The 72,089-nt window shown below is 48.2% G+C and overlaps 2 protein-coding genes across 3 annotated transcripts; both read right to left on the bottom strand.

Annotated features, from left to right (window-relative positions):
- Nucleotides 1-35,604: 35,604 nt before the first annotated feature.
- On the bottom strand, nucleotides 35,605-49,667 carry LOC125973168 (janus kinase and microtubule-interacting protein 3-like). Of its 2 annotated transcripts, XR_011086446.1 has the most exons (5): nucleotides 49,581-49,667; nucleotides 49,137-49,504; nucleotides 48,933-49,057; nucleotides 48,395-48,563; nucleotides 35,605-35,679 (listed from the first exon to the last, which is right to left on the bottom strand). XR_011086446.1 is itself a non-coding variant. In XM_049727036.2 (4 exons), the coding sequence occupies exons 2-4, from the start codon at nucleotides 49,347-49,349 to the stop codon at nucleotides 48,473-48,475; spliced, it is 429 nt and encodes a 142-aa protein (XP_049582993.1). In that variant the 5' UTR covers nucleotides 49,350-49,504; nucleotides 49,581-49,667; the 3' UTR covers nucleotides 48,361-48,472. The 2 variants fall into 2 exon arrangements, 1 of the variants encoding a protein (XP_049582993.1); XM_049727036.2 differs by lacking the exon at nucleotides 35,605-35,679 and having other exon boundaries at nucleotides 48,361-48,563.
- Nucleotides 35,728-36,613, bottom strand: LOC125973169 (janus kinase and microtubule-interacting protein 3-like). The gene is made up of 2 exons (XM_049727037.2): nucleotides 36,253-36,613; nucleotides 35,728-36,173 (listed from the first exon to the last, which is right to left on the bottom strand). Exons 1-2 carry the CDS (start codon nucleotides 36,463-36,465, stop codon nucleotides 36,057-36,059), a joined length of 330 nt encoding a protein of 109 aa, XP_049582994.1. The 5' UTR covers nucleotides 36,466-36,613; the 3' UTR covers nucleotides 35,728-36,056.
- Nucleotides 49,668-72,089: the final 22,422 nt, after the last annotated feature.

Here is a 72,089-nt window from a genome sequence, read left to right as displayed (position 1 = left end):
CTACCCAGTGCATCGTCCGCGCGTCTCGGCCCTAGCGGCAGCCAAGCTCATGTTCAACGCCTTGTTTGTTGACGTAGACCTGAGCGCGTACGTATCGCGCCTAGTGGACCAGGGCTGCGGGGTGCGCAACCTGCCCGCGGCCTGGGCCAATCTATATCCTCTACTGGAACCCGACCACACTCATAGGGCTGGGTTCATACGTCAGGAATACGCTGGACCGCAGGACGCATTTATAACATCGGGGGCTCATGGAGAGTACGCTGCGCTGACCGACGCCTCAGCGCAGGCCCAGTTAGAGCAGAAGTTGGCTAGCCTTCGGGAAATGGCTCGGCAGCTCTACCCGGCCATAGAGGATGATGTAGCCAATGGCCGCATACCCAAGTGGATACCACTCACCATGGCACGTAGTGTGCCATGGCCGGGTCCGCTGCCAAGCGTACCAGGTACAACCAGCCCCATGCCGTACCGCGCCGAGGAGCCCACTGAGCGGCAGATGGACGGTCCCGAGGAGGTTATAGAGTCTCTAAGGAGGATCATATTTACCAGGCTGTACCTCGGTAATGGCGTAGTCTGCGTTGGGTGTCGCGCTGCCATCACAGAGGGGCGGCCCGTGATTTCGGCCGGACGTAGCTACTGTTCGGTGGACTGCTGCGTGAGGCGCACACCGCCCACCTAATTCGAAATGGACAATGACCGACGTAAACAAGACACGCAGTATTGTGTTGTGCTCAGGTTTAGCGAGGCCGTGGCCCTTGTCAACGGCGACCCGGCTATTCCGCCAGGGTCATGGACCGCCGACATCAACGTGGCCGCGTGTGTTTACTCGGGGCCCATGTGCCGCTGCATCACCGTGTGGGAGCGGCCCGCTGTGTGGTGGAACTGAGGAGGCTGCGCTTTAGATGTATACTCTTTGAACGGGGCTCGCATATGTACGCATATGTGAGAGCCGTCACATGAAAACAAGACGATGATATCTGGCGCCCTGCTCGCCACCAAAACGAGCTTCAGGCACGAAACACCCAGGATCCCCAAGGTGACAAGGGGCCCCCGGCCCAGGCCCACCTCAACTCTAAAGACGCAGCGGGTTTTTGTGGATGTGGCCAAAGAAGCCTGGCGCGTAGCCAACAATGATTACGTCTCTCTCAAACACCCCAACTATGCCGCATCGTCGGTGCACACTGTGGCTATGCCCGATGTGACCTTGGCGCTCGTGGCAAGGAGTCCCATAGACCCAGGCGGTGCCCACGCTGTAGTGCTGGGCCTTTCCCCGGTACGCGGCTCCATTAATGTCACGTCCCACGGCAACAAGCCCTTTATCGACGGTGTCAAGTTCACAGACATCTCTCACCAGCAGACGGAAGGACACGAGGCAAGCGACAAGCAGCTGTACTCACGTCAGGCTATCACCGGGGGCATGCCTCTAGTGCCAGAGTCGGTGGGGCCCGGCAGTCGTATTGTACCGTTGGCCGACACTCACGTGTACGGGGTGCCTGACATGGCGAGTCGCAGATTCCACAGGCCCACACTGGGCGTAGGACACTACATACAGGAGCGTGTGTCGGTTGATGGCGCCTATGCGCCCCCGGGCATCGTAGCCAAGAGGCAGTTGTATAGGCCTACCACCGTGCAGAAGGCCATTAGCCAGTTGGAGAGCGTTAGTGTGAGTCGCACTGCCACACCCAGCGACGTGGTGGCGCAGAGGGCGTATTCACATGTCATGGCGCACACCTTCACTGTGGAGGCACAGGTCCACGCTTCGGCCAATGCCAACCCCGCTACAGCCGCTGTGCTGTGCACATTTACAAGGAGCCTCCCATGCTGGCGGCATGCAGAGTCAATAAACAAACGATGACCCATGGCCAGTCGTTCCTTGACAGGGGTGTGATGTCCTAGGCGGTGCAGTCATCGCACCCCTCTATGTCGTCCTCTCTAGCTTTGTTTTTGCTGTTCTTTACGTACCTTATGAGCGTACGCTGGTTGGACCACATGATGTAACACCATACAATCAGCATAATAAAACCCAGTGTAACTAAAACTGTTTTCATGACTGCTATTTTAAAGCGTGTCGGGTCTTTAAAAGATGGCGTCAACTGTAACCCTGTTTCGCACTCAGATAGACCGCGATGGTGCAGCCGTGCCCACCGACGCGCCGTGCGCATGCGGCTGGTGCAGCGCATTTACAGGACGTAGGGAGTGTCCCATGCACAACGGGGTGCGCGACTGGGAATTGGGGCAAGCCTCGTGCTGCGGCGGCTTCTGCACTTCCCAGCCCACGTGCATGGCAGCCAGCACCAGGGACGGCCAGATTGGCCTGAGCTCAAAGGGCATCAACCCTGTGATAGGTGCACAGTTCCATGGAAGGGCCCCCCAGCTTGCACTCACGTACAAGATGGAGTATGTTGACACAGAGAATCAATTGAGTCGCTCCACTGACCTGTTTGGCTCTCGTAGTGACAATGCCACTTCAATGCTCACACTCAACTCAAACTACTGTAGCGTGCCCACACGCACCGCTGATGGTACCATCACATCTAAGATAACTGGTCCCGGTTCAAACTGGTGCAGCAAATGGTACAATAACCTACACCCGCCCAACAATGATGCCTTCATCCAGGGCTACTGCGTGCCCAACCCAACCTCGGCGGACTGCAAGTGCGCCATGCGGACACGCGATCCTGCCTACGCAAAAGTCAAAGCCATGAAGGTGTTCAACGACGGTTGTTGGTATGCCCCATGCGCAGACTCCGTCAACCAGCTGCTGCCTAGTGCGGTGCGCAAGCCCACGTGCCCGGCAAATGTATGTGAAGTTGCCTATCAGATGGTGCATACTGGTGCTGTAACCATCGAAGACGTAAAGAACATTATCAACTGCAACTTTGACGGCCACGGGCCCAAGCCGCTGCCCCCACCTCCACCAACACCCCCATCCCCACCCCCACCTCCACCTCCGGCGCCAGCGCCAGCACCAGTGCCAGCGCCTGCGCCTGCGCCTGCGCCTCCACTTCAGCCCATGTCCATGCCGATACCCTTGATAATTGGGACCGTGACTATTGTGCTGGTACTGGTAGCCTTCTCGTGAGATAGCGATCACATAGGTACTGAGCAAAAGAGAGCAAGGTGTCTGACGCGGGACCCATGTGTATCCACACGGCCATAATGGCCCCAAAGATATCACAGCGGCAGCCCTCGCTCGCGAGAACATACTCCTCGTAGACTGTGGGCGGCCTGGGGCCCACCACCCTGACTAAGCACGCGTTGTGTGAGATGTTGTTTCACCCGGCCGAACGCACGCTCCAAGAGACAGTTCAGCCTAATGAAAACGACTGCACCATGAGTCACCCACTCCACGATGAGGCTGTGGATCGCGTCCTGGTAAAATACAACACTACTCAACTCCAGTTTATGTGCAGCGATCCGGATATTGTGATCATGGACAGGGGCAGAGCCGTTGACAAAGCGGCCATAGTGGCCAGACTCTCGGGCTCACCGCAGACCAGTACCGTTACATCAGCCTCGCATCAGCCCGCGGTGGCCAGCAGCAGCAGCAGCAGCAGCAGCAGCAGCAGCAGCAGCAGCAGCAGCAGCAGCAGCAGCAGAAGAGCGCAAGGACAACTTTGTCTCCGACGGACCATACTTTATGGTCCTCTGGAACGTTCGCACCCCAGACAGGGTCATGAGGGTCAAAGGTTGCAACTGCTCTGCGTCGACGTCCAGAAGAGTTGTGTGCTCCTGTCAGCTGATGATGTCGTATCCTGTAGGTGTGGTCCGTCACCCACACTGGTGCACACACTCCTGTCCAGTTGGCGGGCAGCATCGGATAAACCTTGTGACCACAAAGCCACCAGCCATTCTGTATGAAGTATGTTCCGTTCGATGGTGTAGCCATGTTCGTTGGAGAGCTGAAATGGCTCTCTTATCTTGACACTCATCGGTGATGTCCAAAGCTCCCATCCAGTTTCCTCCTGGAGAGCAGTCGTCGTTAATGCAGACGTGGGTCTTGTTACCTTGGATGTAACATGTGTAATTCACTCCAGCTGGTCTCTCTGTATAGGCCACTTGTGGTATTGTTCGTCCTCTAACAGTCACATTGAGATTTGTCCAGAATAGCTGATCACAGGCACCGTCAGCAAGTCCAGGGCGGTAAGGGTCGGCATCTTTGACTGTGACGGCACGGTGCTGATATCCAACTCCTCCCATGGATGCCATACATTTTGCTTCAGTGACATTCATTGCTCTGGCCTCCAAGCGAACTTGCGTGGAGGAAGGGGGGAGTTTCGAACACACATAACACCCCTCCTGTGTGTGAGCTCTCACAGTGAACTTGACATACCGGTACCAAGTGTTGGTTTCGTATGGGTTTCTGGGGTCCCATGACCAGTCCTCAAAGTTCTCATCATGCGACCATCGTTTTCCACGGGCAACATTGTCATTTGGTCTGTTCAGATGAGTCAATAGACCATAGCACGCTCCAACCACAACGCAGCAGAGGATCCATCTGGCATATGGAGCCCCGTTGCTACTAGGATGGCAGAGACACCGGGACATCCCCTCGCCTAGCGGAGTGGGGATCGATGAATTCTTCACCAACAGTGAGACGTCTCACCCTAAACGATGGGACTCCTTTGTAGTTAGCCTTCCCCACCACTCCGAATTAGGGGTCCAGCACTCTCTGCAACTTGCAGTGGCTGAGGTGAATCCAACTGGGCCGTTGAGAAATCTTAACCGCCGTGGGAGTAGCAAGCAAAACTTGAAACGGTCCCTCCCACCGCGGGCTGGCCCAGTTCTTTCTTTTGATGACCTTGATGTAGACCCAGTCTCCTGGATTGATGGGGTTGTCCACCTGTGAGGGGGAGAGATCAGGCGGCAGTAAATTTGCATTGGACACATCTTTCAGTTTGAGCGTCCTGATTAGATAATCTGCCAAGGTCTGTTCTTCGTCTGCTTTTTGCAAATCTGCAGGGAACACTGGTAGTCTGTATGGTCTCCCATGTATGACTTCAAAAGGTGTTAGTCCTTCGGAAGTGGGAGTAATTCTCTTATAGAGCTTCACTAAGTCGAGGCACTCTGGCCAAGGTCTGCCTGTGGTTTCCATGCATTTTTTCAACCTGCTTTTGATAGTAAAGTTTGCCCGTTCAACCAGGCCTGCGCTCGAAGGATGCCAAGCACAGTGTTTTTTTAACGTTATTCCAAGGTGTATAGCCATGTTCTGCACAACTTGGTTCACAAAGTGTGGACCATTGTCACTGTAAATGGTTTGGGGGATGCCATGAGTTGGTATGATGGTTTTGCAGATAGCTTTTGCCACTGTTAAGGCATCTGCGCGTTTAGATGGAACTACTTCCACCCATTTTGAAAATGCATCAATCATCACTAGGCAGTATTTGTAAGGTCCACTTTGTGTGAGTTCAATAAAATCCATATGCATGATTTGAAATGGATAAGAGGGTTTTGGAAATGAGCCTCTCTTAGGTCTCATGTTTCCTTGTGGATTATGTTTCACACAAACAGGACATGCTTTACAAATTTTTTTTTAAGTAAGCATCTAAACCAAAGGTAGTGAAATGTTGATCTATGATGGACTTCATCCCTCCTGTCGACACATGGCAAGGCCCATGTGTCGCAAGCGCTGCTGCCTTAAAAAGTGATTTTGGTAAAACAGGTTTGTCATTGATGCGGTGGATATTATCTGTATCCACTATTGCACCTTTTGTCGTCCACATTCGTTTTTCCACCATTGGCGCATTGCCCTGCATATCTGTCAGTACAGTCTTATCTATGAGTTGTGTGTCCTCTGAACCCATTAAAAAAAATTCATGGCCATGTCTCCCTGCAGCTGCTTCTTTTGCAATTTTGTCTGCTAATCTGTTTCCATTTGAGACTTCATCTCTGCCAGTGGTGTGAGCAGCACATTTACACACAGCTAGTTTAGCAGGTAAAAGAATGGCCTGCAACAATTCTTTTAACAAGGAGGCATGGGTAACCGGCTTACCGGTTGATGTTGTCATCCCTCTGCACTCCCATTGTTTTGCAAAATAGAACAGAGTAGAAAACGCATACTGACTGTCTGTGTATACAGTGACTTCCTTATCTTCCGCTAATTTACAAGCTCTTGTTAGAGCAATCAGCTCAGCAGCCTGTGCTGACCTGGTGTATGGAAGCTTCTCTGCTTCAACAATCTGGTTTGGCAATTTCACAATTGCATAACCACTTTGATTGTTTCCTTTAGGATCCTTTGAACATGATCCATCCACAAACCACTTTTCCCCCTTGTCAAGTGGCGTGTCACTTAAATCTTCTCTGGGCAGCTGTAGATGTTCTGTAGCATCCAAACAGTTATGTGGTGTTCCATCCCCTGGCAACGGGATCAACGTTGCTGGGTTAAGGATTGTGCACCTCTTTATCACGATGTGTGGTTGTGACAGAAGTATAGCAGAGTAGGACAGATGTCTGGCTGGCGACAAAAAGTTCATTTTGCTTTGCAGCAGCAACACATCTACAGCATGTGGAACCAGCAGCTCCATTTTGTGAAAGAGCACCACATCTGCAGATTGTCTCACTGCAAGCGCCGCCGCGCATACTGCTTGGACACAGTCCGGCAAAGACAGAGCCACTGGATCCAGTTTTTTTGAATAAAATGCAATTGGTCTTAGTTTGCTGCCATGACTCTGCAGCAACACTGAGGTCATAAAACCATTCCTAAAGTCTGCTGTTTGCACAAAGGTTTTATTGTAGTCTGGCAAGATAAGAGTTGTGGTTTCTATCAGAGCCTGTTTCAGCACTACAAAAGCATCATCCGCTACTGGTGTCCACATGATTTTTTTCTGTCATTGTCATGGGAACTCCATGCACAATATCCAGCAGCGGTTGTGTTTTTTCCGCATAATGTGGGATCCATGCTCTGCAGTAATTGCAGAGCCCCAAAAATGACATCATTTGTTTTTTTGTTTCAGGTTTCGGTGTATCTGAAATAATCTGCTTTCTGGTTCTTTGTATCTGTCTTCCAGAAGCCGACAAAGTGTGACCTAAATAGTTCACTTCCTGTCTGACCCATTGTAACTTATTTCTGCTCACCTTATTCCCTGTTTTGCAGTGATAGTGTAACAATGCTAAGGAGTCTACCTTGCAAGCAGCTTCAGTTTCAGAGGCTACCAGGAGATCATCTACATAAACTAGAAGTTGGCTTTTGTTTGACATCTGAAAATCAGCCAAACAGGCCATGATAGCTTGAACGGAAATAGTTGCACTATCAGCAAATCCTTGTGGCAATCTGGTGTATGTATAGCTCTGTCCTTTAAAGGTAAAAGAGAACCAAAACTGTGAGTCTGGGTGAATTGACACTGAGAAAAATGCATTGCTGAGATCAATTACTGTGAAAAACTTCTGATTAGGTTTCAAAGTGTTCAGAAGTGTGTGTGGGTCAGGCACATTGGGTGCTCTTGTTTGCACTGCATCATTCACTGCTCGTAAATCTTGTATCATTCGCCAATTAATTTTGTCGGCCTTTTGGACTGGAAAAATGGGAGTGTTGCAAGGAGAATCCGAACACTCCCTAATGATTCCTCCTGTCAAAAGATCATTTATAACAGGGGCAATCCCGTTCATTGCCTCCTGTTTTAAAGGATATTGTTTAACTCTTGGACGCCACTCTGATCTTGGTTTGATCTGTACTGGGGAAATGGATTTTAAAAGTCCTACATCAGATGGGCCCTTGGTCCACAGTTTTTCAGGAAGCCCAGCCAATCCCCCCTCCTCCTTTTCATTCAAACAAATGTCAACTGGTCAGGGAAGCGCACAAGCGCCTGCTCTGCCTACAGCCACTTCACACACTGTTTGCTTCCACACGTCACAACTGGTACTGTAGCTCCACCCATCACCTTTGTCCTCATAATCAGTCACAGATCCAGCAAGTTTAATTCGGGAACCCACATCTGCCCACGTTATACTGTGAGGTTTAAACAATGAGATGTGGGGTACAGCCGACAATTTGTATCTGTCTTTCTGAGGAGCGGGCAAGAGCACAGCGGCAGCTGCAAATGACCTGCGATCAGTGTACAGAGCAGTGATTGTTAAAGTTAATTCTCTGTCGCTGAGAAAACTTCCAATATAATCATCTTGTGGATCAGTGAGAATATTCATGGTGACATGTAATTCAGTACAAGTCATTTCTGATTCAGGTTGGGACAATTGTTTTCGAGCTTCACTCAGCAATCTGCTTGGGAGTTTAGGATTTCGTTCAGGAGGGATGGAATAGGAGCAGCAAATCTGTTCACCTGCTTGTGCAGCATATGAGTCCACATCTCTCACTCTACATGCTCGCATGCCATCCTTTACTGGAATTATTGCAATTCCCAACCGAGTCATTGTTAGAGATTTGCTCACTCCAACTTATTTTGCAAGAACCACACAGAGACAAGGCAAGTTCTTTTAGACACCTGCAGGTGGAGAGATCACTCGCTACAGGAATGAAATCTGCCCTCCTTCCTGCACGTGGATATTTATTAAGAGAAACAGAGTGGGGGTATGGGTAGGCTGGCTAAAGCCCTTGCCCTCTAGTCTAAACATGTCAGGGGATGTTTTATGACCTTGTGATAAGGAGGACAAGGTAAGGTATTTATTACCTGTTGCACTCCAACATAATCCTACGATAAAGATAACCTGGAAAACCCTAACAGTCATCAGATCTCGTCCCAACAGGTTTATGGGACATTTTGGGGATAGGACAATCGAAACTGAAGCCATGCTTCCAGTTTCCTTATCTCTCACTTCAACTGGATTAGAGATACTCTCCTTGTGTACCTGCCCATCAGCAGATTTCACCCAAATAGTATTTTAGGAGGCCTTTAGATTTGGGACTTTAGTTTTTATCACGGTTTTACAAGCCCCAGTATCACACAAAAACTCGACATCACTGCCTCCAATGTTTAGAGTAACATATGGTTTTTCTTTTAATGCACTCAGAATGTCCCATGCTGTATGGACATCTACTATTTCTTCCTCTATAGGAGCACCAGAGGTCAAGGGGGGGGGGGGGGATCTAGTCATGCTGAGAATTTGGCCCTTCCTCCGCCCCTTCCTGCACCCTTTGATTGATATTGCTTTGCAGAACGACACACTCTTGCTAAGTGTCCTCGTTTCCCACAGTTCCAACAGTTGTCAGAATCTCGTGGGGGTTTTGAATTATATGGCGGCCTGCGACCTTGTTGGCCTCTACCTCTTCCTCTGCCTTGCTGGGACCCTTGGAAGAAGACTGTTGTATCTTCATCTAGTTCATCATCATCATTATCTAGATGAAATACATCAGAACTTTTGCCTTTTTTGATCACTTTTTCAGCATGTCTGGCCCATTGCATAGTTGTTGTCACACTTGCAACATCCACTTCCACCAAATGTTTCCTCACCCAGTTGCCTATTTCAGGGCGGAAATTAGTGAGGAGCGCATTTTTAAGCTGTTGTTGATAAGCACTCTCAGCTGTATCATTGAATGGGATGCCACTATGCACCCTGAATTCTTTTTCAAATCTCAAACGAAAATCATCAGTATCTTCGCCAGGCTTCTGTTTTATTCCTGCCAAATGACCATAATTCGCTCGTCTTTGAAATATAGTTCGCACTCTTTGCACAAGACCATTCCATTGTGCTGCATACTCCCCTCCCAATTGATTTCCCTCAACGGGATAGGGAAAAGGCCCTTGATTATTTCTACCTGTATAATTTCCCCTAACCTTTGCCCAGTCTTTTCCCAGGGAGGACATTGCAGCTTCTCCTGCCTCATGTCCATTCAGTCTATAGGAATGTATAATTCCAGCCATGTCCTCTGCCCATATAGCTGGGTCTTCAGCAACAGGGGTAACCCCTTCAACTGCTTTTCTTGCCTCTTCCAAAGTCCATGGCCGGAAAATATATGTATGTGGGAGTTGGCCTTCCCCTACATTAGGGTTTGGCACCTGTATCATTGGGCACACATCAACCTTGTCTAAATTTTGAGAAAATCTAGCAGCAGTGGTCAAACTTCTTGTTTGTACAGGACTTCTAGTAATGTGACCCTGACTTCTTTTGCTGTTATATGGGGGGGGGCTGCAGGTTTGTTAAGCTCGGATACAAGTTTTGCGTACGAGCGGAAGGCCCCTCTTGCTCCTCTGCTTGAGCTGCGCCTTCAGTTTCGGCTGGAGCCATGGCCGCGGCAGTGCGCCTGCGCACTGCCGCCTCATTGTCTTCCGGCCTGACAAACATAGTCTCAGCCTCATCACCTTTCATCTTTCTATCTTTTGTCTTTTGGATTTGTTCTTTTCTCTCTTGTGAAGCTTTCAACCACATTTTAGCACAATCCAATTCTCTCTCTTTTCTTTTCTTTTTCAGTCCATTTTTCTTTTTATCCACACTCTCTTCTAAAACATCAACTACTATCTTCCACACTTCAACTCTCAACTTCCCTTCTACTCCATACTTTTTCTTCCACTTCGGCATATATTGCATACAATTAAGAAATCTACTCGCCATGTACTTCTCATCTCCGTCAAGAGGTAGAGATTTACAGTTTTTATTTCCCATCTTAATTCTAGTAGTTCTAGGTTTTACAATCTCTTTGTCTCAAAAATATTATTATTATTATTATTACTATTTATTTATTCAACTATGTCTTTGAGGATCCTCAATGCAGGTTTAAATTGACCTTTCAACAAATTACTAGCCTGTATTATTGCCGTGGATCAATGCTAGAACTGCTATTTAGTCAATTTATCCTACCAGTCACACTCCCAACCACACAAACTCAAGCGCTTTGTATTTTTCTCATGGCTCGGACAAACCAAAGCCGTATGTCATAGCTCGGACAAACCAAAGCCGAATCTCATAGCTCGGACAAACCAAAGCCGAATCTCATAGCTCGGACAAACCAAAGCCGAATCTCATAGCTCGGACAAACCAAAGCCGAATCTCATAGCGCGGACAAACCAAAGCGGTATCTCACGTGCACCTGTGTTTTTTTTTTTTTTTTTTTTTTAATACGCGTTTGTTGGGTTTACAACATTTATCTGAAATCAATCTCGGAGACGGTAGGTCTTTCTTGGCTTAGCGTTTTCTCCTGCGCAGAAGGGCGCACCCCAGATACACGCAGCAAGTGTGGCTGAGATTCGCACTCTGCTCTGAGTTTAGCCGTGCCTTTATTGAGAGAGAAACAAAGGGGCAAGTGTACATGGTCGAATAGGTTTCCAGACAGGAAGAACATTCCATAGTTATATCCCATTACCACAGAACACAGGGGGTACTCTTATGGACGGGGCAGTATGGACGTCTCATGACCATTAGCTCAACAAAGACGTAGTCTTTAGTGCCTCTGGGAATACATTGCTGTGCCGTACTCATGACTTCAACTTAAATAAGACCTTTGTCCGCTTCAGCCGTCCCATGACAATCTCATGATCTGCACATGTCTAGCTAACTGTGGGGCTTATTGTATAGCGCGGCTAATGACTGCCATATGCCCCCAAGTCATTTTCACGAGGCCAGATTGGTCACATACTGCGGAGAATCTTGCACACAAAAGTAGTTACATATGATGATAAAATGATAAAAAGTATATTATTTCCAACAGCGTTTCACAACAACACAATCACACAACTTCAGGCCTTTAACTTACTTGTCCCCTGGTTCGTGTCACTGCCGGGTCCCGTCAATCCACCTCTGTCAGACGAAGGCAGACCTAAGATGCTGGCCCAGCGAAGAATTTCCTTCCCAGGTCTTTCTTTACCAGGTCCGGCTAGTGGACGCTGGCCCGTCGACGGTGCACAGCGCGTCGTTCTCCGTCAGCCAGATGATGGGTATGAGAGGTCCCGGGTTTCGGCACCAAAATGTTAGAGATTTGCTCACTCCAACTTATTTTGCAAGAACCACACAGGAGACAGGCAAGTTCTTTTAGACACCTACAGGTGGAGAGTTCACTCGCTACAGGAATGAAGTCTGCCCTCCTTCCTGCACGGGGATATTTATTAAGAGAAACAGAGTGGGGGTATGGGTAGGCTGGCTAAAGCCCTTGTCCTCTAGTCTAAACATGTCAGGGGATGTTTTACGACCTTGTGATAAGGAGGACAAGGTAAGGTATTTATTACCTGTTGCATTCCAACATAATCCTACGATAAGATAACCTGGAAAACCCTAACAATGGCCGCTTTGTCAACGGCTCTGCCCCTGTCCATGATCACAATATCCGGATCGCTGCACATAAACTGGAGTTGAGTAGTGTTGTATTTTACCAGGACGCGATCCACAGCCTCATCGTGGAGTGGGTGACTCATGGTGCAGTCGTTTTCATTAGGCTGAACTGTCTCTTGGAGCGTGCGTTCGGCCGGGTGAAACAACATCTCACACAACGCGTGCTTAGTCAGGGGCATGCCTCGCTCATTCAGGTAAGGGATGCCCTTTTCCGTGCACATGTTCTGCAATTGCTCCAGACTGTGAGTCCTAACGGCATTGTCTATGCTCACCCGTTGTTGCGGTACCCGGTCCGTAAACAGCATGGCGCACATCTCGGACTTTGTCATATCCCGACCGTTAATAGTGGTCTCCAATCCTTTTCTTCGGGCATACTCCGCTATGTCGTGCCGCGTATTCCGTGGTGTATGTCGTATAGAGGTTGGATCGGTTCCTCTTGGGTGTTGCCATGGTAGTGCCTATACGATGTACCGAGGCCTTTGTACATCACACATGCGCACTGTCGATTGGGGAGATTCAACTTGTACAGGCGATGCCCCGAGGCCTTTGTACATCGCATATGCGCACTGTCGATTGGGGAGACTCAACTTGTACAGGCGATGCCCCGAGGCCTTTGTACATCTCGTATGCGCACTGTCGATCGGGGAGATTCGAATACAGTCTCTCGTCATGAGCAAAACACCGGTGTGTTTGTGGTGCTGTACGCGGACAGCAACACAAACAGTGTCCACTTGATGTCCGGGCCCCAACCGTCGATGGGCGACAGCTGCACTGCAATGTCCTTCGGAGGGGTGTGACAGACGACATAGTGCTCCGGATCCACAGGCTTGTAAGTGCCCGGAACAGAGTTTTGCACGGCCACAAAGCTGTACGTGACACCGTGGGCTGTGCGAACTGTGTTATGCAGCATAGTGTGGGGCATCTTAATGTACACTAGACTGTTTGCGGGCGCCGGGTCCACCACCAGTCCCTTGAACACAATTGCGATGCAGCTGTGCCCCTGCATCATTTGTGGTAGGTGCATGGTTGCTCTGTCTGATGTGCCGGCCAAAGCTAACAGCATGTTGTTTTCTTACTCACACCCTCTGCTTGAAAGAGTGTCCACAGTCAAAATTGGCCTCCATGAGGTTGTTAGCTATCATCCACCGTTTGATGACCGCACACAATTCCTCTCTGGACATGTCTAGGAAGTACAGGAACCGTATGGCGTCTTCGCGGGTGGTTGTGACAAAGTTAGCCATGGGTTTCAAAGGGCGCATGCTGCTGACCCACTTGGCGCACTGCCTCATCAGGCTCTCCGTAGTACGTGTGGAATCCGGCACGTGTGGCTTGAGCCGAGTCACCAGCAACTTGATGAGCACCCACTTGTCCATATCCACGCAATGCTGGCCCACCTTGAGCCTCCTCAAGTCCCCGGCCGGGCCCAAACTCACATCCCTGAGACAGAAGTCACCGCGCGCCGGGTTATACATGCCGTAGTAGCCCACCGGCGACGCCATAAACCGCCGCTTACGCTCGGCCCCGCGGTCGGCCGGATCACTGCCCCACTGCAGCATGTGTGTGGCGTTGCTGCGCTGTAGAATCAGGTTGGCGTCGTACAGCCACACCTGGTACGTGTCGCGGTCCCAGAAGCCCTCATAAAGGTCCAGCACCCCAGCCTGGTGATCGCTCAAGGTAGCACCCTCGGCATACATCTGGATAAGACGCTTCAATACCTTCAGCTGCACAGGACGCGGCATGCGCACGATCTCCGTGGCTTCCCGGTGACCCGACAGGATGTCATTCAGTAGCGCTGGCGCGGCCCTAGTATCTCGCCGGGTGCATATGGCGGCCACGCTCAGGTAATGTTCTTTGGCACACACCAAGTTGTTAGAGTAATACTCGTCGTCCACCAGCTTGCCCGTGGCGTGGGGATCCGTGGTTACCAGCATGCTGTTCCCGATATCCGAGGGGACCACGTAGGCAACGTGGTCCGAAAAATTGCGCACGGGCACTCGGTGCGCCCACATGTACCAGAGCTCGGGTACCACGTCGACGCCCCACCCCACCAGGTTGGAGCCCATAAGCGCTTTGGCCTTCACCTTGGCCGACGGTGCTACGTACTGGCGGCGCTGTACCACCGGCCGCTCGCCCCTGCACGTGTACTCACAGTCGGTATACTGGCACTTGCGGGAGCCGTCCACCTGGCGGCGATTGCGGGCCTTCATAAATACACAGTCCACCGCGGCCACCTTGAGCAGGTACTCCACATGTTTGATCTCCACGTCTTTGTCCATGGCCGTGCGCAGCATGTCCAGGTCCAGAGACTCATCGTCTGTGCGGCCCACAGCCACCACCATGTGCACGTGGACCACAAGCCGTGCCTCACCCAGTATCAGGCGTGTGTAGTCATGGGACCGGGCGCGCACGGCCCGGTAGATGGCCTGGAAGGTTTCGGTAAAGTTCCAGTGGGGTGTGAGTATGAACAGGTCCGTGACATCGCGCATGGTGAAGCCCTCGGCCACGGCCCGGCTGCCCAGCACCAGCGCTACGTCAGAGCCGTCCACGTTACGCTCGTGGTTGAACCGATCTAGCATCTTCTGGGCGCGCGCCGAGTCGGCGCCCGTTAGCACCATGAAGCGCGTGGGCCGTTTGACCATAGTCCAACCGCCGTTCCGCAGCAACTGAGAAAACAGCGCCACGCCCGTGCCGCGCACCACGTCACAGTACACAAAGCTCTTCCTAGCAACCCCCAGTTGCGACATCACATAGTCGAACTTGACGCTGTAGTTGGCCAGGTTGCCCTGGGTGGGCAGGGCCGCCAGTGATGCTTTGCGCGTGCTGGTGAAGATGGTGTTGGTGCGCTGGTCTTCGGCCACCGCGCTCAGGTATACGCCCCGCTGGTACGCCGACATCTTCAGCTTGACCACCTTGAAGGGCAGACCGTCTATACGTCGGCCACGGTAGCGCACCCTGACGCCGCTGCTCTTGCCTAGCACATATGACACACGGCCCTTGACCGTCCTCATAAAGTCCTTCTCTGAACCCCGGACAAAGTTGCCCGCGCCCGTAAAGAATCGCGACTTGTCCACGGGCTCTGGCAAAATCAGGTTCATGACATCCACGATCTCGTCGGCGCGGTCCGCCATGGGCGTGCCCGACAGAGGCACCTTCTTGGCCCCACGCACCGACCTCATGAACATCAGCAGTGAGCGGTACGCCGCATTGTCCTCCCTCAGGTTGTGCACCTCGTCCACGATGATGAGGTACCGCTCGTACGTGGTGGCCAGTAGGCCCCGCGACACGCGGTTACACCACGCGGCGAAGCGGTCGTATGTGGTGAAGCGGAAGAACTGCTCCACAGACCGCCGCTCCCGACGCCACGAGCTGTTGCACTTATCGAGCAGCTCGGACCGGATGTTGCGCATTAGGCCCTCGCCGCGCGTGATCACCAGCACCCCTCTGAGGTACTTGGCGGCGCACTGGGCTATGGCCACGGCTGTGCACGTCTTACCGGTGCCCATTTCGTGAAAGAGCAGCAGCTCGTTATAGGGCGTCTCGGGACTCAGGAAGTGCGCCAGGTACTCCTGCTGCACAAAGTCATCCTCGGGGTCCAGGCCGCCCTCTAGCCTAATGTCCCCATGGACCCCAAAGCGCCGCTCCTCGATATCCGGGTACAGCGACAGGAAAACCTCCATTTTGTTTTGATCATTCGCAGATGAGATCCCTGAACCGGCCAAAGTCCACCGGCTCCCGAATGCTGTCGTAGATGCGCAGTGCCGTGAAGTACGTGTTAGCCTGGGTCTTGTCGGAACGCACACGCAGCACACGCCACGCGCCGTCCGCAAAGGCGCACTCGACCACGCAGCCGGCCATGCCCGGGTCCCACGCCAACACCTGAGCAAAAGGCTCCGTGGCTGCGTGCAGGTACAGCCCCGCGCACTGGGCGTCGATGGGCACCAGCTTGAAGTCCACCGTGTTCTTTTCGGGAGGCTTGTACTTTACCACGGACACGTCACGCCCACCGTAGTAGGGCTCCTCGTTGGACTGGAACAGAAAGCCGTCGCAGTCGGACCGGTCGGCATACGCCTCGTAGAGTGCTTCGAACTCGGACAATGGCACAAACACTTTAACCGTGACACGCAGGGGCCCGTGGTGACAACGCGCCACCACACGTGCAGCCTCAAGCCCGCTGTCCAAAGTGTAGTCAGCCACGTGGGTACCGCACACATACACCGCATCAAAGATGTACAGGTCCTGGCCGCAGTGCTCACAATCTACCAGGGTGTCCGTCAGGTGCAGGCCGCAGGGCCTCTCAAACCGGTCCTCGGTCAGTTGCCATATGGTCGCGCAACGGTCCATGACGTACACGCGGTCACGCCCATCTATGTACAGCATATACCGGGTGCCGTCAGCCTTCCATGTGGCGCGCCCGTCAGCGCCCAGCCTCACCACCTCGGAATAATTATGTCTGCTCATCGATACGGGCATGCAGCCGGGAAACTGGTCACGGTAGCGATAGCCCACGGCTCCTGTGATGACGCGTGTTATCTCAGCGCACAGCTCCACGTCGTGCACGGCCCCTAGGCCCAGCTTGTGTGTGGACGTCTCACAGTGGGCCGGAACGCATGTCACAGGCAGCTCAGGCAGCCGTGCCGGCAAGTCGGCCGCCACTAACAGTGTGCGGGCGTTGTACTTGATGCACAGGGTCTTAACATACTCCTCCCTGTAGATGCCCGGAGGTCTGGCCTCTGCAAAGAGGCGGATGGCGTCATGCACCGACATCTTGCGGCACTCCACCAGGTAGCAGCACACCAGGTAACCAGTGCGATTGAAGCCGTATGTGCAGTGCACATACACCGGGCCTTGAGCGGCCTGACACAGGCCCAAGAAAGTGCGCACCGCTCTGGGGCTGGGGCACTGGTTGTGTCCCTTGCAGCGTATCTTGTGATAGCACGAGCCCAGGGCTTTGCCATTGTAATAGCGTGTGGTGTTGGTTAGGTCTATCACGGCCCCATATGTGTAAGGCCTTGTAGTGGTTCGCGAGGGGAATGTGCTTGTCGTAGCGACTGTCAAGAAATGTTTTACCTGGGGTTATGAACCCGCAGATTGTGAAACCTTGGGCTGGACACTTGGCCCAGCCATGTGGAGGCAACATACCAGACATTGCTCATACCCTAGTAGTTACCACTTTTGTCTTGCACCTCTAAACACAACCCTTCAGACATCCAGTGTTGCATTTCGCTTAATCAAAATATGTGCCCAGACTCAAAGAGGGTGCACATCAGAAGTATCTGTGCAATAACATCCCGCTTGCCACACCTTTTTTGTCTACACTGTTTGTACTATGTGTCCTCTCTGCATCCATTGCAGCCTGGTCATCCTAGAAGAGGGACCCTCCCATCTGTGGTCTCTTCTCAAGGTTTCTCATTTCCCCTAGCTGGAGTTTTGAGTTTTTCCTTGCCCTCTTGGGAGTTTAAGATCAGGGGGTGTTTGAGAATATCTTTCGTTCTTCACATGTCCTGAGTGTTGTTGTTAGTCACCTAAATGTTGAACAGAGGCTGTGATTTACCGAAGTCAAATTCCTTGTTTGGCACGCTCAAACATGGCGAATAAAAAAAAAACTCTTGAATCTCTTGAATCTTGAATCTTTATTTATTGTTCAAATCAGTAGCAAATGTTTCAGCAGTCATTCAAAGTATCGCGAAACAAGGACACATTCGTTTTCATGCGGCAGTCTTTCTCCATTATGTCGGTCATCAGGGCCCGCACATCGGAAAAAGTCCGCGAAAAAGTGGGTATCGGTCAGATTGTCGCAGAAAGCCGCGGCAGACGTTTTCAGGAGATTGTGTTTTGCCTGTAGCTCGGCAAGCTGGGCCTGGACCCGGCGAAGTTTGGTGGAGCTGTTGTCCGCCGTCCGATGCCGCTTCAGCTTGATACGAAGGCTCTCTTTGGTCAAATGCTCGTATGCCAACTCAACCTGAAGCTCGTCCCGCTGCTTGATGGCTGTTTCGGCCTCAGCGCAAGCCAGGGCATGTCGCCGCTCAAGAACCAGTTTCTCCGCACATACCTTGGCCATCTGGTTACCGGTGCCGTGCAACTGCAACATTAGCTGCTGTTTCCCCTTGTAGTGTTCGGCCTGCAGCCGTTGCTCCAGGTTACACAGGTCCCGACTGTGACGCAGCGCGCATCGCTCCTCGGTTTCACAGATGGCATCGGCTACCCGTTGCTCAGACTCGGCGAGGCACTCCTTCACCATGCGATCCAGATCATACACCTTCTGTACGTCCCCGAGGTACATTGTGGTCCGGCACACCGGACAACGGTAGTCGGTGTTGCAGATAGCAACGTCGGTTTCAATGCACTGCTGGCAAAATAGATGGCCGCACGGAGTAACAACAATAGATGTCATGGTCTCCAAACAAATGCTGCAGGGAAAAGGCGTAGACTTCATGGTGAAAGGAATGTGTCCCCTACCCATGTATTCACTCCACAACCAGCCGATTGGCAATATTCAAATGTTGTTACCCCACCATGGTGAAAGGAATGTGTCCCCTAGTCATGTATTCACCCCATAAGCGGTCAATCGGCAATATTCAAATATTGTTACCCCACAATTGGATGTTGATCAACATTCAATGGTTGTTGTGTTATTGTTTACCCTAACGCTCCAGACATTATTTACACCCCGAGTTAATATGTAGTGTTAATCGACATTTGTACTCGCACTCAAAGCAGACGTACATCAGAATCATTTTCCATGTTTATTGTTTAAAGCAGCAGCAGCAAATGTTTCAGTAGTTATTCAAAGTATTGTGAAACAAGGCATGTGCCTGTGCCGGCAGTAGGCTAACACCGCCATGATTAAGAGGAACACCTCGGCCGCTATCATGTAAGGGATCAGGTACTGTAGGGACCTACTTTCCGGGGGGTCCTTACATGTGATGACAGAACGATCCACCTCTTCCTCTTGGTTACGCTGCCCCACGGGTGTAGTGCGACTGACTGGAGGGTCCTTACATGGGATGACGAAAAGGTCCACCTCTTCATCTTGGCCACGATGCCCCACAGGTGCAGTGCGACTGCATGTGTAAGTCCCGTTGTCAGAGCATGTTATGGGATCCCGGAAAAGCAGGCTGTCATCCTCACGTAGTGCAGTAGTGTTGGCCCATCTACCGTAGCAATTCACTCTGCCGGAGCCGCGACGCTTCAGAATAACGGCGGCCCCGTTATGCAGCCCTCTGTACCAGGTTAAGAACAAGTACTTGACATTAGCCACCTTGTCCGCCATGCATGGTATCATCACATTACGTGTGCCCTGCAGGACATAGACCGCGGGGAGAGCACTTGTTCCTGAGAGGATAGTCAGAAATAACACAACCACCTTCATTGTAGCTAGGGTGTGTTATTCCCAAAACAGTCAGTACATTCATGTTATTCAAATAATCAGAGAGAGTATATAGCTGCCCACGCCACACACCAATCCCACGACAAACATACGGGATATTGCGGTCACAGATATAACCGGTCTGCAACTAACGAGAGAGAGTATACAGACACCGCCCACACCAGACACCAATCCCGCGACAAAGACTCGGGCTACCGTGGTCGTAGACATGGGTGGTCTACGACCACGCTCCAACTGTGTCCAGTCCAGGTCCGCTGGTAGCTTGTCCACAAGCATGGTTATTATATCAGGGCAACATTCAGGTTGCGCAGACAGACACTGCACATATATCTCCACACTGGCGTAAACCAAAGCCACCACACGTCCTATGTTGGGATCATCGGCCAGCACAAAGTCAATGATGCTGGCTACGACACTGACGTTGCCTGTGTTCAGCACATCACTCACTACCCCAGAGAACATGTGTGTCCCGTTGAGCATTTTGGCCACCTCTTCGCAGCTGTGTATCAGAGCGGCCTTAAGTGTAGGGCTGACTAGCGACGGTCTGTAGTCCTCCCGAGTCACCCCGTGGATAAGAGGCGCCAGGCCACGGGTCCTGAGCACATGATCCGCATAGCCATACACTACATCCTTTGTGACAGGCATTTTACCTGTAGTCGTACGGTACACCGGTAGTATATATTCATATTTTATTTCAAGCAACATTATGTGGGATAGCTTTCTTGTATCGGTGTATGGCCACCCCACTGTATATCGCCAATACAATAACGGTAGACGTTTCAATAGATACAATATATGGCAGTGGCCCAGGACATGGTCCTGATGTGTGCACACCATATGGTGTGCACACAGACTATGCGTAGTGTTCATCACGCCCATACCATATAATAACAGTGTTATGGCCACACCATGGGCAGCATGTTGTCTCTGTGACCGCATATCGGGCATGGGTATCATGTTGTGACTAAGCCTGACAATATAGGTGTAATGACTGTCCTGCTAGTCACACCATGGGCATATTGTATACATCGGTCGCATTACGGATGGGCATACTAGTCGTTCAATAGCTGGGTGTACTCAGGATGTTTGACCACGTGCTCCTGCAGCTCTCTTAGATACTGCCTCATGACAATTTGCTTCAAACTGTTTTCAAAGATCTCGGCTAGCAGTGACTCGGACCGCACCACGGAAAAGTACTCAGGACCCGGTCTGACGCCCAGCCCGGCCATAACGTGCAGACACTTCTCACTCGTGCTGTGTCTCTGACACGTATGAGAGATAGAGCGAATAGTCCCACGGTAAGGTCCTGACCTCGTGCACGACGTTGGGCAGGTGGGGAGCCCGGGCGTAAAGGGTGGCCAAGATGTCAGACAATCCCTCAAAGTCGTTAGCCCTAAAGTGCGCCTCTAGGTCCTGATCCCGGGCAGGCATGGGCACCACTGAGCGTGTTCACCCTGTACGACAAGTACGTGAGCAGGTACGCCAGATCCACAGCCAGCGATCCTGGTGGCTTATAGTCCGCTGCCATGATTACGTACCACAGGCAGCTTACGCAATTATAGGTGGTGTACAAGCCATCCGTTACGTTGAACCGGGCCACTAGGTTAGCCATGGCCGTAACCATGGATTCCGTGTTCCAGTAGGTCTGCGGGATGTGCACCTGGAGCACCTCTAAGGGTACCCAACCAGTGTTTACAAAGTCAGCCATGGACATACTGTCGTAGCTCAAGACAGTGTTCAGTGTCTCCAGACTGTAGTTACCGAGCACGGCGTGGTAGTCCGGTGACCACGACATGATAATGTAATGTAGCAGGTACTGGTTGTCCACTTGGGTGGTTGTCACGTCGTAGTGTCTCGCGAACGCCACTACGGCCAGGCTCATGCCAGCGTGAATCAGAAACATCATGTCCTCTGCGCTGATAAGAGGCATTTCGTGGGATGCCACGTGCACCAGGGCGTGTTCAGGCCACGTGTTAACCATGTGCCGCGACAGGGTGATGCCGCCCACTTGTGCACCCGTGTCCATGTGCATTAGGAAAAAGTTTACCGCCTCAGGATCGTAGCCCCTGGGCGCCAGGGCGAGGTCGGCCAGGGTCATGCCGTTTCCCGTTACCATGTACCAGTCGAACGGCGCCATGTGCGTGAGGGCCTCTAACATGTTGGCTTGTGCTGCGGCCTGCACCACGTTGAATCCGTGAGGGTCAAACGTGGTACTGAGCGATGACGTATCGAGTATGCCGTGCTGCACGCAGTATTGGAACGTGTCGGGTTTAGTCCTCAACAGGGTAAATACGTCCCCGGGCACAGCGCCCATTTCGATGGCCCTAACGGCTGCCATGTCGTCTGGCAGAAGAGGCAGCAGTAGTTGCAAACACTCAACGGTGCTCATACCGTGCTGTGCGCACAGCTGCGGCACCAGGTCCTCGGCCAGGCCGGACATCAGGCTGTCGTAGACCTCCTCTATGTCTATCATCACTTTTAAGAACCACAAAGGTATTTGAATTCCCCCACAGCGAACCTAGATGTGTGAACACACTGAACATGGGGGTGGAAAAGAGCTAGACGTGGTTGTAGAATTATCCGGGTACATGGGTACCAATAGGAAAAGTGTAATAATGAATAGCGGAACTATACTGCAGTGTGTTATTTTGTGGTCAGTGGCCTGTGGAGTGCAGCCATCGGAGGGAGCCAATATGGGACAAACAAAGGTGGATTATGGCATGGACGCTTTCTGCAAGTGCGAGCTGGACGAGAATGCGCCGATGTCGAATGTGGTGCAGGTGTCATGGCAAAAGCGTATGTGGAAGGAATCATATGTTAATATAGGGTCATACAGCCGGGACCATGGACAGCACATCAACGAGCCTTACCAAGGCAAGGCGATCCTCAGCGACACGTCCCTCAACTCAACATCTCTAACCCTACGAAACGTCACATGGACAGATGCAGGTTGTTATACCTGCATCTTTAACATGTTTCCGATGGCCTCCAAACGCAAAGAGACCTGCTGCATCAATGTGGAAGGTAAGACTAACGCTCTAATGACCTGTGCAGTTTGTTAATGGCTGTTGCATCCCGTAGGAATCTCTCACGTGGACGCAATGACATATCAACCAGACAGCAGGCCCAATTCAACCACAACGGTTGTGTTCAGCTGCTCCGCCACCGGGAAACCGGCACCCACCATCACCATGTTATTATACAAGGCCACTTTGCTAAACAGGAGTATGTCCACCACAGTATATAACAAGGACAGCACTGTCAGCATAGCTAAGAATGTCACCATACTGGTGGAGAGGGGAAAACACAACTATGTAGGGTGTGCGGCGCGAAGCAGCAATCAAAGGAGGACAGTGAGGGTCCCCATCCCCTGGGATGTCAGCAACCAAGAGGAGGAAGACACAGGTATGTACACATTACAGTCACGACGTTTCATTGAAATGGTAATTAAACATTCCACTTTCTTAGTACAGGCATGTCTGCCCATTACACTAAAGTCAAGATATAAGTATGGGTTAAACCAACCCTCTAAATACAGGTTGCCCGGAACAAGAGCCATTTCTATTATAATCATAGCGCGACTGAGCCTTGACGGTATGGTTGTGGTTACTGTCAGCCTAGTCACACTATGGGCATATTATGAACATCAACACAATGGGCATAATGTTATGGCTCACACTGACTTATGAATGCCTGAGTCTGGGTTGTTATGTTTAATTGTAAACATATTACATCTCATGTGTCGATTTGAAGTAGCCTGTGCTGTGTTTGGTAGATGCTTTTCTTTTTTTCCAGGGTAAGGACCGCCCAATACAGGAGTCATTCCTATTGTGATCATTGTGTGACTAGACCATAATAGTATGGTTGTAGTAGCTATTCTGCCTAGTCACACCATGGGCATAGTACGGGCATCCAACTTAGTATAGGCTTCATATCACATCTCATGTTTGAATTTATAGTACACAATGCAGTGTTTGGTAGATGAGTAAACGTTATTGTATTGTTATTGTGGTGTTGTTTAGTGCGGCATGGTGTTGTTCAGTGCGGCATGGTGTTGTTCAGTGCGGCATGGTGTTGTTCAGTGCGGGATGGTGTTGTTCAGTGCGACATGGTGTTGTTCAGTGCGGCATGGCGTTGTTCAGTGCGGCATGGTGGTGTTCAGTGCGGCATGGTGTTGTTCAGTGCGGCATGGTGTTGTTCAGTGCAGGATGGTGTTGTTCAGTGTGGCATGGTGTTGTTCAGTGCAGCATGGTGTTGTTCAGTGTGGCATGGTGTTGTTCAGTGCGGCATGGTGTTGTTCAGTGCGGCATGGTGTTGTTCAGTGCGGCATGGTGTTGTTCAGTGCAGGATGGTGTTGTTCAGTGCGGGATGGTGTTGTTCAGTGCGGCATGGTGTTGTTCAGTGCGGCATGGTGTTGTTCAGTGCGGCATGGTGTTGTTCAGTGCGGCATGGTGTTGTTCAGTGCGGCATGGTGTTGTTCAGTGGGGCATGGTGTTGTTCAGTGCGTCATAGTGTTGTTTAGTGCGGGATGGTGTTGTTCAGTGCGGCATGATGTTTTTCAGTGTGGCATGGTGTTGTACAGTGCAGGATGGTGTTGTTCAGTGTGGCATGGTGTTGTTCAGTGCAGCATGGTGTTGTGCAGTGCGGCATGGTGTTGTTCAGTGTGGCATGGCGTTGTTCAGTGCGGTATGGTGTTGTTCAGTGCGGGATGGTGTTGTTCAGTGCGGCATGGTGTTGTTCAATGCGGCATGGTGTTGTTCAGTGCGGGATGGTGTCGTTTAGTGCGGCATGGTGTTTTTCAGTGCGGCATAATGTTGTTTAGTGCGGCATGGTGTTGTTCAGTGCGGTATGGTGTTGTTCAGTATGGCATAATGTTGTTCAGTGCGGCATAATGTTGTTCAGTGCGGGATGGTGTTGTTCAGTGCAGGATGGTGTTGTTCAGTGCAGCATGGTGTTGTTCAGTGCGGCATGGTGTCGTTCAGTGCGGCATGGTGTCGTTCAGTGCGGCATGGTGTCGTTCAGTGCGGCATGGTGTCGTTCAGTGCAGCATGGTGCGTTCAGTGCGGCATGGTGTTGTTCAGTGCGGCATGGTGTTGTTCAGTGCGGCATGGTGTTGTTCAGTGCGGCATGGTGTTGTTCAGTGCGGCGTGGTGTTGTTCAGTGCGGCATGGTGTTGTTCAGTGTGGCATAATGTTGTTCAGTGCGGCATGGTGTTCAGTGCAGGATGGTGTTGTTCAGTGCGGGATGGTGTTGTTCAGTGCAGGATGGTGTTGTTCAGTGCGGCATGGTGTTGTTCAAAGTGGCATGGTGTTGTTCAGTGCGGGATGGTGTTGTTCAGTGCGGCATAATGTTGCTCAGTGCGGCATAATGTTGTTCAGTGCGGCATGGTGTTGTTCAGTGCGGCATGGTGTTGTTCAGTGCGGCATAATAATGTTCAGTGCGGCATAATGTTGTTCAGTGCGGCATAATGTTCTTCAGTGCGGCATGGTGTTGTTCAGTGCGGCATGGTGTTGTTCAGTGCGGGATGGTGTTGTGCAGTGCGGCATGGTGTGTTTCAGTGTGGCATGGCGTTGTTCAGTGCGGCATGGTGTTGTTCAGTGCGGCATGGTGTTGTTCAGTGCGGGATGGTGTTGTTCAGTGCGGCATGGTGTTCAGTGCGGCATGGTGTTGTTCAGTGCGGCATGGTGTTGTTCAGTGCGGCATAATGTTGTTCAGTGCAGCATGGTGTTGTTCAGTGCGGCATGGTGTTGTTCAGTGCGGCATGGTGTTCAGTGCAGGATGGTGTAGTTCTGTGCGGGATGGTGTTGTTCAGTGCAGGATGGTGTTGTTCAGTGCGGCATGGTGTTGTTCAAAGCGGCATGGTGTTGTTCAGTGCGGGATGGTGTTGTTCAGTGCGGCATAATGTTGCTCAGTGCGGCATAATGTTGTTCAGTGCGGCATGGTGTTGTTCAGTGCGGCATGGTGTTGTTCATTGCGGGATGGTGTTGTTCAGTGCGGCATGGTGTTGTTCAGTGCGGCATGGTGTTGTTCAGTGCGGCATGGTGTTGGGACCACAGCAGACCACAGAAAACGCATCGAGTCCCACCTGTCCAGCAACAATGGCCGCAAGGTGTGGCAGGGCATCCAGGAGATCACCAACTTCAGGGGCAGTGCCGCTCAAGTCGAAGACCAAGGCGCACAGCTGGCAGAGGAGCTAAACAGCTTCTTTGCTCGGTTTGGAACATCCCAGCAGCACTCCCCTGTCCCTGCCCTGCCCCCTCCCCCACCCAGCTCTGACATCACTCCACTCACTGTTCAGGAGCACAAGGTCAGAAAGGTGCTCCTTACAGTGAATCCCAGAAAGGCCACAGGCCCGGATGGGGTCCCCGGCAAGGTGCTGAGGGCATGCGCTGAGGAGCTCGCCCCCACCTTCACCACGATCTTCAACCGCTCCCTGGCCCTAGCAACCGTCCCGCCCTGCCTGAAAACCTCAACCATCATCCCAGTGCCGAAGAAGTCGGCCATCTCTAGCCTGAATGATTACCGGCCAGTGGCCCTCACTCCGGTGATCATGAAGTGCTTTGAGAGGCTGGTTCTTCAGCACATCAAGGATTATCTTCCCCCACACCTCGACCCCCACCAGTTTGCATACCGGACCAACAGATCCACAGAAGACGCCATCGCCGTAGCCCTCCATTGTGCGGTGAACCACCTGGAGCAGCAGCAGAGCTATGTCCGGATGCTCTTTGTGGATTACAGTTCGGCATTCAACACCATCCTCCCGGACAGACTCACCACAAAGCTGGACACTCCCGGACTCCCCTCTCTCACATGTGCCTGGATTAATGACTTTCTGACCAACCGACTCCAGGCTGTGAGAGTTGGCTCCCGCCTCTCCTCCACCCGTACGCTGAGCATCGGCTCCCCACAGGGCTGTGTGTTGAGCCCCCTCCTCTTCTGCCTCTACACTCATGATTGCAGACCGGCTCACAACCACAACCGGATTGTCAAGTTCGCCGACGATACCACTGTGGTCGGTCTCATCTCCAATGGCGATGAGGTAGCCTACAGAGAGGAGGTCCTGGAGCTGGTCGACTGGTGCTCTGAGAACAATCTCGCTCTGAACACCAAGAAGACCAACGAGCTCATCATAGACTTCAGAAGACACAGCCCTGAGCCAACTCCCCTCTTCATCAACGGCGAGCAGGTGGAGAGGGTCCACAGCACCAAGTACCTGGGCGTCCACATCTCTGACCGGATCTCCTGGTCAGAGAACATCACCACCATCGTCAAGAAGGCTCAGCAGCGGTTACACTTCCTGAGAGTCCTCAGGAGGTACAACCTCAACACCGACCTGTTGCTGACCTTCTACCGATCTTCCATCGAGAGTCTACTGACCTACTGCATCGTAGTATGGTTCGGCAGCTCCTCCACCGCTGACAGGGAGAAGCTGCAGAGAGTGGTGAAGGCAGCCCAGAGGATCATCGGCCGCCCTCTCCCCTCCCTTACGGACATCTACACTACCCGCTGCCTCAGCAGGGCTAAGGCCATCTCAGCGGACAGCTCCCACCCTGGCTCCGCCCTGTTTGACCTGTTGCCCTCTGGAAGACGCTACAGGCAAATGAAGACCAGGACAAACAGACTCAGAAACAGTTTCTTTCCCCAAGCCATAGCCGCCCTCAACTCCAGCCGACACTGATGACACTTTCCTCCTGCACTATTACTGCACTTTGTCCGCACTACTGTTTCTGATTATTTCATCTACTTTTCTACTAGTCGATTACTTGACTATGTTACTTGTGTCTACCTCATGCACTGGATGGAGGTCTCCAATTTCATTGTACTATGTAGAATGACAATAAAGGTTTTCTGATTCTGATTCTGATTCTGATTCATTGCGGCATGTGTTGTTCAGTGCGGCATGGTGTTGTTCAGTGCGGCATGGTGTTGTTCAGTGCGGCATGGTGTTGTTCAGTGGGGCATGGTGTTGTTCAGTGCGTCATAGTGTTGTTTAGTGCGGGATGGTGTTGTTCAGTGCGGCTTGGTGTTTTTCAGTGCGGCATGGTGTTGTACAGTGCGGAATGGTGTTGTTCAGTGCGGCATGGTGTTGTTCAGTGCGGGATGGTGTTGTTCAGTGCGGCATGGTGTTGTTCAGTGCGGCATGGTGTTGTTTAGTGCGGCATGGTGTTGTTCAGTGCGGGATGGTGTTGTTTAGTGCGGGATCGTGTTGTTCAGTGCGGCATGGTGTTGTTCAGTGCGGCATGGTGTTCTTCAGTGTGGCATGCTGTTGTTCAGTGCGGCATGGTGTTGTTCAGTGCGGCATAATATTGTTCAGTGCGGCATAATGTTGTTCAGTGCGGCATGATGTTGTTCAGTGCGGGATGGTTTTGTTCAGTGCAGGATGGTGTTGTTCAGTGCGGCATGGTGTTGTTCAATGCGGCATGGTGTTGTTCAGTGCGGGATGGTGTCGTTTAGTGCGGCATGGTGTTTTTCAGTGCGGCATAATGTTGTTCAGTGTGGCATGGTGTTGTTCAGTGCGGCATGGTGTTGTTCAGTGCGGCATAATGTTGTTCAGTGCGGCATAATGTTGTTCAGTGCGGGATGGTGTTGTTCAGTGCAGGATGGTGTTGTTCAGTGCGGCATGGTGTTGTTCAGTGCGGGATGGTGTCTTTCAGTGCGGCATGGTGTCGTTCAGTGCGGCATGGTGTCGTTCAGTGCGGAATGGTGTCGTTGAGTGCAGCATGGTGTCGTTCAGTGCGGCATAATGTTGTTCAGTGCGGCATAATGTTGTTCAGTGCGGGATGGTGTTGTTCAGTGCAGGATGGTGTTGTTCAGTGCGGCATGGTGTTGTTCAGTGCGGGATGGTGTCTTTCAGTGCGGCATGGTGTCGTTCAGTGCGGCATGGTGTCGTTCAGTGCGGCATGGTGTCGTTCAGTGCAGCATGGTGTCGTTCAGTGCGGCATGGTGTTGTTCAGTGCGGCATGGTGTTGTTCATTGCGGGATGGTGTTGTTCAGTGCGGCATGGTGTTGTTAAGTCCGGCATGGTGTTGTTCAGTGCGGTATCGTGTTGTTCAGTGCGGTATCATGTTGTTCAGTGCGGTATCGTGTTGTTCAGTGCTGTATCGTTGTATTGTCCGTATTGTGTTGTGTTGTTAGTAATGTGTTGTGTTTTTCGTATTGTGTTGTGTTGTTCGTATTGTGTTGTGTTGTTCATATTGTGTTGTTCGTATTGTGTTGAGTTGTTCGTATTGTGTTGTGTTGTTCATATTGTGTTGCCTTTAACACTTAGCCTCTAACACTTAGCCTCTAACACTTAGCCTCTAGCACCTAGAAGGTAAATAAATAGGAAGGAAGGACTCACCGGTGACGTCTTTGCCCACGTCCAAGCGTACTTTGTATTTTCATCCTTCTGACAGTGGAAAACATATAGCCAACAAACACCGTGGAACCTAAACGAATGAAAGAAAACTATCATTTGGCCACAACCAACATTCACAGATACAACACAATGTGACGTGCGGTGGTAGAGGTTAAAGGTTGAGTGAAGGGCCCTCGTTTTAAACAACTTTTTTGAAAAGGATTGGGAATAAGTAAGACGTATTTAATTTATTTAATGGGAAGTAGTAAGAGCTATTGAATTTAATCTATGTATTATATTCTATTGTATTGTATTCTGTTGTATTCTTTTGGATTGTATTCACACTAACCCCACTAAAACTTCAGCCCACAAAAACTCGCCTCTGGCGCCTAGCCTCTGGCACTTAGCCTCTAACACTTAGCCTTTAACATTTAGCCTTTAACACTTAGCCTAGAAGGTGAATAAATAGGGTTAAAGGTTGAGTGAAGGGCCCTCGTTTTAAACTACTTTTTTGAAAAGGAGTGGGAACAAGTAAGACGTATTTAATTTATTTAATAGGAAGTAGTAAGACTTATTAAATTTATTTAATCTACTTTTCTTCCCAGGCAAAATTTGATGTGCTGCAATTCCAAATTTCCAAAGTGAATGAAGGAATGAAATCCTTTAAATTATGATTTTGTATAAATACTAGGCATAAACACAAAATCTACGGCACAAAATGGGCAGACTTTACTTGTTTGAAAATGACTGGTTACAAGACAGACTTCTTTAATTTATTCAATGGGAAGAAGACTTATTTAGTTTAATTGATCTATTTTTGTTCCCTGGCAAAATTCGATTTGATGCAATTCCAAATTTCCAAAGTGAATGAAGGAATGAAGTCGTTTAAATTATGATTTTGTATAAATACTAGGCATAGACACAAAATCCACGGCACAAAATGGGCAGACTTTACTTGTTTGAAGAGGACTGGTTACAAGAAAGACTTTTCTGATTTATTTAATGGGAAGAAGACTTATTTAGTTTATTTCATCTATTTTTGTTCCCTGGCAAAATTGGATTTGCTGAAATTGTATTTTGCCAAATCTTGAATTGAGACCTGATAGGAAGTATTAAACGCTTAGTTAAATCGATACAATTTGGTAATAAGAGCGAGTAATGTTGGTTGGACCGATGAATGAAGGTTGAAAGCAATTTAAATTATGACTTTGTATAAATACTAGATATTAACAGAACATCTACTGCGCAAAATGGGCAGAGTTTACTTGTTTGAGAAGGAGTGGCTTATTCAAAACTAAGATTTATTTAATCTGTTTGTTCCCAGGCAAAATTGGATGTGATGCAATTCCAAATTTCACCACATGATGGTGCCCAATTTTGACTTCATAGGACATATTAAACACTTAGCTTGTTATTATGTTCAAGGTAATCAGATTTGTTTATTATTCTAATGGCCTTTTCAAAACTATTCTGGATTACTACTTTGGATCTATTCTACATTACTCGGCAACAACATACTCTGTAACAGATTAGGCAGTATTGTCATGCGGTCGCGTTTATTTTTCCAGTTTTTTGTCTCGTCGATTGTCGTAACTTTACTTCCAGTTTTATTTTGTCATCCCTTCCGTTTCAGTTCGTGTTTCCTTCCTCGGTGTTTGGTTGTCTTGTCTTCCCTGATCCCGATTGTGTGCACCTGCGTAATTGACACTAATTGTCATCACCTGTGTCCCCGCCCTTTTGTGTGTATTTAGTCCGTGTCTTCCCCTTGTCTTGTGCCAGTGTGTCTTGCCTCGTCCCGACCACCAGCGATCCCTTGATGTCCGAGCTCTCTGTAAGAACCCTCCTTTTTGTCTTGCCACCGAGCGACACTTTGTTTGTGCCTTGGTCCCCATCGCCTTTTTGTCTCGCCCCAGTGCGACGCCTTTGGTTGGTACTTTTTGCTACGTGTTTTCCCTCGTAAGAGGCGTTTTGATTTGTACTTTTAGCCTTTTGACTCGCCTCAGTGCGACACCTTTTGTTTGTACTTTTTGCCACGTGTTTTCCCTCGCAAGAGGCGATTTGATTTGTACTTTTGATCAGTGTGCTTGCTGGAATAAATCCCAGAAAGAAACGACTCTGCATCCGGGTCCTCCGTCTTGTCCCCTGCCTGACAAGTATAATCACATATGTTAACTTGAGAGTGCCCACACTCAATCTACTTATCGTGATGTGTTAAATCAATTACTGTTAGACATTATTTGTCTGATAATCTACCAATTCTTTGAATTGAAGAATTTGTGATTTAATTAATAGCTTGCTATTATGTTCAGGGTAATCAGACTTGTATATAATTCTAATGGCCTTCTTTTGAAAACTATTCTGAATTACAACTTTGGATCTTATATTACTTTGCAACAATATACTCGGTGAAAGATTAGGCAGTATAATCACATATGTTAACTTCAGTGCCCACACTGTATTTATTTATGGTTATTTGTTAAATCAAGTACTGTTAGACATGAAATAGGAAGTGTTTAAGATAAATGTTATGGCTACTCACAATTGTAGCTCGCTCCTGGTCAATGATACGAGCCTCTTCTTGCAGTGGAAAACTTGCAGCCAACAAACACCGTGGAACCTAAAGGAATGAAATTAAACATTAACACTTTGCCTCGACCAATATTCACACGTACAACGCAACGCGGCTACACTTCTGCTAGGGTTAGCGCCTCAGCTACACGTTGCTATTACCGTGAACGCTAGCTACATCGACAACTTTAGTCAAACTACACAAACGTAAATCTCCTTAAACACAATGAGTGTTACTTACCGTGTACGCTCTAGACGGTCCAGTTGCAAGCAGAAAATAAAGATATTTCTGTTGATAATCGTCGTTGCTCAGTGGCTCACGGCCATCGCGCCAACAGATTTGAATTTTGGCGGAAGTTCCGCCAATTACGTCATATCCGCGGCACATGACTGCGACGTAATACCCGCTTATCTGAAACGGCAGTTAAAAGTAGAGTTACATCAAGTTTTCTTGGAACCTAAACGAATGAAAGAAAACTATCATTTGGCCACAACCAACATTCACAGATACAACACAATGTGACGTGCGGGGTTGAGGTTAAAGGTTGAGTGAAGGGCCCTCGTTTTAAACTACTTTTTTGAAAAGGAGTGGGAACAAGTAAGACGTATTTAATTTATTTAATGGGAAGTAGTAAGACTTATCAAATTTATTTAATCTACTTTTCTTCCCAGGCAAAATTTGATGTGCTGCAATTCCAAATTTCCAAAGTGAATGAAGTGAATTTAAAGACCTTTAAATTATGATTTTGTATAAATACTAGACATAAACACAGAATCTACGGCACAAAATGGGCAGACTTTACTTGTTTGAAAAGGAGTGGTTACAAGACATACTTTTTTAATTTATTTAATGGGAAGAAGACTTATTTAGTTTAATTGATCTATTTTTGTTCCCTGGCAAAATTCGATTTGCTGCAATTCCAAATTTCCAAAGTGAATGAAGGAAAGAAGTCGTTTAAATTATGATTTTGTATAAATACTAGGCATAGACACAAAATCTACGGCACAAAATGGGCAGACTTTACTTGTTTGAAGAGGACTGGTTACAAGACAAACTTTTCTGATTTATTTAATGGGAAGAAGACTTATTTAGTTTATTTAATCTATTTTTGTTCCCTGGCAAAATTGGATTTGCTGAAATTGTATTTTGCCAAATCTTGACTTGAGACCTGATAGGAAGTATTAAACGCTTAGTTAAATCAATACAAATTGGTAATAAGAGCGAGTAATGTTGCTTGAACCGATGAATGAAGGTTGAAAGCAATTTAAATTATGACTTTGTATAAATACTAGATATTAACAGAACATCTACTGCGCAAAAAGTCAAAGTCAAAGTCAAAGTCAGCTTTATTGTCAATTTCTCCACATGCCAAAGACACACAAAGAAACCGAAATTTCGTTCCCCCCTATCCCACGGTGACAAGACATGGCTCACAACAGACAAACAAGTATAACAAAAGCGTGCTGAATAAATAATGAATAAATAACACAACAATAAATAAATAAATAAATAGGAGGAGCAGAAAAAAAAAAGGAGCAAGTGCGCGTACAGCAGACATTTCCGAAAATAGCGCAACAGTGCCGCACGCTACGCAGAAGGGGGTAGCGAGTTCAGGGCCCTAACAGCCTGGAGAAAGAAGCTGTTTACTTGTTTGAGAAGGAGTGGCTTATTTAAAACTAAGATTTATTTAATCTGTTTGTTCCCAAGCAAAATTGGATGTGATGCAATTCCAAATTTCACCACATGATGGTGCCCAATTTTGACTTCATAGGACATATTAAACACTTAACTATTATGTTCAAGGTAATCAGATTTGTTTATTATTCTAATGGCCTTTTCAAAACTATTCTGGATTACTACTTTGGATCTATTCTACATTACTTGGCAACAACATACTCTGTAACAGATTAGGCAGTATAATCACATATGTTAGACATTATTTGTCTGATAATCTACCAAATCTTTGAATTGAAGAATTTGTGATTTAATTAATAGCTTGTTATTATGTTCTGGGTAATCAGACTTGTATATAATTCTAATGGCCTTCTTTTGAAAACTATTCTGAATTACAACTTTGGATCTTATATTACTTTGCAACAATATACTCGGTGACGGATTAGGCAGTATAATCACATATGTTAACTTCAGTGCCCACACTGTATTTATTTATGGTTATTTGTTAAATCAAGTACTGTTAGACATGAAATAGGAAGTGTTTAACATAAATGTTATGGCTACTCACCATTGTAGCTCGCTCCTGGTCAATGATACTTGTAGCTCGCTCCTGGTCAATGATACGAGCCTCTTCTTGCAGTGGAAAACTTACAGCCAACAAACACCGTGGAACCTAAAGGAAGGAAATTAAACATTAACATTTAGCCTCAACCAACATTCACAGATGTAACGCAACGCAAACTACACAAACGTAAATCTTTTTAAACCTAATGAGTTGTACTTACCGTGTATGCTCTAGACGGTCCACTTGCAAGCAGAAAATAAAGATATTTCTGTTGATAGTCGTCGTGTTTGTATCCGTTGTCTCGCTCAAGGCCATTGCGCCCACAGATTTGAATTTTGGCGACAGTTCAGCCTATTGACGTCATTTCCGCGGTGTAATACCCGCATATCTGAAACGGCAAAGTTAAGAGTAGAGTTAAATAAAGTTTTTAATCAACGCAATCATTTACAACCGTTGACCAGTCGAAATAATCGTCGAAATTCGACGTTCCCCCCAAACGCCACACTCACTCGCTTTTCAGGGCAACAAAAGTACTTCTTTTTAAAAACGATGAGTTGTACTTACCGTGTACGCTCTGGACGGTCCAGTTGCAAGCAGAAAATAAAAATATTTCTCTCGTTAGTCTTATGTTACCATCCGCTGTGTCTTTGTCAACATCGCCATTTTCCTACTTCCTGTTGCGAGCCGCGCCCACGGATTTAAATTCTGGCGGAAGAGCCCGCCCATTGGCGTCGTTTTCGTGTATAGCAAATCCGATTGGTTGGGAAGGGGGCGCGGTTATGCAGCCAAGGGGTCCTGTGATCGGTGGGATGTAAAGTAGGCATCGACGTCACGTCCGCGTCACGTGACCTCGACGTGGCAGACGTCATATAGCAACCGCTGTTTTGTTTAGTAGACTTACAGTTGTTATGCATTGACATAATGGCGCACACTCCAAATGGATTTGAATAAATTAAATAATTCTTCTGCCCACTCCCTTTTAAACAAGTTAACTCTCCCCGCGGATTTGAATTCCGGCGGAAGTTTCGCCCATCGACGTCACGTCTGTCACGTGACCACAACGTGGCAGATGTCATATAGCAACCGCTGTTTTGTTTAGTAGATTTACAGTTGTTATGCATTGGCATAATGGTGTGCACTCAAAATAGATTTAAATAAATTAAATATTTCTTCTGCCCACTCCCTTTTAAACAAGTTAACTCTGCTCACGGATTCTAATTTCGGAGGAAGGTCCGTCCATTGATGTCTTGTCTGCGTCACTTGACCACGACGTAGCGACGTCATATAGTAACCGCTGTTTTGATCAGTAGACTTAGTTATTATGCGTTGACATAATGGCGCACTGGTTAGCATGTCCACCTCTTAAGCATGATGTTGCGGGTTCGACGCCTGATCAATGTTAGCCATTGAGTGAGCTGAAGTGCATGGCGCTGAAGATTTGAATATTTGAAATGCGCTGAGGTCTGACATATCAGGCAGAATGGTTTGCCATCACGTTCAACAAAAAATAGAAACTTTCCCACTCTGATAAAAACGTCCTGTGTTCATCTACATATTTCCGTTTTGCTGTGCATCTTTTCCCTGCCATTTCGAGAGCCCAATTGACACTAATAGTTTACTGGAATGTGTTTGCCCATCCTACTTTGTGGAATTTCACCACATGCGCTTTTGACCAAAATACCAAATTGAACTCAAGTGAAGCCAACACGCACAACCGCCCCCCCCCCACACACACACACACACACACACAAATGTTGATATGAACATAAAAGGGCCGCATTAATCCAAGCAAAGAGCCGCATGCGGTTCAGGAATTGCGGCTTGGCCAAACCTGTACTATACAACTTTAATTGTATACAATTTTCACAACAGCTGTCACACAAACAAAGCGGGAAAAAACGAAGACGTGCGTGTTCCGCCCACGCTGGATTTATTTGCACCTTTGAAAAGACACCGTATTACCACAGATGTGGCAAAGAGTACTCACCGGTGACTCCAATTTTTTCCCCCCTGAAGAAATGGATGGACGGGTGGCCCCGGCTGGCCGGTGGGACTCTTGTTATTCTGACCCTTTTTAGTGCGCGTTTGGGGCAACAACCGTTTTTTTGTGGCGCTCTCTTCTGGTTCAAGAGTGCCCTGCATGTGAATTTGCCTTTCCTGCCTTCTGATTGGATGAGCGCCGGTGTGACGCGGTGCCTCTGTCACCGTGGCGGGGGGTATACGTCGGCATCGGAGCGTCTGCCAACGTTTGAGACCGGCTGGCAGTGTATCGGAGGCGTCGAGTGCGGTGCCGCTGGAGCTCACTCACCAGCTGGTGTTAGGGCCACAGAATGAAGGCCAAGGAGAAGAATAGAAAGAGAAACAGAAACTTCTCCTCCAATTGTTTGATTTGTCTCTTCTGAGCTTCGATGAATTCTTTCAGCTCTTTGTTCCTCTAGGACGGACAAATGGAAAGTGGCCTTCAAAAGCCAGTAAGCGTGCAAGTAAGTGCCGGGCTGGCTTTGGGCCCTTACCTGTTGCGCGCTGTGCAGCAGATCCATTCTCTCTTGGAGGATGCAAGCGTCGCGCTCCCTCAACTCGCACATCAGGGCTCGCTTCCATTGGTCCACGGCGCTCCTAAGCTCTTCTCTCTGATCCGCCGTCAGCACGTCATTCACGCCAGCGTGGCTGGCTTTTTCGCCGTTCGTGGCGGGGCAGTCCCGCTGCGGTAGCGCCTCGTACAACATGGCCTCCAGCTCCAGGATCCTCTGGGCCGCAATCCTCGTCCAGCAGTGGTCCGGCGGGAGATTTGAGGGCGGCTTACCTTATGAGCCTGGTCCATGGAACGCTTCCTGAAGTCCAACTCTTCATCCAGGTAGCCCTTCTGCTTACAGAACATATCCTAGCACAGCTCAAAGTCAGAATTGTTGGGGCACATTGTCGGAGTTCCCCTTGGCTGATGTCGCGTGTCTGTCTACCTTCTCACTTTCAATGTCCAACATCTACTGTTGAAGTGCTGACTTGGTCACTTTGATGTATTCTAACCACTGAGGAAAGGCTGCTGTCACATAAGCAGAATGCGAGAGCGTGCGTGGACGTGCACATTACCTTCTCGGCTAGGGTGAGAAGGGTCCTGGCGTGAATCACGACCACCTGCTCCTCGTTGGTGAGATTCTGCAAGAGCCCAAAGGCACAGGGTCAACAAGCTTCTTTCAGCGCAAAGCCTTCCAAAAGTCACATTTGAGCCGCCAAGTCTCGTGGAGTGCGAACATAAGGAGTTCGACATACACTTACGGCGTTATCGCCCAGGATGTCCAGCTTCTTCATCAGATCACTGATGACGATGTCCGGGGGAAAGGCGCAAGGAGCAATGTAAGGTGTTCTGGGACCTCGGGTTAAGGTTATGGTTGCGAGGGACGCCTTACGTACGCTCACGCCCTCGGCCTCGCAGTAGATCTGCAAAGGGCTGAGGCCGTCTGGGAAACGGACTTGCAGAAACTTCAAGACGGGGGAGGGCCACTCCCTCTCCTGAAAGGCAGAGGCATGCATCCGTCCGTCCGTCCGTCTGTCACATCTCTGGCCTCAACACGCTTGTGCGAGTCTTCCCACCTCCAGCTCCAGGATGCGGAACTCAAGCAGTTCGTTTTGGTCTCGGATATCCTGGATGTGCTCTTTCAGACGCGCTTCTTCCGCCTCCATCCACCTGACCTGAAAAGACAGTCAGACCTCATCTGCGGGACTTCCCGACGGGTGTGACGCCAAGCGACTCCGCCCAGCGCCTTTCTTTCCGTCACCTTTTCGGCCAACTGCTGATTGCTCTGACGCAGCAGCTGCTTCTCCTCCACCCACTTGACATTCTAGAAGAGACAAACGCGTGGACAGCTTTGGAATGTTGTGTCATTTTCATCCACAAATTCTTTGGTTGACTGGAAAATGACATTTGCTTTTCTCCGCATTTTCCCAGCCACGTTCAGGGGGGGGGGGGGGGGGGGTTGGTCCAGTAATGCCAAACGAATGAGTGACTGAAGAATGTAGCTATTTTGTCTGAGAAAAAGGTGTGCTCATTGATGAGCTTACCTGTCCTTGTTGCTTCAGCGCTGACTCCAGATCTGCTACTCTGCTTTGATAGTGACCCATTTCTACCATCAGCTTTTCTCTGGTCTGAAAGGAGGAGGAGGGAGGCTCCTCCTCCTCCTTTCAGACCAGAGAACACCCGAGGCTGGGTGAGAACGGGGAGGCTGCGACCCGGCCGGGGGTTGCGGGATGGGGCGCCACCTTGATCTCCTTTTCGGCGTCGTAGTCCCCTCCGCTGGTCTGGGCGAGCAGAGCGTAGGCTCGTTGCAGCGCTTGATATTCTTGCGTCAGCTGGCGGTAGCGAAGCTCCGCCTCCTCATGCACACACCAATGCAACACAGCACTAGTACCAGAATCAGTCAGACCGGCGACAAAGCACCCGCGACGCAAAGACGAGTCCGATTCCAGGCTGAAGAGGAATGTTTGGCGCCAATACGCTGGCAGAAATGGCGGGCTACCTCTTCGGGTTCCGTGTCGGGGGTTCTGTCGGTGTGAAAAGACAAGGACGATCCGTCCGAGTCCACCAACACGTCTTCGTCGTAGCCGTAAAATGTTTCGATGACCTGCGGGCGCGGAAGCAAACATCTCTCTGAACAAACTGAAGCGACACCTCACGATGAATCGACGAGAGGAACGATAGCGAGAAAAAGGCCATTTCATCTTGCGCAACACCAAGCAGCCGCAAACAAACAGACTCACCTTGCAGGACCTCACGCTTTGTTCCTCCTCAGAGATTCTCGACGTCGGTATCGTAGCAGCAAATCTCTCTCCACAAATAATCCGCCTTTGAGATTCTTTGGATGCAAAGGGAACGAACGGCTCCGGCGCAGAAACAAACGCGACTCACAATGACATTTGTGACATGAGCTCCTGTCTCCAGAGCCTGAAAAACACGTCACCGGCGATGATTGGAGGGACGCTCGTCTTTTCCAAAAGTGACAACTACAGGGTGTGTCAGGGTTTTCCAGATTATCTTTATCGTATGATTATGTTGCTTTGACTTTGACTGCAACCTGTAATAAATAATATTATTTATCCCTTATTTATCCCTATCATAAGCGATAGCAACTTCCTACACAAAGTTGTAAAACACCCCTTGCTATGATTTGACTAGAGGTCAAGGGCTTTCTCTATTCAATCCACGCTTACACCCACCCTGTTTCTCTTAATAAAAATGCTCGTGCAGGAGCCGAGAGTCAGACTTCATTCGTACAACGGATGGACTCTCCACCTGCAGGTGTCCAAAAGAACTTACTTGTCTCCCGTGTGGTTCTTCCAAAATAAGTTGGAGCGAGCGCAACTCTAACAGGGTGCATTTTGCCACTAGCTCCCTACGGACAATGACGTCGCGCTCGTGGCTAATGGTTGACGGGCTGAGCAGCCGGGCGAGTCCGTTGTTTTCAGCGCACAGCGAGTGGCAAAGGCGCTGACAAAACGGGAGCTTTGAGCTGCTGAAAACGGCAAAATAAGTCTAAAGCGTGTTCAAACGCGTGCGCACAATGCTCCTGTTTGAAAGGTCGGAATTTAAGGGGCCAATTTTTTGGATGGCGGCCGCCGGCCAAGCTTTGGACGGAAAAGGTTTCCTGGCGACAGCGAGCGAGCGCGGCGCAGCCGTACGTGCACCGAGTCGCCTGCCTGAAGACCTTGGACAAGTCGTCGATGATGTGCCGCTGCTCCACAACTTGAAGTAACTCTATTTCACCGTCCTGCTGGCCGCAACCGCGGTCCAGGTCATTTAGCGAACTAGGCCTTCTCTGTGGAACACAAATGCAGTGGACTCTGTTGGCACGCCGCCGTTGTCCACGTCGACTTACCAAGCTTGCCATCTCCTCGTTCTCCTGGGTGACAAAGCGCACTTTGTTTTCAAGGCGACACAGCACCAGCGAGAGTTCTTCATTCTTCCTGCTCAGGCGTTTGTTTTTGTACAGGAGTGGCAGAAACTGGCTTTCTGTTTCTCTCAGTCGCTTTAGCTGCAAGCATGAAGTGCGAGATGTGAAAGACACACAACACGCGGGCCAGAACGTATTCGTTCCTTTTGCATCGGTTTGAACGGAATCGTGGCATTGGCTCCCAATAAAAGACATCTACCAGGCAACCGACTCGCCGCGCCGCTCAACTAATAAGCAAGCGCAATGGGTGCCTCGCTGGATGGCGCGCATCAAACGTAGCGCAAACCTTCAAGCGTGCCGTCAATAAATTACCAGTTCATCGCGCTCTTCAGAAAGCAGGGCGTTTCGATCCTCCAGTTTCCTGATGACTGCGCTGAGCTCAGCGATTTTCAGATGAAACCGTCGCGTGTCCCGATCCTCCTGAGACTGAAAACGCCCCGCAACACACACACACAACCACTCGTTCGAAGTTCAAAACTGTTTTTGTGCTACCTTCCTCCAGCAACGAACTAAGTCATGCGTACTGCAAGTGTGTGATGAGGTGGCTTACGCTATGAAGAGGATTGCTAGTAGCGGCGTTGACCCCGCTTCCAGGGTAGTTTAGGCCCGCCCTTTGGGAATCCCTCAGGGCAGCGATCTGCTGCTCGGCACCCTGAGTCTACAGCTGAAGGCGGTGGACGTGGCCGGCCCCAGGGCTTTATCCAAAACACTAACCGCTCTGTCTTTCAGCTTGATCTCATCCATCTGGATGTACAAACGGGGAGCGTTCAGGCAGGCGGGCAAACTCATTTGCCAGAATTATGACAAAAACAAAGAGAGCAACCGGCCAATTTTTTTCTTGAATCGACTAGAACACCTTTGCTGTGACAAAAGCGAAGCGAGCAACCGGACATTTTCTTCTTGTGAAATAGAATAGAATGCCTTAGGTGTCATTGCACTGCAGGTATACGACGAAATTGGGAACATAGCCACGCACCGCGCAGCTGATCAGTCCTACCAGTCAGCGGATCTCCCTCTCGCAGTCTCTCTTGGTTCGGCTCAGCTCCTCCCGATGCTGGTGATGAGCCGATCGGAGCTCGTCCGCTCGGGACTGCCAGGCCTGCTGGGCCGCTGCCAGGGTTTCTTCCGCGCTCCTGGTGGAGGCGACACCGCTCGGTCTCCCAACACCGCCGCGTCTCCTCCACCTCCGCCAGCAAAGCGCCCCCGCTCCTCACCTGAGCAGACATTGCGCCACACCGGGCCATTGAGACCGCAACGGAGCGCCGCAACGCTTACTGGGGACAAGCTACACAATACGGTAGCGGCCGCATCGGAGCCCGACGTGGCGTGCGGATAGTCAGACACGGATTGAGCGGATCACCAGTCGTCCCTCAGGCTGAGGACCAAGGCATTCAGTCGCTGGATCTCTCCATCTTTGATTTTGATCACTCTCATCAGCTCCATTTCATACTGCCGCAGTAATGTCTCCCTGGTAACGGCTAACTCTTTCTGCTTCTCCTCATGGAGTTTGCTTTTGAGTTCCGTCATGGCGGCGGTGGCACAGTGGTGCTCCGCCCGCAGGTCCTGACTTCTCTCTCTCTCCAGACAGCTGACCTGACATGACTTAGACAAACTTTATTGTCATCTTGTCTGCACATGGTGCATACAAAACGAAATTTCGTTGCATACGTCTTACAACAAAGTAGTGATATTGCAGTTGAATAGAAGTAACATATCCTATGAAAATATATTGTCAAACGCACCTCTTTCAATAAGGTGCCCCCGGCTTCCCGGTAACGGGTTTGTCTTAGCCGGGTTCGGAGATTCGTCCGTAATCTAACCACCCGAGTTAAATTAACTCCACCGGAATCAATCTAATTTCTGTACGACGCCAATCCCTCTCAAGTCACCCGAAGCTCGAGCCGAGTAACTCAATTCGAGGCAAGACTTCGAAGTGACCGCATCGTATTGATGGCTCCCCGCTAATGTTTGAAGTTCTTATTATGTTACGGATATTTTTAGATGTCTTTGTTAAGGCCTCAGGGATTCGTTTGTATAGCGCACCCAAGCACTAGTGTTGCCGAAGTAAATGTTGATATGGGTCCGTTCCACTTGGTCGCTCATGCAGCGAGCCGACCAACTTGTTTATTCGAAAGAGAATCGAATTAATAAAAGTGTGACAATAATAGCATTTAAGAAGAAAATTAATGCACTTTATATTATTAATTCTAACTTCTTATATGTAAATCTAGCACTTAACTGTCGGAGTGCTTCACCCCACTTGATTGCTTTAAAAAGATTAACAACTTTCTTAAAACGAATAAAAATGTCTTACTCTATTTAGATTTGCCCAGTAATTAATTTGGAAGGCAAGTCTATTTTTCGATCGTGTCCTGTTTAACTTTTGACGCGGCCCGACAAATTTAGGAACTGGGCCGCGCCCGACCGACAATCGAAATACTTTTATCCTTCACCAATTCTAATAATCTATTTTAACCATCGTCGTTATTTTATTTAGAGGAAGTAAATTTTCAAACGAATTCACTTTTAACAAAATTCACTCTTCCCTTAAATATCTACGAAAGTTATTTAATTCTCTAACATGTTCGGAGTTACGTTTTACGCGGCCCGTCAAAAGGGGGAACGGGCCTGCGCCCTTCAAATAATTAAATTACTTTCAGTTCTACACCAAACTAATAATCCAATTTAAACACTTCCGTTAATTTATTCAGACGAAGCAAACTTTCAAACGAATTGAAATTCACTCGTGTCTCAAATAACTACGAAAGTTATTCAATTCTCTACAATTGTCTGATGTTACTTTTATTTATTACGGTCCTATGTTATACCATAATAACCCCCCGCACATTAATCAAATCGTCAAATCAACCCCAAACCATCGATTGCACATTCAGTACAAATCAGAGCACAACCAAGTAAATAATATACGAAACACATTTATTGAAGAAACATGAAATAGAATTACAAATCTCAATTACTCCAGAAACCGAACAATTTCACTCACTGATACCCGTGTTAATAAAATCATTCAATCCCAGAACAATTCGATTGCAAAACACAGTTCATGAAAGAGGGAAAAGGTAGATACCAGCTGCGTGCTATTTTTGGTGGAAGCAAAGTCGAGTGATCAATTTGATCTTACTTCTAAAATCCAAATTAGAGAAACAGGCTGGCCTCGAGGGGGCCGGCGGCCCGATGACTATTCCCCACTCTCCCTAAAATACATAAAAGTCGTTTTCCCTCACCTAGTTTATCCTGTAAAGTTGTCCAGTCCAATTTTTTGGAGTAAATCCAAGTTAATTTCGGACCAGCGATCCTGCGTCTCACACAAAGATCCCGGGACTCTGGAAAAAATCTTGAAGCTCCTTTGGGCTTCTTCACGTATTCTTTGGGGGAAAAAGCCTCTTAGCTGCTCCTTCAGGACTTTTTATAGGCTTGTCTGGTACTTATATCCTCTCTATAGGGTAAGACCGCCTAGTTTCCCACGCCTTATAGATTTTGGTCAGTTTTCCCACGCTGTATAGGGTTTGGACAATTTTCCCACGCTCGTACACCTGCTGTCCTTCAGCAGATGTTTCCGCCTTGACCATGCATTACTTTCCACCAATGTACAGCTAGCCCCTGGTAAAGCCTTTCACTTCCCCTTTTCTTCACTTCCTGTTTCATGAAAATAACTTTTTAAAGTTACGCTTCAATTAACTCTGAAATAAAAATCCAAACCTTTGATCTATTTCTTTAAACAATTTATGTCACGCCACTATTCTCATAGTGGCGGGCCTCTTGACCAAATTGACTAACAATATTGCTTTAAGCTGTTACAGAATACATTTTTAGCCAAGCAAAGAAATCAAAAAGTAAAAATCACATTTGTGGTTCTCCAAACAATTTATGTCACGCCACTATTCTCATAGTGGCGGGCCTCTTGATCAAATTGACTAACAATATTGCTTTAAGCTGTTACAGAATACATTTTTAGCCAAGCAAAGAAATCAAAAAGTAAAAATCACATTTGTGCTTCCATGCGTGACTCACAATCCGACACCGTGTTCCTGTTTTATTTCTATTTTAACTAGTTTAGCTTATTGTGGCCCCTTTTTGGTCTCATGTTTTGGTCTGGCGCCATCTTTTGGACAAATTTGGAATTTCAGCTCTGCCAATTTATTCCTGTGAACAATCCATATTTTACCATTTGCACCACCTTTACCCCCCATGTTACATGACAATATATATACATATACTATATATATATATATATATATATATATATATATATATATATATATATATATATATATATATATATATATATATATATATAAAAATAAGTACAAAGTGCAGCAGTGATAATTATGCAATAGTGCAAGTAGGCATAACAGTATTCAAGAGTGTGCAGAGGAATGCTAAACCATGTATTAAACTTCTATTTAAAGGGTTTATACAAGTTCAGTAAAGTTGGTAGTGCGAGATAGTGCAAGATAGAGGTCCGTAGTGTCATAAAGTACAGTTCTGTGAATGTGTGATGCAGAGTTCAGTTTAGAGCTCAACAGTTCTAGTGTTCAACAGTCTGATGACAGCAGGGAAAAAGTTGTTGCAGAACCTGGTGGACCTGCAGCGGATGCTGCGAAACCTCTTCCCAGAGGGCAGCAGGGAGAACAGTCCATGGTGGGGGTGTGATGGGTCATGGATGATGTTACGGGCACGGGACATGCAGCGCTGAGATGAAATGTCCTGAATGGATGGAAGAGGAACCCCTATGATCCTCTCTGCTGTCCTCACCACTCTCCTCACGTTCTTCCAATCGGAGGCGGTGCAGCCTCCACACCACACAGAGAGACAGCTTGTCAGAATGCTCTCTATGGTGCTCCTGTAGAACGTCCTCATGATGGGTGGGGGCAGGTGGGCTCTCCTCATCCTCCGCAGGAAGTACAAGCACTTCTGTGCCCTCTTGACCAGTGCCGTAGTGTTCATAGTCCAGGTGAGGTCTTCTGTGATGTGGACCCCCAAGAATTTGGTGCTGCTGACCACCTCCACAGCTGAGCTGTTGATGATCAGTTGAGCGTGGTGAGGCTGTTTTTTCCTGAAGTCGACGATGATCTCCTTCATCTTCTTCACATTCAGGATCAGGCTGTTGTCTCTGCACCAGCCCACCAGCTGCTCCACCTCCTCTCTGTAGTCCAGGTCGTTGTTGTCTCTGATGAGCCCCACCACGGTTGTGTCGTCTGCGAACTTCACGATGTGATTGGTGGTGAACCTGGGGACGCAGTCGTGTGTCATCAGGGTGAACAGCAGGGGGCTCAGGACGCAGCCCTGAGGGGAGCCTGTGCTGAGGGTGATGACATCAGAGGTGTTCTGTCCGACCCGGACTGACTGAGGTCTGTTGGTGAGGAAGTCTAGCAGCCCAGTTGCGAAGGGGGGTGTTGAAGCCCAGGTGTTCCAATTTTCCTACCAGATGCTGTGGGATGATGGTGTTAAACGCTGAGCTGAAGTCCAGGAACAGCATCCGCACATGGGTGTTCTTCTCCTCCTGGTGAGCCAGGCTCAGGTGAAGAACGGAGGAGATGGCGTCCTGAGTGGAGCGGTTTTGCCGGTCGGCAAACTGGAACGGGTCAAATAATGGGGGGAGTCTGGAAACGATGTGACCTTTAAGCAGCCTTTCGAAGCACTTCATCATGACTGGAGTCAGTGCAACAGGTCGGTAATCATTAAATGAGGTGATTTGAGGTTTCTTCGGCACCGGAATGATGGAGGCAGTCTTAAAGCACGCTGGCACTGTGGCTTGGCCCAGCGAGGTGTTAAAAATGTCTGTGATGACCCCAGCCAGCTGACTTGCACATTCCCTGAACACACGCCCAGGAATGTTGTCGGGGCCAGGGGCCTTACAGGGGTTGACTCTCCTCAGGGTCTTACACATCGGCGGAGTCAAGGCAGAGTACCTCCTCTTCCTGATGGGGGACAGTTTTAACTGCTGGAGTGCCGTTTAGTGCCTCGAACCTCCCAAAGACGTTATTTAGACCACTTAGAAAGTCAGCATCAACTTCACCCACCGGGGGGGGGGGTGATTTGTAGTCTGTAATCGCCCGTATGCCTTGCCACATACTCCTGTTGTTGTTGGCATCGTGGAAACGATCCAGAATTTTTCGACTGCGGTCTCGCTTCGCTACCCTGATGGCACGGTTCAAGTTGGCTCTCGCTGTCCTCAGTGTCTCCTTGTCGCCAGACTTGAAGGCAGAGTTCCGCGCTCGTAGCGTTTGACGTACCTCCTCAGTCATCCAGGGTCGTTGGTTGCCCCGGGTGATGATATTCTTAGTGGTGCTGACGTCCTCGGTGCATTTGTTGATGTAGGCTGACACAGTCATGGCGCTCGTAGCGTTTGACGTACCTCCTCAGTCATCCAGGGTCGTTGGTTGCCCCGGGTGATGATATTCTTAGTGGTGCTGACGTCCTCGCTGCATTTGTTGATGTAGGCTGACACAGTCATGGCACACGCATGTCAAATCTACATCGGGAAAACTGGGAGGGAGGGAGGGAGGGAGGGAGGGAGGGAGGCAGGCAGGCAGGGAGGCAGGCAGGGAGGGAGGCAGGCAGACAGGCAGGCAGGGAGGCAGGCAGGCAGGCAGGCAGGCAGGCAGGCAGGCAGGCAGGCAGGCAGGCAGGCAGGCAGGCAGGCAGGCAGGCAGGCAGGCAGGGAGGCAGGCAGTGTCTGTCTGTTAATGTTTTCACCTTGTTCTTCTCCTGCTGAAGTTCTAACTGGACGTCCATCAGTTTGGCTCTCAGCTCGTCATTGGCGGCCTGAAGGGCGCCCGTTCACTCCGCCTTGGCCCGCCCTGCCGGAGCTCGTTTGGACATCTCTTACTCGAGTCTCGCCCGGTCGTCAGTCAGAGATCACAACATTTGCACTTGGAGAGCACAAACGCAGTGCTGTTTTCCACTGGCTTCGGACTCAACTTCAATCGGTACCGTAACTTACAACATCATAAACATAGATCTAGCTTGACTTATTCCATCCATCCATCCATCCATCCATTTTCTGAACCGCTTAGTCCCCACGGGTGTCGCGGGCGTGCTGGAGCCTATCCCAGCCGTCATCGGGCAGTAGGCGGGGGACACCCTGAACCGGTTGCCAGCCAATCGAAGGGCACACAGAGACAAACAATCATTCGCACTCGCACTCACACCTAGGGACAATTTGGAGTGATCAATCAGCCTACCAAGCATGTTTTTGGGATGTGGGAGGAAACCGGAGTACCCGGAGAAAACCCACGCGGGCTCGGGGAGAACATGCAAACTCCAGCTTGACTTATTCATTGAATAAATGTATTTAGTTCTTCAAAACTGCATCACGCAACATAGCGTGACCGAGACGGCCGTTATCCACCTGCGTGAAGTTATTTGGTGAAATGAATGAGATGTTTAAGACACCATCGTTCTGTCTCTATGTAGATGAAGGGAAATAATCGATTGCTGAAGGTCCAAAGGTGTTGTGATAAACAAATAAAAATTTTAGTGATTAGTGACATATTTGTGATAAACATATTAGGCAGGATAATCACATATGTTAACTTGACTGCCCACACTGTATTTATTTATGGTTATTTGTTAAATCGAGTACTGTTAGACATGAAATAGGAAGTGTTTCACATAAATGGACGACGAAAGGGGTACTCACCATTGTAGCTCCTGCTGGTCAATGATACGAGCCTCTTCTTGCAGTGGAAAACATACAGCCAACAAACACCGTGGAACCTAAAGGAATGAAATTAAACATTAACATTTAGCCTCAACCAACATTCACAAACGTAAATCTTTTTAAACACAATGAGTTGTACTTACCGTGTACGCTCTAGACCAGGGGTCACCAACACGGTGCCCGCGGGCACCAGGTAGCCCGTGAGGACCGCATGAGTCGCCCGCAAGACTGTTCTAAAATTAGCTCAAATAGCGGCACTTGTCAGTGAGCTGCATCTATTTATTTTACAGTCAAACCTCAGTTTCCGAACGTCCCGGTTCTCGAACAAATCGGAATTTGAACAAAAAATTCGAGATTGTTATGCTTCGGTTGTTGAACAAAATTCGGAGGTCGAACCTCACGAGATGAGCCGGGAGGACCCGAGAAAACCCGACCGCGCGGCCCGGATGCCGACTGAATCTGTAATAATTGTATTTTCGTTACTTTGAGGATTGTATTAATCCCTAATCATGCCTCCAAAGAAAGCAAGTGGGAGCATTAAGGCATCCTATAACACAAAGACGCTCTTAAAGCAATGCGACACTGAGCGCCCAGCACGCTGCAGTTGCGCGATCGGACCAAATAAAGCTCCCCGAGCACTGAAATCCACTTAAATTTTAGAAAGTACATCAGGACTTTAAAAATATTTTCTAAATTTCAGCGACGGCTCTGTCACAATAATGCGACCAGCGCTGTGCAGTTGCGCGGTCGGCGACGCGCTACGGTTGCGCGTTCGGTGGTGCGCTGCAGTTGCGCGATCGGAGAAAAATGCGCAAATGAAAAAAATGTTTAAAAAAAAAAAGGGGGGTTTTTTAGTCTTGGAACGGACTAATTTTTTTTCTATTATTTGTAATGGGAAAAATGGATTCGGAATTCGACCGATTTGCTTCTCGAACCGCCTTCTGGAACGGATTGTGGTCGAAAACCAAGGTTTGACTTTATTTTTGCTATTCTTGCGTGTTCCGCCCACGCTGGATTTATTTGCACCTTTGAAAAGACACCATATTGCCGCAGATGTGGCAAAGAGTACTTTTGGACATCTGAGACGGAAGGATGTCCAAAGCATCACATCACCTGCTCTGGTCGGCATGGTGGTGGGACGTTGAGGTCAACCGCTTTGGGGTTGGCTGAATCTTTGGTCGCAGGATGCCACACACTTGAAGACAGAAGCAGAAAAGCAGAGCTAAATGCAAAATGTACTCACCGGTGACTCCAATTTTTTTCCCCCCTGAATAAATGGATGGACGGGTGGCCCCGGCTGGCCGGTGGGACTCTTGTTATTCTGACCCTTTTTAGTGCGCGTTTGGGGCAACAACCGTTTTTTGTGGCGCTCTCTTCTGGTTCAAGAGTGCCCTGCATGTGAATTTGCCTTTCCTGCCTTCTGATTGGATGAGCGCCGGTGTGACGCGGTGCCTCTGTCACCGTGGCGGGGGGTATACGTTGGCATCGGAGCGTCTGCCAACGTCTGAGACCGGCTGGCAGTGTATCGGAGGTGTCGAGTGCGGTGCCGCTGGAGCTCACTCACCAGCTGGTGTTAGGGCCACAGAATGAAGGCCAAGGAGAAGAATAGAAAGAGAAACAGAAACTTCTCCTCCAATTGTTTATTTGTCTCTTCTGAGCTTCGATGAATTCTTTCAGCTCTTTGTTCCTCTAGGACGGACAAATGGAAAGTGGCCTTCAAAAGCCAGTAAGCGTGCAAGTAAGTGCCGGGCTGGCTTTGGGCCCTTACCTGTTGCGCGCTGTGCAGCAGATCCATTCTCTCTTGGAGGATGCAAGCGTCGCGCTCCCTCAACTCCCACATCAGGGCTCGCTTCCATTGGTCCACGGCGCTCCTAAGCTCTTCTCTCTGATCCGCCGTCAGCACGTCATTCACGCCAGCGTGGCTGGCTTTTTCGCCGTCCGTGGCGGGGCAGTCCCGCTGCGGTAGCGCCTCGTACAACATGGCCTCCAGCTCCAGGATCCTCTGGGCCGCAATCCTCGTCCATCAGTGGTCCGGCGGGAGATTTGAGGGCGGCTTACCTTATGAGCCTGGTCCATGGAACGCTTCCTGAAGTCCAACTCTTCATCCAGGTAGCCCTTCTGGTTACAGAACATATCCTAGCACAGCTCAAGGTCAGAATTGTTGGGGCACATTGCCGGAGTTCCCCTTGGCTGATGTCGCGTGTCTGTCTACCTTCTCACTTTCAATGTCCAACATCTACTGTTGAAGTGCTGATTTGGTCACTTTGATGTAATCTAACCACTGAGGAAAGGCTGCTGTCATATAAGCAGAATGCGAGAGCGTGCGTGGACGTGCGCGTTACCTTCTCGGCTAGGGTGAGAAGGGTCCTGGCGTGAATCACGACCACCTGCTCCTCGTTGGTGAGATTCTGCAAGAGCCCAAAGGCACAGCGTCAACAAGCTTCTTTCAGCGCAAAGCCTTCCAAAAGTCACATTTGAGCCGCCGAGTCTCGTGGAGTGCGAACATAAGGAGTTCGACATACACTTACGGCGTTATCGCCCAGGATGTCCAGCTTCTTCATCAGATCACTGATGACGATGTCCGGGGGAAAGGCGCAAGGAGCAATGTAAGGTGTTCTGGGACCTCGGGTTAAGGTTAGGGTTGCGAGGGACGCCTTACGTACGCTCACGCCCTCGGCCTCGCAGTAGATCTGCAAAGGGCTGAGGCCGTCTGGGAAACGGACTTGCAGAAACTTCAAGACGGGGGAGGGCCACTCCCTCTCCTGAAAGGCAGAGGCATGCATCCGTCCGTCCGTCCGTCTGTCACATCTCTGGCCTCAACACGCTTGTGCGAGTCTTCCCACCTCCAGCTCCAGGATGCGGAACTCAAGCAGTTCGTTTTGGTCTCGGATATCCTGGATGTGCTCTTTCAGACGCGCTTCTTCCGCCTCCATCCACCTGACCTGAAAAGACAGTCAGACCTCATCTGCGGGACTTCCCGACGGGTGTGACGCCAAGCGACTCCGCCCAGCGCCTTTCTTTCCGTCACCTTTTCGGCCAACTGCTGATTGCTCTGACGCAGCAGCTGCTTCTCCTCCACCCACTTGACATTCTAGAAGAGACAAACGCGTGGACAGCTTTGGAATGTTGTGTCATTTTCATCCACAAATTCTTTGGTTGACTGGAAAATGACATTTGCTTTTCTCCGCATTTTCCCAGCCACGTTCGGGGGGGGGGGGGGGGGGGGGGGGGGGGTTGGTCCAGTAATGCCAGACGAATGAGTGACTGAAGAATGTAGCTATTTTGTCTGAGAAAAAGGTGTGCTCATTGATGAGCTTACCTGTCCTTGTTGCTTCAGCGCTGACTCCAGATCTGCTACTCTGCTTTGATAGTGACCCATTTCTACCATCAGCTTTTCTCTGGTCTGAAAGGAGGAGGAGGGAGGCTCCTCCTCCTCCTTTCAGACCAGAGAACACCCGAGGCTGGGTGAGAACGGGGAGGCTGCGACCCGGCCGGGGGTTGCGGGAAGGGGCGCCACCTTGATCTCCTTTTCGGCGTCGTAGTCCCCTCCGCTGGTCTGGGCGAGCAGAGCGTAGGCTCGTTGCAGCGCTTGATATTCTTGCGTCAGCTGGCGGTAGCGAAGCTCCGCCTCCTCATGCACACACCAATGCAACACAGCACTAGTACCAGAATCAGTCAGACCGGCGACAAAGCACCCGCGACGCAAACACGAGTCCGATTCCAGGCTGAAGAGGAATGTTTGGCGCCAATACGCTGGCAGAAATGGCGGGCTACCTCTTCGGGTTCCGTGTCGGGGGTTCTGTCGGTGTGAAAAGACAAGGACGATCCGTCCGAGTCCACCAACACGTCTTCGTCGTAGCCGTAAAATGTTTCGATGACCTGCGGGCGCGGAAGCAAACATCTCTCTGAACAAACTGAAGCGACACCTCACGATGAATCGACGAGAGGAACGATAGCGAGAAAAAGGCCATTTCATCTTGCGCAACACCAAGCAGCCGCAAACAAACAGACTCACCTTGCAGGACCTCACGCTTTGTTCCTCCTCAGAGATTCTCGACGTCGGTATCGTAGCAGCAAATCTCTCTCCTGTCGACACAAATAATCCGCCTTTGAGATTCTTTGGATGCAAAGGGAACGAACGGCTCCGGCGCAGAAACAAACGCGACTCACAATGACATTTGTGACATGAGCTCCTGTCTCCAGAGCCTGAAAAACACGTCACCGGCGATGATTGGAGGGACGCACGTCTTTTCCAAAAGTGACAACTACAGGGTGTGTCAGGGTTTTCCAGATTATCTTTATCGTATGATTATGTTGCTTTGACTTTGACTGCGACCTGTAATAAATAATATTATTTATCCCTTATTTATCCCTATCATAAGCGATAGCAACTTCCTACACAAAGTTGTAAAACACCCCTTGCTATGATTTGACTAGAGGTCAAGGGCTTTCTCCATTCAATCCACGCTTACACCCACCCTGTTTCTCTTATTTAAATGCTCGTGCAGGAGCCGAGAGTCAGACTTCATTCGTACAACTGATGGACTCTCCACCTGCAGGTGTCCAAAAGAACTTACTTGTCTCCCGTGTGGTTCTTCCAAAATAAGTTGGAGCGAGCGCAACTCTAACAGGGTGCATTTTGCCACTAGCTGCCTACGGACAATGACGTCGCGCTCACGGCTAATGGTTGACAGGCTGAGCAGCCGGGCGAGTCCGTCGTTTTCAGCGCACAGCGAGTGGCAAAGGCGCTGACAAAACGGGAGCTTTGAGCTGCTGAAAACGGCAAAACAAGTCTAAAGCGTGTACCGGACATTTTCTTCTTGTGAAATAGAATAGAATGCCTTAGGTGTCATTGCACTGCAGGTATACGACGAAATTGGGAACAAAGCCACGCACCGCGCATCTGATCAGTCCTACCAGTCAGCGGATCTCCCTCTCGCAGTCTCTCTTGGTTCGGCTCAGCTCCTCCCGATGCTGGTGATGAGCCGATCGGAGCTCGTCCGCTCGGGACTGCCAGGCCTGCTGGGCCGCTGCCAGGGTTTCTTCCGCGCTCCTGGTGGAGGCGACACCGCTCGGTCTCCCAACACCGCCGCGTCTCCTCCACCTCCGCCAGCAAAGCGCCCCCGCTCCTCACCTGAGCAGACATTGCGCCACACCGGGCCGTTGAGACCGCAACGGAGCGCCGCGACGCTTACTGGGGACAAGCTACACAATACGGTAGCGGCCGCATCGGAGCCCGACGTGGCGTGCGGATAGTCAGACACGGATTGAGCGGATCACCAGTCGTCCCTCAGGCTGAGGACCAAGGCATTCAGTCGCTGGATCTCTCCAGCTTTGATTTTGATCACTCTCATCAGCTCCATTTCATACTGCCGCAGTAATGTCTCCCTGGTAACGGCTAACTCTTTCTGCTTCTCCTCATGGAGTTTGCTTTTGAGTTCCGTCATGGCGGCGGTGGCACGGTGGTGCTCCGCCTGCAGGTCCTGACTTCTCTCTCTCTCCAGACAGCTGACCTGACATGACTTAGACTTAGACAAACTTTATTGTCATCTTGTCTGCACATGGTGCATACAAAACGAAATTTCGTTGCATACGTCTTACAACAAAGTAGTGATATTGCAGTTGAATAGAAGTAACATATCCTATGAAAATATATTGTCAAACGCACCTCTTTCAATAAGGTGCCCCCGGCTTCCCGGTAACGGGTTTGTCTTAGCCGGGTTCGGAGATTCGTCCGTAATCTAACCACCCGAGTTAAATTAACTCCACCGGAATCAATCTAATTTCTGTACGACGCCAATCCCTCTCAAGTCACCCGAAGCTCGAGCCGAGTAACTCAATTCGAGGCAAGACTTCGAAGTGACCGCATCGTATTGATGGCTCCCTGCTAATGTTTGAAGTTCTTATTATGTTACGGATATTTTTAGATGTCTTTGTTAAGGCCTCAGGGATTCGTTTGTATAGCGCACCCAAGCACTAGTTTTGCCGAAGTAAATGATGATATGCGTCCGTTCCACTTGGTCGCTCATGCAGCGAGCCGACCAACTTGTTTATTCGAAAGAGAATCGAATTAATAAAAGTGTGACAATAATAGCATTTAAGAAGAAAATTAATGCACTTTATATTATTAATTCTAACTTCTTATATGTAAATCTAGCACTTAACTGTCGGAGTGCTTCACCCCACTTGATTGCTTTAAAAAGATTAACAACTTTCTTAAAACGAATAAAAATGTCTTACTCTATTTAGATTTGCCCAGTAATTAATTTGGAAGGCAAGTCTATTTTTCGATCCTGTCCTGTTTAACTTTTGACGCGGCCCGACAAATTTAGGAACTGGGCCGCGCCCGACCGACAATCGAAATACTTTTATCCTTCACCAATTCTAATAATCTATTTTAACCATCGTCGTTATTTTATTTAGAGGAAGTAAATTTTCAAACGAATTCAATTTTAACGAAATTCACTCTTCCCTTAAATATCTACGAAAGTTATTTAATTCTCTAACATGTTCGGAGTTACGTTTTACGCGGCCCGTCAAAAGGGGGAACGGGCCTGCGCCCTTCAAATAATTAAATTACTTTCAGTTCTACACCAAACTAATAATCCAATTTAAACACTTCCGTTAATTTATTCAGACGAAGCAAACTTTCAAACGAATTGAAATTCACTCGTGTCTCAAATAACTACGAAAGTTATTCATATCTCTACAATTGTCTGATGTTACTTTTATTTATTACGGTCCTATGTTATACCATAATAACCCCCCGCACATTAATCAAATCGTCAAATCAACCCCAAACCATCGATTGCACATTCAGTACAAATCAGAGCACAACCAAGTAAATAATATACGAAACACATTTATTGAAGAAACATGAAATAGAATTACAAATCTCAATTACTCCAGAAACCGAACAATTTCACTCACTGATACCCGTGTTAATAAAATCATTCAATCCCAGAACAATTCGATTGCAAAACACAGTTCATGAAAGAGGGAAAAGGTAGATACCAGCTGCGTGCTATTTTTGGTGGAAGCAAAGTCGAGTGATCAATTCGATCTTACTTCTAAAATCCAAATTAGAGAAACAGGCTGGCCTCGAGGGGGCCGGCGGCCCGATGACTATTCCCCACTCTCGCTAAAATACATAAAAGTCGTTTTCTCTCACCTCGTTTCTCCTGTAAAGTTGTCCAGTCCAATTTTTTGGACAAATTATCCAAGTTAATTTCGGACCAGCGATCCTGCGTCTCACACAAAGATCCCGGGACTCTGGAAAAAATCTTGAAGCTCCTTCGGGCTTTTTCACGTATTCTTTGGGGGAAAAAGCCTCTTAGCTGCTCCTGCAGGACTTTTTATAGGCTTGTCTGGTACCTATATCCTCTCTATAGGGTAAGACCGCCTAGTTTCCCACGCCTTATAGATTTTGGTCAGTTTTCCCACGCTGTATAGGGTTTGGACAATTTTCCCACGCTCGTACACCTGCTGTCCTTCAGCAGATGTTTCCGCCTTGACCATGCATTACTTTCCACCAATGTACAGCTAGCCCCTGGTAAAGCCTTTCACTTCCCCTTTTCTTCACTTCCTGTTTCATGAAAATAACTTTTTAAAGTTACGCTTCAATTAACTCTGAAATAAAAATCCAAACCTTTGATCTATTTCTTTAAACAATTTATGTCACACCACTATTGTCATAGTGGCGGGCCTCTTGACGAAATTGACTAACAATATTGCTTTAAGCTGTTACAGAATACATTTTTAGCCAAGCAAAGAAATCAAAAAGTAAAAATCACATTTGTGCTTCTCCAAACAATTTATGTCACGCCACTATTCTCATAGTGGCGGGCCTCTTGATCAAATTGACTAACAATATTGCTTCAAGCTGTTACAGAATACATTTTTAGCCAAGCAAAGAAATCAAAAAGTAAAAATCACATTTGTGCTTCCATGCGTGACTCACAATCCGACACCGTGTTCCTGTTTTATTTCTATTTTAACTAGTTTAGCTTATTGTGGCCCATTTTTGGTCTCATGTTTTGGTCTGGCGCCATCTTTTGGACAAATTTGGAATTTCAGCTCTGCCAATTTATTCCTGTGAACAATCCATATTTTACCATTTGCACCACCTTTACCCCCCATGTTACATGACTATATATATATATATATATATATAAGTACAAAGTGCAGCAGTGATAATTATGCAATAGTGCAAGTAGGCATAACAGTATTCAAGAGTGTGCAGAGGAATGCTAAACCATGTATTAAACTTCTATTTAAAGGGTTTATACAAGTTCAGTAAAGTTGGTAGTGCGAGATAGTGCAAGATAGAGGTCCGTAGTGTCATAAAGTACAGTTCTGTGAATGTGTGATGCAGAGTTCAGTTTAGAGCTCAACAGTTCTAGTGTTCAACAGTCTGATGACAGCAGGGAAAAAGTTGTTGCAGAACCTGGTGTGTTAGAGATTTGCTCACTCCAACTTATTTTGCAAGAACCAAACAGAAGACAAGCAAGTTCTTTTAGACACCTGCAGGTGGAGAGTTCACTCGTTGAAGGAATGAAGTCTAAAAGTCTCCTCCCTGCAAGGGCATATTTATTAGGAGGAACAGAGTGGGGGTGGGAGTTGACAGGTTTGGTGAACCCCCGGCCTCTGATAAGATCAGAGCAGGGGGTGTTTTACACTATTGTGGGAAACAGACTCTGCATTGTGAGGGCCAGACGTGATTGATTTACTTATTACAGTTTACATTCCAACATAATCATAGGATCAAACTAACCTGAAAACCCTAACATCTCCCTCCTGATTTATCATATGATTATGCCACCCCAAACAACAACGATAAGCAAGAAAAAAAACATATATACGTATAATGAAGAAAGTAGAATGGTAAAAATAAAAACAACAAACAATGATAGCAACACTTTCCAGTGAAGATGAGGCATTACCTCAACACCCCAGATCAAACTTATTGTGTAAGCGAAAAACCTGCTGGCCAGATGTTATTAGCAGGAAAATTCTTACACGGCCCCGTTGCCACAGGCGGCCAGAATGCTAAAAATAAAAAGAAAAACACAGAAACAGTACATCATTGTATCCATCACTTGTGAAGCATTTTCGATGGTCAAATCAACAAGTTTCCGTAATACATGCTCAACAGAACAGCACCTACGCAATCCACGTCTCATTATCATTATCACAACTGTCACGTCTAAGAAGTTGTATATGTGCCCGTGTTTTCGTCAGCTGATGATGTTCTAGTCTGTAGGTGAGGTCAGTCACACACACCGGCGCACACACTCTTGTCCAGTTGGCAGGCAGCATCGGACAACTCCTGTGACCACAAAACCATGATCCGTACTGAACAGGCACGTGCACTCATAGGATGCAGGTGAGGCAGTGCCTCTGAACTTCTGAATGAAGTAGGTCCCGTCCGATGGTGCAGCCATGTTGGTAGTAGTGCCCTTACACCTTGAAAATGGCTCTCTCATCCTGGCACACAGCGGTGATGTCCAAAGCTCCCATCCAGTTTCCTCCTGGAGAGCAGTCGTCGTTAATGCATTTGTGGGTCCTGCAACCTTGGGTGCAACATGTGTAGTCAGCAAGACTTGGAATGGTCCCTCCCGTCGTGGCTGGCCCAGTTCCTTCCTTTGATGACCTCGATGTAGACCCAGTCTCCTGGATTGATGGGGTTGTCGACCTGTGAGGAGGAAAGATCAAGCGGCAGTAAATTTGTCTTTGACACAGTTTGAGCGTCCTGATCATATAATCTGCCAAGGACTGCTCTTCATCTGTTGTTTGCAACTCTCGTAGTCAATTGTAGTGCTCATTTAACTGGCAAATAGGAATGTTTGCGGGAAGAGTTTGAACACTTCCTAATGATTCCCTTTAACCAAAAACTATTTATGACAGGGGCGTTCCCATTTATTGCCTCCTGGTTTAAAAGAGATTGTCTTATCCATGCCTTCTTTGTCCTCACACGCTCGCACCCACACAGGGTGTGAACACACACACACACACACACACACGCACCCACGCAGACAAAGAGATTCTAATCCATCTCTCATGTAGCTTCTCTTGATAGAATCTCCTATTGGTAAATGTATAGCAGACGTTTTAGCATATAATCCCATACTCTGCTCTCTCACTTCTACTTTTTCATGTCGGTGCAGTCGTAGGTGGCCCCTATTGCAGTCATTGTCTTGTTAACTGTCGCCTTGTGACTCCTATGCATGATTGTGTGAATGTCAAAAATTGAACGTACCTAACTTTCTGACCATCCAACCTCCACTGTGGTGCAAAAAACTTACTATTGTATTGAGTAGGTACATTGAGCAACCTAGCTTCCTCCTGACTGCCAAATGTCCTGTTCTAAAATTTATATAACTCGACCTCTACGTCTTAAGCTTGATGAGCCAAAATATAAGATCTTGCTCTTGTTTCCTACCGTTTTAGCCTATTTGTTTTATCCAAATCCGTTCAATCTCTGATTATAATCTGTAGCCCTACATATTTTTCAAATTTTTATTTATTTATTTATCAAATCTCCTCAGTTCTGTCAAACTCAGTGCACAATGAACCTCCCTTCCACTTTGAACCAAGCTTCACCAAATTTGGGAACGCCGTAGCAAGGAGTGCGATTTGGTTGTCGGACACTCCAAGTCCATATCTTTTTGCCGCACTTCACCCTATCAAGTTGGTGTTCTTTGTTGTTGCTTCAGAGTGACCCCATCCATCACTCTTGAATGAGTCCATTGTTCAAATGAGTCAATTTTCATCATTGTGAGTTCCTTCGCTTTTCACTGTCTTTTCCGTCCCCGAGGATGTTGTATTTCCTCTGGAGTGTACTTGTCCTCCTCCAAGCACAACAGCAGTCTTTTCTTGTCCTTCGCCAAAGGTCAAAGGTGCTTCAGAGCCAGGCACCATTTTGTGGTTGTTCACGGCTGCAGGCGAAGACTCGGATTGGGTTTCAGGGGCCCTGACACTGAGAATGACAGGCTGGTTTGAACACTTGTAAGACTATCTCCAAATGTAGCTGCTTCCATCAATTTGCTGGTAATGTTTGTTTACCAAACTTCAAATTCTTCTAATAACAGAGGTCTCGTTTTTATATCGTAAATCCTGCAACTCATCCTATTTTTTGAGCTACATTTTATCTATCTATAGTTCCAATTTAATCGGACAGTATGTTGTCTTCAGTATCATTATTGAAAATCAACTCATCGAGGTCTGCTTTCCACATCAAGCCCTGATCTGTATGTCTTGACCTATCACATGTTATTGTCATGCTTGCTCAAAAATGTGACTTAGAGTATGGTGCTGTGAATTCTCAATCTCCCCAATGAAATTGGATCCCACCTCGTAGTTCTTATCGTTCTCATGTTCCTGTTAGCCTGCAATTGTCCAAATCAAAAATGTTTTCTTTTAACTGTCTTTCTTTTGAACCTCTAAATCTCTCGTGTTGCTAACCTATTTACACCAGAACAAAAAATTTACCACAATATAACACCAAATGTATTCGAAAATTCATCATAAAGTGTTCTCTTATTACTATCTTCCACTATCTGTCCTACTCGCTCCCCCCCTTTTTGAGGCCTGGCAACGCCCATGCCTCACACCTTGACAAACTTTTTGGGAGAATGTGTTCTTTACTACATACGATTCCATCATTATTTAATTTGACTTTCTTTCCAAAACGCTTCTCAATTTCTCAGTTCACACATCTTCTACATGTGTTACTGGTTCTCCAGTTTTTTTTTTCTAGTTAATTATCAATCCAAAAGCTATGTGTTTCTTTCTAACATTCAACCTGCTCAAAATCACTCTTTCATCAAAGTCGCTCTACTAATTCTCTATAGTAGTCGCCAACGACTTCAACCATTCAACCTTTCATTCAGGCAATCATTCATCAATGCTCATTTGCATCTCACACGCAGTCTCCAAAAAGGAGTCTTTCTATCACATTGGTCCCAATTCATCCAAGCTCACCACACAACATTCATATATCATTTTCAACTCAGGTTTCCTGGTAGAACAATCCACCAATTCAAAAAAAACTTAACTACAACAAACAATTGGCAAATTAATCTGAATTTTTTTTCTTTGTTTTTAAATTTGAAGAACTCAATCTCTCAGATTTAGCTTGCAATTAGAATTTTGCATAATCTTATAACACAACCAATCAATTATTCCTATTAAATGTAGCATTGCAAAATCTTAAATTCACAATTTAGCTTCTTCCAATTCCTGAAAGCATGTTCTGTCATTTTTTTTTTTCCGAATTTCTCATGTGGGCTCGACACTTAACATGGACTAGTGTGGATTAGTTTCTGCTCGCAAACAGACTTCTCTCTTTATCCTCTCATTTTTATCTTTCGAAATCATTTCTGTTCTGCGGTGCAAATTGGATAGACCACAGTCTAGCAAATTTTTTTTATACTAAAACTTTAGCCAATGTTCATCATTTTAACATATACGCACACACATGCACAGCTCTCGCATGCAAAAGGTAGTTCCCAGCAACAATGATTCGTCACAGGCTGGCCATTTCCTGTGGTCGATCATGAGCTGGTCCCTCCCATGCACACGAGGACAGCACATTCTAATTTTATTTATTTATCTCCTAGAAGCAAGTTGCATTTCTTTACCACTTGATTTGCATATTTTAACTTCAGTGTAACACAATTTGAGCTCTAGTCATTTGTAATTTGGGCATACAAACAGCATTGTCATACTTCTTGGATGGACAGGACTTCTAATAATCTAAAAAAAAATTCTAATAATCTGACAATGACATGTTTTGCTGTCATATGGGCATCTATTCTTTCTTTCTCTGTATGAGCATAAGCGGTCAAAGAGGAGGAAGCTTGTCATGCTAAAAATGAGGCTTTTCCTCTTTTCCTTCCTCCACCCTTTGATTGATATTGTTTTGCAAAACGACACTCACGTGCGAAGTGTCCTCGTCTCCCACAGTTCCAACAGTTGGCAGAATCTTGTGGGGGTTTTGAATTATATGGCGGCCTGCGACCTTGTTGGCCTCTACCTTTCCCTCTGCCTAGCTGGGACCCTTGGAAGAAGACTGTTGTATCTTCATCTAGTTCATCATCATCATTATCTAGATGAAATACATCAGAACTTTTGCCTTTTTTGATCACTTTTTCAGCATGTCTGGCCCATTGCATAGTTGTTGTCACACTTGCAACATCCACTTCCACCAAATGTTTCCTCACCCAGTTGCCTATTTCAGGGCGGAAATTAGTGAGGAGCGCATTTTTAAGCTGTTGTTGATAAGCACTCTCAGCTGTATCATTGAATGGGATGCCACTATGCACCCTGAATTCTTTTTCAAATCTCAATTGAATGGCGGCCTCATCACTTTTCAACTTTCTATCTTTTGTCTTTTGGATTTGTTCTCTTCTTTCTTGTGAAGCTTTCAACCACATTTTAGCACAATCCAATTCACTCTCTTTTCTTTTCTTTTTCAGTCCTATCTTCCTAGCCACACTGTCCTCCAAAACTTCAACCACTATCTTCCACACTTCAACTTATCCTTCTACACCATACTTTTTCTTCCACTTTGGCATGTATTGCATACAATTAAGAAATCTACTCGCCATGTACTTCTCATCTCCGTCAAGAGGTAGAGATTTACCGTTTTTATTTCCCATTTTAATTTTAGTAGCTTAAGGTTTTACAATTTTTTTTTTTTTTTCAATTTTTTTTCTTTGAGGATCCTCAATGCAGGTTTAAATTGACCTTTCAACAAATCACTAGCCTGTATTATTGCCGTGGATCAATGCTAGAACTGCTTCTTAGTCAACTTATCCTACCAGTCACACACTCAATCACACAAACTCCAGCACTTTTTTAGGCCTATCCAGGGATGGGTGTAAAACCCTCCCAAACAGCTTTGGAAAAACGGACAAAAGAAAAAATCTACGCCCTTCTTCAATTAAGAAAAAGAAGCTCTGTTTTTCTTAGCCCGTTTCTTCCACTGGGACTTGAACCCAAGCTATTCTTTGGCTTGGAAAAACATACAAAGGAAAATCTACGCCCTTCTTTGATTAACAAAAAAGAAGCTCCGTGTTTCTTAGCACGTTCCTTCCACTGGGACTTTAACCCAAGCCAGATCCCTCAGCTCGGAAAAACAGACAAAGAAGAGTCTACACACTTCTTCGATGAACGAAAAAGAAGCTCTGCCTTTCTTAGCCTGTTTCTTCCACTGGGACTTGAACCCAAGATATCTCCCGTGCACCTCTATGTGTTACGCGTTTAACAACACAACACAATTATGGCCTTTAACTTACTTGTCCCCTGGTTCGTTGCACTGCCGGGTCCCGTCAATCCACCTCTGTCAGACGAAGGCAGACCAAAGATGCTGGCCCAGCGAAGAATTTCCTTCCCAGGTCTTTCTTTACCAGGTCCGGCTAGTGGACGCTGGCCCGTCGACGGTGTACAGCGCGTCGTCCTTCGTCAGCCAGATGATGGGTATGAGGGTCCCGGGTTTCGGCACCAAAATGTTAGAGATTTGCTCACTCCAACTTATTTTGCAAGAACCAAACAGAAGACAAGCAAGTTCTTTTAGACACCTGCAGGTGGAGAGTTCACTCGTTGAAGGAATGAAGTCTAAAAGTCTCCTCCCTGCAAGGGCATATTTATTAGGAGGAACAGAGTGGGGGTGGGAGTTGACAGGTTTGGTGAACCCCCGGCCTCTGATAAGATCAGAGCAGGGGGTGTTTTACACTATTGTGGGAAACAGACTCTGCATTGTGAGGGCCAGACGTGATTGATTTACTTATTACAGTTTACATTCCAACATAATCATAGGATCAAACTAACCTGAAAACCCTAACATGGTGGACCTGCAGCGGATGCTGCGAAACCTCTTCCCAGAGGGCAGCAGGGAGAACAGTCCATGGTGGGGGTGTGATGGGTCATGGATGATGTTACGGGCACGAGACATGCAGCGCTGAGATGAAATGTCCTGAATGGAGGGAAGAGGAACCCCTATGATCCTCTCTGCTCTCCTCACCACTCTCCTCACGTTCTTCCAATCGGAGGCGGTGCAGCCTCCACACCACACAGAGAGACAGCTTGTCAGAATGCTCTCTATGGTGATCCTGTAGAACGTCCTCATGATGGGTGGGGGCAGGTGGGCTCTCCTCATCCCCCGCAGGAAGTACAAGCGCTTCTGTGCCCTCTTGACCAGTGCCGTAGTGTCCATAGTCCAGGTGAGGTCTTCTGTGATGTGGACCCCCAAGAATTTGGTGCTGCTGACCACCTCCACAGCTGAGCTGTTGATGATCAGTGGAGCGTGGTGAGGCTGTTTTTTCCTGAAGTCGACGATGATCTCCTTCATCTTCTTCACATTCAGGATCAGGCTGTTGTCTCTGCACCAGCCCACCAGCTGCTCCACCTCCTCTCTGTAGTCCAGGTCGTTGTTGTCTCTGATGAGCCCCACCACCGTTGTGTCGCCTGCGAACTTCACGATGTGATTGGTGGTGAACCTGGGGACGCAGTCGTGTGTCATCAGGGTGAACAGCAGGGGGCTCAGGACGCAGCCCTGAGGGGAGCCTGTGCTGAGGGTGATGACATCAGAGGTGTTCTGTCCGACCCGGACTGACTGAGGTCTGTTGGTGAGGAAGTCTAGCACTGAACAACACCATGCCCCACTGAACAACACCATGCCGCACTGAAAAACACCATGCCGCACTGAACAACACCATCCCACACTAAACAACACTATGACGCACTGAACAACACCATGCCCCACTGAAAAACACCATGCCGCACTGAACAACACCATGCCGCACTGAACAACACCGACCCACACTAAACAACACTATGACGCACTGAACAACACCATGCCCCACTGAACAACACCATGCCGCACTGAACAACACCATGCCGCACTGAACAACACCATGCCGCACTGAACAACACCATCCCGCACTGAACAACACCATGCCGCAATGAACAACACCATGCCGCACTGAACAACACCATGCCGCACTGAACAACATTATGCCGCACTGAACAACACCATGCCGCACTGAACAACACCATGCCGCACTGAACAACATTATGCCGCACTGAACAACACCATCCTGCACTGAACAACACCATCCCGCACTGAACAAAACCATCCCGCACTGAACAACACCATGCCGCACTGCACAACACCATCCAGCACTGAAAAACACCATGCCGCACTGAACAACACCATTCCGCACTGTACAACACCATGCCGCACTGAAAAACACCATGCCGCACTGAACAACAACATCCCGCACTAAACAACACTATGACGCACTGAACAACACCATGCCCTACTGAACAACACCATGCCGCACTGAACAACACCATGCCGCACTGAACAACACCATGCCGCACTGAACAACACCATGCCGCACTGAACAACACCATGCCGCAATGAACAACACCATGCCGCACTGAACAACACCATGCCACACTGAACAACATTATGCCGCACTGAACAACATTATGCCGCACTGAACAACACCATGCCGCACTGAACAACACCATGCCGCACTGAACAACATTATGCCGCACTGAACAACACCATCCTGCACTGAACAACACCATCCCGCACTGAACAACACCATCCCGCACTGAACAACACCATGCCGCACTGAACAACATTATGCCGCACTGAACAACACCATGCCGCACTGAACAACGCCATGCCACACTGAACAACACCATGCCGCACTCCACAACACCATCCCGCACTGAACAACACCATGCCGCACTGAACAACACCATGCCGCACTGAACAACATTATGCCGCACTGAACAACATTATGCCGCACTGAACATTATTATGCCACACTGAACAACACCATGCCGCACTGAACAACACCATGCCGCACTGAACAACACCATGCCGCACTGAACAACACCATCCTGCACTGAACAACACCATCCCGCACTGAACAACACCATCCTGCACTGAACAACACCATGCCACACTGAACAACATTATGCCACACTGAACAACACCATGCCGCACTGAACAACACCATGCAGCACTGAACAACACCATGCCACACTGAACAACACCATGCTGCACTGAACAACACCATGCCACACTGAACAACACCATCCTGCACTGAACAACACCATGCCGCACAGAACAACACCATGCCGCACTGAACACCATGCCGCACTGAACAACACCATGCCGCACTGAACAACACCATGCCGCACTAAACAACACCATCCCGCACTGAACAACACCATGTCGCACTGAACAACACCATCCAGCACTGAACAACACCATGCTGCACTGAACAACACCATGCCGCACTGAACAACACCATGCCGCACTGAACACCATGCCGCACTGAACACCACCATGCCGCACTAAACAACACCATGCCGCACTGAACAACACCATGCCGTACTGAACAACACCATGCCGCACTGAACAACACCATCCCACACTGAACAACACCATGCCGCACTGAACAACACCATGCCGCACTGAACTACACCATGCCGCACTTAACAACACCATGCCGCACTGAACAACACCATGCCGCACTGAACTACACCATGCCGCACTTAACAACACCATGCCACACTGAACAACACCATGCTGCACTGAACAACACCATGCCGCACTTAACAACACCATGCCGCACTGAACAACACCATGCCGCACTGAACAACACCATGCCGCACTTAACAACACCATGCCGCACTGAACAACACCATGCCGCACTGAACAACACCATGCCGCACTGAACTACACCATGCCGTACTGAACAACACGACGCCGCACTGAACAACACGACGCCGCACAGAACAACACGACGCCGCACAGAATAACACAATACCGCACAAAACAACACAATACCGCACAAACAGTTTTAGATAATATTATGTCGCAGTCATGTGACGCGGACATGATGTCAATAGGCGGAACTCACTTCAAAATTATAATCCGTGGGCGTGACTTGCAACAGGAAGTAGGAAAGCGGCAATGCTGGCAAACAAGACACAGCGGTTAGTAACACGACGACTAACAAGACAAATAATTTTGTTTTCAGCTTGCAACTTGACCGTCTAGAGCGTACAAGGTAATTACAACTCATTGTTTTGAAAAATATGTTTTTTTTGTGTAGCCCTGAAAAGCGAGGGAGTGTGGCGTTTGGGAGGAACGTCGAACTCGGCGTCTGCTTCCAGCCACAGACGCCAAATTTCGACGATTATTTCGACTGGTCAACGGTTGTAAATTATTGCGTTGATTAAAAACTTTAACTCTACTCTTAACTTTGCCGTTTCAGATATGCGGGTATTACACCGCGGAAATGACGTCAATAGGCTGAACTCTCGCCAAAATTCAAATCTGTGGGCGCAATGGCCTTGAGCGAGACAACGGATACAAACACGACGATTATCAACATAAATATATTTATTTTCTGCTTGCAAGTGGACCGTCTAGAGCGTACACGGTAAGTACAACTCATTGTGTTTAAAAAGATTTACGTTTGTGAATGTTGGTTGAGGCTAAATGTTAATGTTTAATTTCATTCCTTTAGGTTCCACGGTGTTTGTTGGCTGTATGTTTTCCACTGCAAGAAGAGGCTCGTATCATTGACCAGCAGGAGCTACAATGGTGAGTACCCCTTTCGTCGTCCATTTATGTGAAACACTTCCTATTTCATGTCTAACAGTACTCGATTTAACAAATAACCATAAATAAATACAGTGTGGGCAGTCAAGTTAACATATGTGATTATCCTGCCTAATATGTTTATCACAAATATTTCACTAATCACTAAAATGTTTATTTGTTTATCACAACACCTTTGGACCTTCAGCAATCGATTATTTCCCTTCATCTACATAGAGACAGAACGATGGTGTCTTAAACATCTCATTCATTTCACCAAATAACTTCACGCAGGTGGATAACGGCCGGCTCGGTCACGCTATGTTGCATGATGCAGTTTTGAAGAACTAAATGCATTTATTCAATGAATAAGTCAAGCTAGATCTATGTTTATGATGTTGTAAGTTACGGTACCGATTGAAGTTGAGTCCGAAGCCAGTGGAAAACAGCACTGCGTTTGTGCTCTCCAGGTACAAATGTTGTGATCTCTGACTGACGACCGGGCGAGACTCGAGTAAGAGATGTCAAAACGAGCTCCGGCAGGGCGGGCCAAAGCGGAGTGAACGGGCCCCCTTCAGGCCGCCAATGACGAGCTGAGACCCAAACTGATGGACGTCCAGTTAGAACTTCAGCAGGAGAAGAACAAGGTGAAAACCTCAACAGACAGACACTGCCTGCCTCCCTGCCTGCCTGCCTGCCTGCCTGCCTGCCCGCCCGCCCGCCCGCCCGCCTGCCTGCCTGCCTGCCTGCCTCCCTGCCTGCCTCCCTGCCTGCCTGCCTCCCTCCCTCCCAGTTTTCCCGATGTAGATTTGACATGCGTGTGCCATGACTGTGTCAGCCTACATCAACAAATGCAGCGAGGACGTCAGCACCACTAAGAATATCATCACCCGGGGCAACCAACGACCCTGGATGACTGAGGAGGTACGTCAAACGCTACGAGCGCCATGACTGTGTCAGCCTACATCAACAAATGCACCGAGGACGTCAGCACCACTAAGAATATCATCACCCGGGGCAACCAACGACCCTGGATGACTGAGGAGGTACGTCAAACGCTACGAGCGCGGAACTCTGCCTTCAAGTCTGGCGACAAGGAGACACTGAGGACAGCGAGAGCCAACTTGAACCGTGCCATCAGGGTAGCGAAGAGAGACCGCAGTCGAAAAATTCAGGATCGTTTCCACGATGCCAACAACAACAGGAGTATGTGGCAAGGCATACGGGCGATTACAGACTACAAATCACCCCCCCCCCCAACCCTAACCCCCGTAAGGCCCCTGGCCCCGACAACATTCCTGGGCGTGTGTTCAGGGAATGTGCAAGTCAGCTGGCTGGGGTCATCACAGACATTTTTAACACCTCGCTGGGCTAAGCCACAGTGCCAGCGTGCTTTAAGACTGCCTCCATCATTCCGGTGCCGAAGAAACCTCAAATCACCTCATTTAATGATTACCGACCTGTTGCACTGACTCCGGTCATGATGAAGTGCTTCGAAAGGCTGCTTAAAGGTCACATCGTTTCCAGACTCCCCCCATTATTTGACCCGTTCCAGTTTGCCGACCGGCAAAACCGCTCCACTCAGGACGCCATCTCCTCCGTTCTTCACCTGAGCCTGGCTCACCTGGAGGAGAAGAACACCCATGTGCGGATGCTGTTCCTGGACTTCAGCTCAGCGTTTAACACCATCATCCCACAGCATCTGGTAGGAAAATTGGAACACCTGGGCTTCAACACCCCCCTTCACAACTGGGCTGCTAGACTTCCTCACAAATACACCTCAGTCAGTCCGGGTCGGACAGAACACCTCTGATGTCATCACCCTCAGCACAGGCTCCCCTCAGGGCTGCGTCCTGAGCCCCCTGCTGTTCACCCTGATGACACACGACTGCGTCCCCAGGTTCACCACCAATCACATCGTGAAGTTCGCAGACGACACAACGGTGGTGGGGCTCATCAGAGACAACAACGACCTGGACTACAGAGAGGAGGTGGAGCAGCTGGTTGGCTGGTGCAGAGACAACAGCCTGATCCTGAATGTGGAGAAGATGAAGGAGATCATCGTCGACTTCAGGAAAAAACAGCCTCACTACGCTCCACTGATCATCAACAGCTCAGCTGTGGAGGTGGTCAGCAGCACCAAATTCCTGGGGGTCCACATCACAGAAGACCTCACCTGGACTATGAACACTACGGCACTGGTCAAGAGGGCACAGAAGCGCTTGTACTTCCTGCGGAGGATGAGGAGAGCCCACCTGCCCCCACCCATCATGAGGACGTTCTACAGGAGCACCATAGAGAGCATTCTGACAAGCTGTCTCTCTGTGTGGTGTGGAGGCTGCACCGCCTCCGATTGGAAGAACGTGAGGAGAGTGGTGAGGACAGCAGAGAGGATCATAGGGGTTCCTCTTCCCTCCATTCAGGACATTTCATCTCAGCGCTGCATGTCCCGTGCCCGTAACATCATCCATGACCCATCACACCCCCACCATGGACTGTTCTCCCTGCTGCCCTCTGGGAAGAGGTTTCGCAGCATCCGCTGCAGGTCCACCAGGTTCTGCAACAACTTTTTCCCTGCTGTCATCAGACTGTTGAACACTAGAACTGTTGAGCTCTAAACTGAACTCTGCATCACACATTCACAGAACTGTACTTTATGACACTACGGACCTCTATCTTGCACTATCTCGCACTACCAACTTTACTGAACTTGTATAAATCCTTTAAATAGAAGTTTAATACATGGTTTAGCATTCCTCTGCACACTCTTGAATACTGTTATGCCTACTTGCACTATTGCATAATTATCACTGCTGCACTTTATACTTATTTATATATATATATATATATATATATATATATATATATATATATATATATATATATATATATATATATATATATATATATATATATATATATATATATATATATGGCGCACTGGGTAGCACGTCCGCCTCACAGCTAGGAGGGTGCGGGTTCGATTCCACCTCCGGCCCTCCCTGTGTGGAGTTTGCATGTTCTCCCCGGGCCCGCGTGGGTTTTCTCCGGGCACTCCGGTTTCCTCCCACATTCCAAAAACATGCTTGGTAGGCCGATTGAAGACTCCAAAATTGTCCCTACGTGTGAGTGTGAGTGCGATTGGTTGTCTGTCTCTGTGTGCCCTGCGATTGGCTGGCAACCAGTTCAGGGTGTCCCCCGCCTACTGCCCGATGACGGCTGGGATAGGCTCCAGCACGCCCGCGACCCCCGTGGGGACTAAGCGGTTCAGAAAATGGATGGATGGATGGATATATATAGTATATGTATATATATTGTCATGTAACATGGGGGGTAAAGGTGGTGCAAATGGTAAAATATGGATTGTTCACAGGAATAAATTGGCAGAGCTGAAATTCCAAATTTGTCCAAAAGATGGCGCCAAACCAAAACATGAGACCAAAAAGGGGCCACAATAAGCTAAACTAGTTAAAATAGAAATAAAACAGGAACACTGTGTCAGATTGTGAGTCACGCATGGAAGCACAAATGTGATTTTTATTTTTTGATTTCTTTGCTTGGCTAAAAATGTATTCTGTAACAGCTTAAAGCAATATTGTTAGTCAATTTGATCAAGAGGCCCGCCACTATGAGAATAGTGGCGTGACATAAATTGTTTGGAGAAGCACAAATGTGATTTTTACTTTTTGATTTCTTTGCTTGGCTAAAAATGTATTCTGTAACAGGTTAAAGCAATATTGTTAGTCAATTTGGTCAAGAGGCCCGCCACTATGAGAATAGTGGCGTGACATAAATTGTTTAAAGAAATAGATCAAAGGTTTGGATTTTTATTTAAGAGTTAATTGAAGCGTAACTTTAAAAAGTTATTTTCATGAAACAGGAAGTGAAGAAAAGGGGAAGTGAAAGGCTTTACCAGGGGCTAGCTGTACATTGGTGGAAAGTAATGCATGGTCAAGGCGGAAACATCTGCTGAAGGACAGCAGGTGTACGAGCGTGGGAAAATTGTCCAAACCCTATACAGCGTGGGAAAACTGACCAAAATCTATAAGGCGTGGGAAACTAGGCGGTCTTACCCTATAGAGAGGATATAGGTACCAGACAAGCCTATAAAAACTCCTGCAGGAGCAGCTAAGAGGCTTTTTCCCCCAAAGAATACGTGAAGAAGCCCGAAGGAGCTTCAAGATTTTTTCCAGAGTCCCGGGATCTTTGTGTGAGACGCAGGATCGCTGGTCCGAAATTAACTTGGATTTACTCCAAAAAATTGGACTGGACAACTTTACAGGAGAAACTAGGTGAAGGAAAACGACTTTTATGTATTTTAGCGAGAGTGGGGAATAGTCATCGGGCCGCCGGCCCCCTCGAGGCCAGCCTGTTTCTCTAATTTGGATTTTAGAAGTAAGATCGAATTGATCACTCGACTTTGCTTCCACCAAAAATAGCACGCAGCTGGTATCTACCTTTTCCCTCTTTCATGAACTGTGTTTTGCAATCGAATTGTTCTGGGATTGAATGATTTTATTAACACGGGTATCAGTGAGTGAAATTGTTCGGTTTCTGGAGTAATTGAGATTTGTAATTCTATTTCATGTTTCTTCAATAAATGTGTTTCGTATATTATTTACTTGGTTGTGCTCTGATTTGTACTGAATGTGCAATCGATGGTTTGGGGTTGATTTGACGATTTGATTAATGTGCAGGGGGTTATTATGGTATAACATAGGACCGTAATAAATAAAAGTAACATCAGACAATTGTAGAGATATGAATAACTTTCGTAGTTATTTGAGACACGAGTGAATTTCAATTAGTTTGAAAGTTTGCTTCGTCTGAATAAATTAACGGAAGTGTTTAAATTGGATTATTAGTTTGGTGTAGAACTGAAAGTAATTTAATTATTTGAAGGGCGCAGGCCCGTTCCCATTTTGACGGGCCGCGTAAAACGTAACTCCGAACATGTTAGAGAATTAAATAACTTTCGTAGATATTTAAGGGAAGAGTGAATTTCGTTAAAAGTGAATTCGTTTGAAAATTTACTTCCTCTAAATAAAATAACGACGATGGTTAAAATAGATTATTAGAATTGGTGAAGGATAAAAGTATTTCGATTGTCGGTCGGGCGCGGCCCAGTTCCTAAATTTGTCGGGCCGCGTCAAAAGTTAAACAGGACACGATCGAAAAATAGACTTGCCTTCCAAATTAATTACTGGGCAAATCTAAATAGAGTAAGACATTTTTATTCGTTTTAAGAAAGTTGTTATTGTTAGGGTTTTCAGGTTAGTTTGATCCTATGATTATGTTGGAATGTAACCTGTAATAATTAAACTCGCCTGTCCTGTCTTAACAAAAGTAGTAGAACAAAGTGCTAAGATCTTTTGAACTGATTGACCAGCTGCAGAGGAAGCAATCAAAGTTGTTTTGTTCACACAACATCGTGAAGGACCCCCTGCTGTGCTTTGATCAACCAGGGGCTTCGGCCATTTGTCTACTCTGACCCCCACTCTCAACCCCCACTCTGTTTCTCTCAATAAAAATGCTCCTGCACGAGGCCTGAGGCAGACTTCATTCGATAATCGCTGTTCAGACAGCGACGAATGGACTCTCCACCTGCAGGTGTCTAAAAGAACTTGCTTGTCTCCTGTTTGGTTCTTGCAAAATAAGTTGGAGTGAGCAAATCTCTAACATTTTGGTGCCGAAACCCGGGATCCTCATACCCACCATCTGACCGGCGAAGGAGGACGTGCTGCATTGTCGACAAGCCAGCGTCCATTAAGAGGACCTGGAGGAGAAAGTCCTGGGAAGAGAATTCTTCGCTGGGCCAGCATCTTAGGTCTGCCTTCGTCTGACAGAGGTGGATTGACGGGACCCGGCAGTGCAACGAACCAGGGGACAAGTAAGTTAAAGGCCTGAAATCGTGTGATTGTGTTGTTGCTTGTGAAACGCGTAAAAAGGAAGAAGTGCACAGGAATACGTTTTGTGGAAGGAGGGGGTGTTGTAGAGTCCCCCTCTGGATGAGGTGTCTCTTTTGGAGCAGTGGTTCTCAAACTGTTTTAAAATCTCAGTACCTCCGTGAATCATTATTTGACGACC

Source organism: Syngnathus scovelli, unplaced genomic scaffold (genome assembly GCF_024217435.2).
Source record: "Syngnathus scovelli strain Florida unplaced genomic scaffold, RoL_Ssco_1.2 HiC_scaffold_78, whole genome shotgun sequence".
In the NCBI taxonomy this organism is placed as follows: domain Eukaryota; kingdom Metazoa; phylum Chordata; class Actinopteri; order Syngnathiformes; family Syngnathidae; genus Syngnathus; species Syngnathus scovelli.
This window is presented reverse-complemented; position numbering and strand designations above follow the sequence as displayed.

Excerpts from the sequence above, each read along its gene's own strand:
- LOC125973169 (XM_049727037.2), bottom strand. The coding sequence starts at position 36,465 with ATGTTGTACGAGGCGCTACCGCAGCGGGACTGCCCCGCCACGAACGGC. Across the intron at positions 36,174-36,252 it reads TGCTGCACAGCGCGCAACAG|AGGAACAAAGAGCTGAAAGA; the intron begins GTAAGGGCCCAA and ends TGTCCGTCCTAG.
- LOC125973168 (XM_049727036.2), bottom strand. The coding sequence starts at position 49,349 with ATGTTGTACGAGGCGCTACCGCAGCGGGACTGCCCCGCCACGGACGGC. Across the intron at positions 49,058-49,136 it reads TGCTGCACAGCGCGCAACAG|AGGAACAAAGAGCTGAAAGA; the intron begins GTAAGGGCCCAA and ends TGTCCGTCCTAG. Across the intron at positions 48,564-48,932 it reads TGTGGCCCTAACACCAGCTG|TGTGTGGCATCCTGCGACCA; the intron begins GTGAGTGAGCTC and ends TCTGTCTTCAAG.